We start from the raw sequence: 72,089 nt of genomic DNA, 5'->3' as shown, positions 1-72,089 counted from the left end.
AAATTACAACTGCATAGTGGTTTTTATTACTCTGTGTTATTATCATTTCAAATCCTCTTATTTCTTGGCTGAGTTGCTAAATGATACCTTGTTCTGTGAACCAGCTGCCATTTTTGTTCTAAAGCGATTTGATGGATCTTTTCAGCTTTCCTAGTTCCATTTACTGAGAAAGGTAGCTTCTCTCTGAGGTTATGGTCTCAGAAGTTGTTGGATGTTTCAAACCCTTCCCTGGAATGTCTGGGACTCTGCAAAAAAGGAATTAAGAATTTTGAAACAAAAGTGAGGAACTACTTGGTGTCTTCTTCTTGTCCTGTGAAAATTCTGAGATCCATTCTTACAACTGGAAATATTCAAACACATTAAAATTATTCTACAATGAGAAAATCAACTGCATTATAATCCTGATACTTACTGACACATGAGTTATAAGGATGTTCTTTATTAAAAAATCTTACACTCTTTATTTCGTTCTAGAACACATTTTCCCCCTTTTAACAGCTGAAAAATCTATTTTACTTCAATTTCATTTTTAAAAATCCGTATTATTTTAAAAATTTTAGTGGTAATTGTAATAAGTATCTATAAAGTGTTGCAGATGGATCATGCCCCCTCTTTATGTGGCTAATGGAAGGTTATTTTAAAAAATTCTTCCTAATGAACATCTATTCTTGTTGTTTTTTTGTTGTTGTTGTTATTGATGTTGTTAGATGTTATTACTTGACTTCAGGAATGTTTAATGCTAATGAGGGTCTTATTGTTCTCCAGATGTCTCCTTTCACCCTCCCAATATATATTATATATATATATATATATATGTTTGTAAAAATGTGGTGAGTCCCTGTATGCACATTATCAAATGTTTCTGATTCAACTTGTGCACAAAGCAATCTACATTTTGTCTTTTTACATTGGTGTTCTTTTGCAGGGAAATGAAATACCAAAGCCTATCTGAAAGTAAGGATTTTTCAAAAGTCTCATTTCCTTGGGAATTCTAAATAAAAGTTTATATTCATTATGGAGAATGTATTATGAGCTTGTCAAGAGCATTTGAATATGAATTTCTTTCCTGTTATGTTTATTTTTCTTTGGTGATTTGAAGTGGAAGCTACTCACAGGAAAAAAAAAAGAGGTATCTAAAACTACTTCTCATTATCTCACTTTCTTTAAATTGAGATTTCTGATGTTGAAGAGGAATGAAGTGAGTGTGCAGATTTTGTCCACATAACTCCTAAAAGAAAGAGCAATAGTCATGTTCCACAAACACATGTATTCAACACCCCAATTAAATTGCATGGGTACTGGCTGAATCTAAAGTCCCTGTAAATGAATGTGTGTGTGTCTCTGTGTGTGTGTGTGTGTGTGTGTGTGTGTGAATGTTTCCATGTGTGTGTGTGTGTCTGTGACTCAGTATATCTAGGTGTATATGTACATGTGTGTGTTAGGATTATATTGCTGTAAACAGACACACTTATCAATGCATGTTTTATTAGAAAACCATTTAATTGGGGCTGGCTTACAGGTTCAGAAGTTCAGTCCATTATCATCAAGGTAAGAATATGTCAGGATCCAGGCAGGCATGGTTCATTTGGAGCTGAGAGTTCTATAACTTCATCTGATAGCTGCTTGGAAATGAATAGCTTCCAGGCAGTAGGCAGAGGGCCTGAAAAGTCTGTTCCCACAAAACACCAAATGTGTTTTTGAGTGTTTATGTGAGTATTAGTATGGGTTTTATTGCCATGAAGTGTCACCAGGATCATAGTAAATCTTGAACACTTTGTAACTTCTTTTCAGAGGTTTACTCCATTATTGTCATGGCTGGAAACATGGTAGCCTTCAGACAGACAAAGTGCTGGAGAAGGAGATGAGTTTTAGGTCTTGATATACAGGAAGCATATGGAGACTGTGTCAAACTGGGGATTGCTTAAGGACAGCAGACCTCCAAGCCTACCACCACATTGTTACATTTCTTCCAACAAGATCACACCAACTCAACAAAGACACATCTCCATCAGTGTCCCAACAACTCCACAAATGTCACACCTCATGAAACTATTTCACACTTCCTGAGAGTGCCACACCTATTGGCACTATTTATTTGGGCCCATTAACATTATTCTTAAAACTGTTCAATGGACAAAAGGTAACTTTAATGAAAGAAATAAAGAATGTTTCAAAAAATAAACAGGAGTATGTATGTCTTGGTTACTGTTCTATGCTGTGAGAGACATCATGACCAAACAAACTTATAAGAGGAAACATTTAATTGTGGTCTTAAAGTTCCAGAGGGCAAGTCCAGGATATCATGGTAGACACCATGGCAACACAGAGGCAAAACATGTAGAGCAGTAGTTGAGAGCGAACAACTTATGATGGAGATGGCAGAGAGTAATGAAAGAGGGAGAGAGAGAGAGAGAGAGAGAGAGAGAGAGAGAGAGAGAGAGAGAGAGAGAGAGAGAAAGAGAGAAAGAGAGAGAGATAGAGAGAGTCTGATGGGTTTTTGATATTTCAAGGCTCTGTGACAAATCTCCTTTAATAATAAAACAACTCCTAATTCATTCTAAACAGCCCATCACCCGGAAAACTAACACATTTGAACGTGTGATCATCTGTGGCACACAATTATTCAAACGAATAAAGGAATGAAAAAGAAAATGATATCAACTAATAAGTGGCCATGACACTTGGTAGTATAGTTTATATCATTACTTTTCATTTCTCTCAGGTTAGGGTTATTTGCATAACATATTTCTGATCAGCAATCATTCTCAAATAATACAAAGGCATCCTAACCCCACCACACACACACACACACACACACACACACACACATTTCTACTTGATTAACGATATTGGCATTACTTATTTTTATGGAAACATATCCCTTATTCCTGATTTAGTTCAAATCGTGGGAAATGTTGATGTATAATTAATTCCTATTCATAATGGGATAATACAGAAGTCAACAATATTGAAACCATTGTTCCTTGGAGCTGAAGATTTTCCATCGATTTAGTAAAATATAAATATGATTTTAAAAGAAGGCAACACCCTGAAAAAGTCTTATTTTCATCTTTTCATTATTTACAGACCATTCTGTGGTATAAATAGGAATCTAGAGGAAGAAAGGTGTTTAAAGTCACTGACACACACACTTAACTTAGGTTTCCTTTGCACAGGAAGAAGATATATCAATCCTCTATATATGGAGAGTTTCTCCAGGACCATTAATATATAAAAGTCTTCAGGTCTCTAGGTTAAAACAACATTGCTTTTGCCTATAATTTATGCAAAGTAACCTCTTTTATACAGTTATCATATTGATGTGTGTATGCATACAGAATTATACAGGTAAGTCCAGAGGATAGGGAAGGGTATACTGTTTTTTGCTACTTCACTCCCTAATTTTCCCCTTGTGACAGGGTTTCTTGCTGAGCTAGGAGTGAGGCTGACATTCAGGAAGCCACAGTCATTCTTCTGTCTCTGCCACTCCAATTCCTAAGCACTGGTGTTTAGGTGAATGTTTGACCAAACACTTGGCTTTACCACTGGGCCATCTCCCTAGATTCTTCTTTATTTTAAATAACCTCTGGATGACTTTTGCCCTCAATGTAATGAAACTGCTCTATAAGAATTTGTTATTTAGAAGATGGCAATATAAGTGGTCTGTGTGTGTTCAGTACATGGTATATTAAGAACTACTTTCCTTAATACCTTGAGAATTGCATACAAATATTTTGATGGAATTTACTTTCCAATTATTTTAGTAACTCCTCCCAGAACAAAACCTGGCCCACTCCCACCTAACTCCTCCTGCCAACTTCATATCTCGTCTTCTCCCCTTTGTTACAACCCATTCAAATCATTTGTGTTTCCCATAAACTCTTAGACATCTGGCTACCAGTAGAGCATGAACAATCTATAACCTTCAAAGTCAATACCTTTGATGAAAACTTACTATTCATCCTTCATCAACTGTCTATACCTTATCAGATAGCGATAAGGGATAGTGAGCCTTCCCATTCAGTGATGGAAGACAGAATGTCCTGATTTTGTGCAGAAAGACACAGTTTTTCTCTTACCTCTGTGCCTTACAAGATTTTCATTCTCTTCCTTGAGGATTTCTAAGTTTCAGCTCCTCTACTTCTTGCCTCTTTCTGTGAGTATTTGTGAATATGCATGTGTGTCTATATTACAGATGTCTCAGTATATATACAACTCAACTCATAGTGGGATTTTGCAATTAACTGCTGGCACTATCTCACACTAGACCATATTCCTTAATGCAGACTTGGTGTGGGTAAGTACCAGAAAGGAACTGGAGATTGCTAGATATCTTCAGAGTTAGTTGTAGTATAGGTGAAGTTTAGACTTCTGACCTTACATTCTGGCTAGCCCCTATGGGTTTAAGATGCATGGATAAGGGATCAAGATCCTGAACTTGGATTGCATTTTTCTCCTTTTTGAACAAAACAGAGATATACTTGAAGAGATAGATGGATCTTATCACTTTGTTTCAAATAAAGAATTCTGTGGTTAAATTGTTTTGAAATGTCAGTCATGGGTCTTAGATGAAGGCTTTGGTCCACAGTACAATGTTCATAGGTAGTACAATATGCACTCTGAAAAGTGATTGGAACCTGAGGGCTTTAATCAATGAGTTAATCAATCAATGGATATACAAGGAATGGGTAAGAAACTTGTAAATGAACGAGGTCATTTGGACATGTCTTCAAAGCTGTTTATTGTCTTTGGTCCCTTCTTGTGTTAATGCTGACTAGCTGCCAATAATTTGAACAATTGTGCTGCTTCATGCCCCTTTCATATTCATGTGATCATGGATCCTTCTTTCATTTGTGATAGTAACATGTCAGGTTCAGAGGAAACATTGCTTAATTCTTTAATTTTTTTTTTCTAGAAACGGCATGCTAAGTGTAGAACCAATGTTACCTAGTTGTTGTAGTTGGAATATTCAGCCATGGTATCTGTTGTCTTTGAGACTCAAGAACTTTGCTGCTACCCACACCACTGGTCTTTCTTCTGAATTCACTATTGTATTTTAGTAGATTTCAATATCATATGAAGAACCAGAAAATGAGTGAAAAATGACAGTGGTGAAATATGTTTAGAATCATTAAACTACACACTTAAAAATAAATAAATCAATGGATTTATTTAGTATATAAATCAAACTCCAATAAAACTTCTGAAAAGGCTTAACCAAATGTGATGCTTCTCATGTGAGTTGTTATTTGTCATAGCACCTGTGATTTAGCTGTTAATAGTACTGGGTTTTATTACTTATGAATCAGACACCAATACATCCATGAAGGGGTTACACTCCATTCCCTCAGGAGAAAGAAATCAATTAAAAGTCATTGGATTAATTGATGAGAATTTTTCTGGTCAAAGCTGAGTTGGCAGGAAGTTGGACAGACTGGGGTGTCTCCCAGAAAGTGTAACACAAATTAGAATGTAGGTGTTGTGAGGCTATAAGGCATATTCACTACTTGTCACCTATTATTGAGTATTCTTGCTGTTGGAGGTACTTACCCTTCACTTCTGCCATGGAGGGAAGTGGGTCTACACCTAGGCAGAATGAGGAGATTGTGATGAGTAATGTTTGTGTGGGTTATGGAGCAGGATAAACCTTAATGTGCTGGGATTTTATTTATCTCCAACTTGACAATCTAGCGTCACCTTAGGAGAGAGAACAATTGAAGAATTGTCTCTATTCACTTGGTTTTTGGGTAAGTCTATGGGACATTTTCTTCATTGATGGTCGATGTGTGAGGGTAGGCAACTGTGGGTAAGCTCATCAGTAGTCATTTATAAAAGGAAAGCTTTTACTCTGTATTTAAAATAAAATATTCGATCAAGCCACATGATTTTTGGTGGTTTGAATAAGAATATACCCTATAGATTCATATATATGGATATTTAGTCACTAGGGATTGGCAGTGTGTTTAAGGATTAGAAGGAATGAGAGAAGATGTGGCTTCATTGGAGGAAGTGGTTGTGTCAATAAGGGTGGTCTTTGAGTTTTCAAGAAACCAATGTAATGGCAGAATATCTTTTTCTGTCTAAGGATCAATAGTTCTCTATTGCTCCAGTGCTGCGGTCACTGACTTGATGTTTGACTAAACTTCTGTAAGTGTAATCAAGCCCCCAGTTAATGCTTTGTTTCATAATAGTTGTTTTATCCATGATGTCTCTTCACAGCAATAGAACAATGACTAAGATAGGGTCAAGCAATAAGCACTCTTTCCTGGTAATGCTTCAAGTTCCTGTTTTGCCTTCCTTGGTAATAGTCTGTAACATGTAAGCTAATAACCCTTATATTCCCAAGTTATGTTTGATGTTAGTATTATTCAGTGTGAGAAAGAAGCAAACTAGAACAATTGCATGTCATTATATACATGAGAATATCTTACCTTTAAATTAAAATAAAATATCTACACATTATTTGTCCTTATAGGATAAGTGACAGTGGTAGTATTAGATATTTTGTTCCTCTAAGAAATTGTCTTACTTAAGGTTTCTATTGTTGTAAGAACATACCATGTCCAAAGCGCTAATTCCATAGCAAAAGTTTTATTCAGCTTATATTCCACATTGCTGTTCATCATCAAAGTAGTTTGGAAAGAAACTGAAACAACACAGGTTCCTGGAGCCAGAAGCTCATGCATAGGCCATGGAGTGGTGATGCTTATTGACATGCTCCTTAAGTCTTGCTTCCATAAGGAGCACAAGACTACCACCACAAGGGTGTCCCCACCCACAATGAACTGGGTCCTCTCCCACCAATTAAGAAAATTCCTAAAAGCTTGATCTTAATGAGGCATTTTCTCAACTGAGGCTCCTCCTCTTGCAAGACTCTAGATCTTTTCAAGTTGCTATGAAACCAGTATGGCACTCTGAATGTAGTTGGCCTATAAGGAGGTGTGGCCTTGTAGGAGTGGGTGTGGCCTTTTTGGAGGAAGCATATCACTGTGAGGCTTTAAAGCTCTGCTCAGTGTGGAAGACAACATCCCTGCATGCAGAAGACTCTAAGCTTCCTCTCCACCACTACATATGCCCAGACACTTGCATGTTCACTTCCTTGATGATAGTGGACTGAACCTCTGAAACTGCAATGAAATGTTGAAAAGCCCTAATGAAATGTTTCTAATGAGTTGTCTTAGTCATAGTGATTTTTCACAGCATTGAAACCCTAATTAAGACATCCAGCTAGCATAGAAACTCTCCCAGATATCAAAATTAATCAACAATAAAGAGTATTTTCAAGTCATTTGGCATTCAAACTTATTCTAGAGAAAAAACACAAATGATTGAGTCCATGACAAGCCTGACTAAAAACAAAAACAAAAAACAATACAAAAACAAACAAACAAAAAACAAACAAACAAACAAAACAAAAACAAACAAAAAAACCTACAACAACAATAAAACCAACCAACCAAACAAACAAAAGAAACACTCAGAGTGCATATGGGACCCATTAAGACCCCCATGAAGCACAGGGGCTACTCAGGAGTAGTGACCAACATATTGGGCAACCTCATAGAGTTTGAAACCCATGAGAACTGGCATAGAAAAGAGATCAGCACATATGCATTGAGTACACCTTCACTGTTTTATGAGAAAGAGGTCACACATAAATTTGAGACAGGAATTTCCAGGGAATAGACAGGCTGAAATGGTACATAGGTATGTTGGGAGTCAGATGTTTGGAGGAGAGCCAGGGGAACAGGCCAGTGGTGAGCTTTTTGATGGTCATCTGGGGCACTCAACAGAGACCTCCAAAAGATCACAGGATTCATCCCAGGCAAAGATTGCACAGGGAAAGAACTCAGGATCCATGCCCTACCATATATTATCTCACAGTTTATTCATTTTCTCTTTTAAATTACTCTTTGATCTGATCAGCTGGCTATTTGTTAAGAAACCAAAGAACCTAATGTGGATATGCCCAATTTTAACTATTTGCACAAAATTTCTATTCTTCCTGGGTCTCCTGCTTCACATTTTGAGAACTTCATCTTAGAATTCATTTGTCCCTCAGTGTCCTCTAGTCCTTTGTGTGTCCTTTATTGTTTTTAAAGGTCACCATCAATTTAATCTTTCTTAACTTCTACCTGGTCTCTTTTCTGCATGTTAATATTGGATTTCTTAAAAAGATATCTTAATGGGAATAGATGACCATGTTGTCAAGAGCACTACTGTACCGCAAAAAAACTGGATTTGTTTTCTTGAATTCATATCCAATGGTTAACAATCAGCTTTAATGCCAGCTCCATGGGATCTGACAACTCATGTCTCTGTGGTCACCTATCCTCTCAAGCTCATGCCCTACTCCCACCCATATAAATAAAGATAATAAATCTTAAAATGAGAGACAAGTTTCATTTGGTTTCATTATTCAAATGAAACCTTATTTTGTCTGATTTCTGAATCTCTTTGGATCAGTTTTCTGGGTTGCACTTTGTGTAACAAGGCCACATTCCTTTTATCTATCACTCTTTCCCCAACTTGTTGTTTCTCCCTCAGACTTCATACCAGAGATTCTATCTATGTCCTGTCTTTCTCTGCTTCTTCCTAAAAATCCATTTTTTGCTGCCATCCCTGCTCCTCTAAGTCATATCTCCAATTCCTTGCTCACTATGCAGACCACAGAATCTAAGTCCTGTCCATTTTAGCCTGTGTGATATTAGATGTATGCACTGTTCACAGCCTGCGTTGCAACTTTCATCTTCCTTTGATGTTCTTTCTACCATAGTCCATCTCTTCCAACAAAGTGTTCACTAAAAGCATGTCATGTCACACGTATTAATTTTTAGAACAAAACAAATTTTATTGACAAAGATACTGAGGTTGTCAAAGACCCATAGGTACCCAACACAGGAAAACAAACATTTTTTTTCAATCCTATAAGTTTACATTTCTGTACTTTGTGATTTTTTTCAATTTAAGTGATATTAAACACCAGAGTATAGACATAGATATGGAGGTCACCGAGAAATTTGATAAAGTACACAGTAGGATTGGCTAGAACTTTGTAAACAACCTTTCCGAACTTTTTGGATCCATCATCTCTGGTGTACTGCACCCAGGAACCTATTAAGAAGTCATTGTCATCACCTGATCTCGCCTCAGCCAGAGGGGTCTCTGGAATGATGTGGAGGTTACCTTCCTTGTAGTCATCCAGGAGCTGATAGACGTAGAGGACCGGATCCTTCTTGTAGGAAATGTAAAAATAGTCCTGTAAGAATGGCACCTGGGCTAGCACCATCCCACTCCAGTTGTCCTCAGAGCCATCTTTCCCCTCAAATTTGTGTTGTACCTCTCTGCCAACCAGTGCGCCTGCGAGGTGGACATCCCTCACCTGAGGAAAAACTACTTTGTGAGGCAAGACCTTAAGATTTAAAATCCTCTCATCGCTGTGGAGCTCCTGTCCGTAGACACTGTCAATTCCGTCATACTTCACCAAATAAAGAGAAGGGTTTGTTGGCAGTTGACCTAGAATGATGGCCTTCCAATGGGTGACAGGCTCATTACCTTCCTTCCACCCGTGAGAAATTCTGCAGCCAACAATATTCCCCAGGGCCTGGGAAGAAGGCTTCCTCCTACTCTTCTTCTTGAGTGATGTCATGCTCAGACTCTTCAGAGGTATTGTCTTCTACCTGGCTGTAGACCTGTTGTGCTAGATCACACTGTCTAAGTGGCTTCCATTCTCTTCAAATATCATACTTGCCCATTGCCTGGGACTGAAGATCTTGCCCGTTTACGCCAGACACAATGCTGTTGCCTCTGTCATATATATGAATTCCTGATGGGCAATGGTTATGGGTTGGGAGTGAATGCTGGACCAAGACTCTTCTCTACGAGAACTTCTGAGCATGTGAAGAAGACTATGCTAAACAGATTTGAGCTCCTAAAATTAATTTTATAAAAATAAGAAGTTAATAAGTCAGCCATGGTGGTACACGCATTTAATCCCAGAACTCAGAAGGCAAGGACAGGCAGATTTCTAAATTAGAGACCAGCCTGGTCTACAAAGTGAGTTCCAGGGCAGTCAGTGCTATAGAGAGGAACCCTGTCTCAACAACAAACAACAACAACAACATCAAGTAAAAGAAAACAAACGAAAATCAAACGAAAAACAAACAAAACAGAAATACAAACAAAAAATAACAAAACAAACAATCAAATGGAGAAGTTAATAGGAAGTGGTAGTGACCCATAACTTTAATCATAGTACTCAAGAGGCAGAGTGAGGCAGACCTTAGTGAGAGAAAGACAAGTCTGGTCTACACAGTGAGTTTCCTGACAGCCAAATCTAAACATACAGAAACTCAAATAAAATTAACCAAGCAAGCAAACAAACAAACAAAGAAACAAGGGAAACAAGGAAATAAAAATAGTGTAATTAACAAGTAATTCTCTAGAGCTCAGAATAACATACTCAGATCAACATTTATTTCTTCAGACCTGAGTAAATTTGTCTCTGATGAGGATCCTCTCCTTGAATTTCTATGTCAATTTAGGTGGTGCTATGACAATTACCCCCAATGATCAAGAAGAAGAGAAAAAAAAAAAAGGCCAGAGGGGTCACCATGATTCTCTTGTACGCGTAAGCTCTGAGCTAAGTTCTTGCATTCACAAATATCTTCCCAGGGACACAGCACACCACTGTCCTTCTTTATTGTTTCTCCTGACCCAGCTTCAGAATTATTCGATGAAGCCATTGCATCACTGAACTCAAGAACAACTCAAAAAGTCGAGGCAATATCAGCCTTTTAGAACTAATAACTTCTAACATGCACATGGACAAACAGGAGCTTTGGCATTTTAGTGGAATTGTGATCTAGATATGGTTAGCAAGGATAATAAATTCAGGAGATAAACTAACCTAGACCATTCATCTCCCTTGCTAATAAACATGGGGAAAGTAGAATGTACAGTAACTCACTGTAGGAGAGAAAATTTTTAGCTTTCTGTAGCTATGAGGGTCCCAATTATTTCATAAATGTACTTACCCATAGAAAAATATCCTAGTCGTCAAGATCTCCTGATAGAGACCAGGCACCAAAAGCCTGTGGGAAAAAATGACCTGGCTTTGACACACCACTGTGAAGATAGTGAACTCACCTTGAATGGATTCTAGCGCCTCCAAGTGGAATAGATGCGCAACCTCCAGCCAGTGCTCTGTGACATCACCCTAGTTCAGCTTACATCATAGAACCCCTCTCAGGCTGGTTCCTTCCCTAGTTACACTCAGAAACATTCAGCATCTCGAATTTACCTTTTCATATGGCCTCCTAGAAATAATAAATGAAATCCCAACTGAAAGGCCTGATGATCTGAGTAATATTCTGCCAAAGAATTACACCCTTGCATGGTTTTTATTGTTTGGTTGTTGAATTTTTATTTATTTGTTTGGTTTGTGTTTTGTTTTGTTTCATTTTTGTTTTTATTTTCGTTCTGAGAAAGTCTTCGGTTTCTGCCTTGACAACATCCATGGTGGTTATTTTTCATGTTCCAACCTTTCCCTTGGTTATCTTTAAGCTGTGCTTCTTATCATAAATATTGCCAGATTCTTTGAGGCAGCACACTGGATAGCACACCAATTTTCACTTTATGAAAACCCACAGTTAGAGGAGGACTATTTTTATGCAAACAAACCTGGAATTTGACAGGGATAAATGACATGTATTGAAACCAATGGCAATCATGAATTATGGATTCTTTGGAAAGTAAGAGGACAACATAGATCTTGGGCATGCTTACAAAGTTGTGATAAAATTAAAAAAAAAACCTGATATCTCCCAGTCATATTTTAAAGGTTTTTAAAATTTACCAGCACTTCTGATTATAAGTAATTTCATAGATTAAATGCAGTAAAACAGGATGAAATAGATGAGGTAATTTTAGTTTTGAAATATGTGTAGACAGAATACTGGACACAGGTATGTATAAAATTTACTTACAAATTAGAGGACACTTTAATTTTTCATGGCACATAGATCTTCAGTTCTTCAAAAAAAATCCTTTTCAGTACCTTCCACGGTCCCCACCGTACCCTGTACATCATCTTCATAGGATATGACACTATCCATAGAGAGCTAGATCCTTCAACAACAGTCATCAAAAAAAAATCATTCCTTAAGGTGTGGCCACAGGCCAATGTGATGGAGGATCTTTATCTGAGATTCTATCTTCCCAGGTTGATTTAAGTTCACAAAAAAAAAAAAAATCTAAGAAGGACCACTACATATCCATATCATCAATATTGATTGCCTCACTGTATGAAACATACGTGCTATGGAGTGATTTAAGATGTCAACTACTGGATGAATGCCTTAAAAATGAGAGACAGAAGGAGAGAGAGAGAGAGAGAGAGAGAGAGAGAGAGAGAAATATATTTCTCATCTATGTGTATTAGTGCAGCGCTTTGTTTTCAAAAAATGGATGGAATGGTTAAATACTATATATTAGGTTAGACAAGTAAAACTCAAAATGACTATTGTAAAAATATAAATTTAATAAGGGACATTAAAAAATAGGAGGTATTTTGGAAGAGTAAGCGCAGCAGGAGGGGGGAGATCTGATAGCAATGGAGGATAGTGGGGAGGATGAAGATGGTAAAAGGACACTGTAAACCTGTGCAAAGGGTCACAGAAAAGGCCTGCGACTTGTACACTTAAAAAAAAACACTGGTATAAAGTAACAGAGTCCAAATAATATTTTGATTAATTTGGGGATTATAGCTTCAAGACACTAAAAAATATATTTGTATTTTTCAACTCACTTGTGGTTCTTGCTATGTTGAACATGATATGGGTGACAGGATATGGTAAGGTGCTTCAAAGTTTGTGTATCATTTATCATCAAATGCACATGTCACTCAGTGAGCTGCAAGGCTATCACAGGGAAGGAGGTATCTAAAGATCTTAAGTGTACATGACGTAGGGAGAATAATGCCCCCACACTACTATAGATGTTGAAATAATCACATGTTTTTCCCAAAAATAATTTTCTGAAGATTAATCCCCAGGTGTGAATTTTAAATAACTGCCCTAAAGTCTGGATTTAAGATTCCTTGAGAATCTTCCAAAACAAAAGGAAATGAAGAATCTTGGTGCTGTAATTGGAGAAACAAGAGAAAAGCAAACAAGAATTCATCACATAAAAACAGACAGAAGAAGTAGGAATAAAGACATATTTAGGCAAGATGAATAGTGAAGTAGAGATTAGAGCAAGCAGAAAGGACTGAGGAGATAGCTCACTGCTTAGGCCCACTGATTGCTTTTGCACAGGACCAGGGTTCAATTTCTAACACCCACATGGTTGTTCACAACCACCTGCAATTCTAGTTCTAGACGATCTGATGACCTCTTTGGACAACACACACACACGCACACACACATATACTCACCCACAGAGAAAAAAAAATATTTTAGAAAACAATTATACAAACAAAAAGGAGTCAAGTATAGTTTTATTCCCCTTTAATACCAGCACTCAGAATCAGGCTAAACTCTGTAAGTTGAATGACTGCCTAGCTAATAGGTGTGTTTTCAGAATTTTATTTTTCTCTTCTTTTTCTTTTTTTTCTTTTTCTTTTTTTTTTTTTTTTTTGTATTTTAGGACTATTTCAGTATTTGTTTAAAGATTCTAGATTTTTTTTTCTTTTGATTTACTTTTTCTAATGTTTTAGGCTTTTTTCGGGCTTTTTAGTATTTTACAGTTTTCAGGTTTTTTTTTTTTTAGAGGGGGGGGTGTGCGGGAGGGTAAAGCCCTTTGTGTTATTTAGAGTTTTAGGGTTTTAATGGTTTTAAATTTGGTAGGTTTTTTGTCCTTATAAGTTTTTTGTTTGCTTGTTTGTTTGTTTGTTTTGGGTAGGGTTGAGGTTTATTTTTATTTTATTTATTTATTTATTTATTCATTTATTTATTTATTTATTTAAGGTATTTCAGGGTTTTAGGGCTTTTTAGTGTTTATAAATAATTTTAGGAGAATTGTAGTTTTTTGTGTGATTTTGTTCTTCTTGTTGTTGTGTTTTGTTTTGTTTTTGTTTCTTTTTATACTTTTAGTGTTTTATAGGGTTTTAGGATTTTGTAAGGGTTTTTTGTTTTCTTGTGTGTGTGTTTGCTTTTTTTTATAGGCTTAGGATTATTTTTTTATCTTAGGATTTTAGTTAATGTTTCAGGGTTTTGTAGGTATTTTGGGGGAGGGTAGGATTGATTTTATAGTCTCAGGATTTTACTTAGGGTTTCAGGGTATTGTAGGTTTTTTGTTGTTGTTGTTTGTTTGTTTGTATGTTTGTTTTTTTGTTTTGCTTTTTAAAGCGGGTTTTCAAGGATTTTATTTTGAGTTTCAGAGTTTTGATGTGTTTTTAGAACTTTTTAAAGGAACTTTTTTTTAGGGTTTTACAGTTCTTGTGGGTCTTTTTACTGTTGTTGAGTGAGTTGCCAGGTCACTGCATTGCAATGTAAGCCTGGTCCCAGCAACTTTTCTCATAACACTTGTACAGTACTGCTTTTCAACTTGGCTTTGTTACAAGGTTTAATGAGTGTCTTGGTCTGAATAAGACAACCTCACGTAGGCTTATATGCTTGACTGCTTGATTCCCTGGTTAATGGAAGTGTTTGGGAAGGATTAGGAGGTGTGGCCTTGTTGGAACAGGTGTGATCACTCCTAGTAAGGAGTGATCTTTAAGGTTTCAAAGTCCATACCAGGACTTTGAAACTATGTCTCTGTCTCTGTCTCTGTCTCTGTTTCTCTCTGTCTCTCTCTCTCTCTGTCTCTCTCTCTCTCTCTCTGTCTGTCTCTCTCTCTCTCTGTCTCTCTCTGTCTCTCCCCCTCACTCTCTCTCCTGGCTGCTTTCAGATCAGGATTCGAAGCTCTCAGCTACCTCTCCTCCACCATGCCTGTCTGCTTCCCACCATGATGATAATGGACTAACCCTTTCAAACTGTGAGCAAGCCCCCAAATAAATGTTTTCTTTTATAAAAAAAAAAGAATTTTAGGGTATTTCTTTATTTTTTAGTTTTGTTTTGTTTTTTAATTTATTTAAGGAATTTTTAAAAATTGTTTTAAGCATTTTTTTTAATAAGGTTTGGAAAATGATTTTCTTTTCCAGTGTTTTTGGCGATTTTTTAAGGCAGAAGAATTTGTAGTTGTTGGGGTGGTGGTTTTGTATCTTTTCATTTTCTTTTTTTTTTTAATTGCTTTTTTATTGTCTCATTAGGGATCTAGACTTGTAGAGTTTTTGGATTTTTTTTTTTAGGGTTTTATAATTTTTTAGGGTCTTTTTAGAGTTCTTGTGTTTTCTTATTTATAGAATTTTAGGGTTTTAAAAATGTTAATTAAGAATTTAAAAAATAGCTTTTTTGGGTCATTTAGTGTTTGTTTAATAATTTTAGGGTTTTTTAGGGTTTTAGGTTTTGCTTTATTGTTTTAGGGTTTTTTTTTACGGTTTTTAAATGATTTTAGGGTTGTTCTCAGTGTATTTGGCAAGATTTTTTTTAAGGCTTAGTGTGGCTATTGTTCTTTCCTTGTTTGTTTGTTTGTGGTAATTATTTTATGGTTTTTTGGGTCTTTGTAGAGATCTAGAATTTTTTTGTTGATTTTTTTTGTTTGTTTGTTTTTCTTTAGGGTTTTAGGTTCTTTTAGTTTTATTTTTTCAAAAATTTTATGTTTTTTTTTGTTTGTTTGTTTGTTTTAGGGTTTTTATTGTTTATTTAAAGCTTCAAGTTTATTTTCTTTTCTCTTCTTTTTTCTTTTTTCTTTTTTAGAGTTTTTAGGGTCTTTAAGGTTCTGTCTCTAAGAACATAGAAACTGAACCTATTGCTTTTAGATTATTTATAAAATGTATTCCATTCTGAAAACAAGAAACACTATAAAGTCATGTTTGTTCATTTGCGTGTATGTCCCCAGGAGCTATAGATTATGTGTGCCTAATACAGAGCTCTAAATATGTCCTGATCATGCAGATTTAATTGTCACATCATGAAAGTTCAAGAACTATACTATAAAGCTATATCTATGTATCCTAGTTTATTCATCTTTCAAACAAATATAGTAGATATGTCACAGAGAGCAGAATTTATTGATCATGATTTCGAAAAAGGACCTCAAAAGTCATTAAATCAAGTATCTTATACTAGCCAAACTCTACCCATCTATCCAGTTCACTCCTGTAAGAATAATTGCACCTGGGTTTTGGTTAATTCTTATTAAATTCTCCAGTTAAAAAGGGTCTTTATTAGCCCCCTTCCAGCTTAGTGAAAAACTCCATTCACTCTCCTTCTGAAAGCAAAAGCATTTTTCTTTCACAGACTATGTTAATTTTACAACATTTGCCCCTGGATGGTTTCCATTTCCACAGTTGTGTTTGCCATGACTCAATATTTCATCTCTCTTCAGACAACTCCTCTCATATACCACAGGATAATACACAAAGGCTCATTTGTGAGTCATGCCAAGAAAGCGGAATGAACTTGGGGGATACAGAAGAGGGAAAGACACAAGAGCAACAGAAGTATCATTAAGCTGGATACTACTCTAGAATACTGCATGCTATTCATGTATCCTGGGGATCCAGAAATTCATCTAGACTGGACCCTATTTATCCATTGGTAGGATGTAGTCTGAAGCTTAGCCTATTAACTGGCAGCTCCCAAAGCTTTGAACTGATCCAATGATTGTTATCTTCCACACAATACCCAGTAGTATCCAAGCTACATTCCCTGTCACAGGCAAAAGCCCGGAAAAAGAAAAGAAAGCACTGTACTGTGTGCTAGGGTAGTGCTCATAGTGTCAATCTGCACTGAATCTATTACCACAACTGCAAAGGTATATGGCACAGGCAATCCAAGGATCACCATGCTTCCCATTTTATCTCTCCAGTCTATATATCCTCTCCCAACTCTACACACTATGCTCCTATTCCTAGGGATCATTTAGAGGTCTCATAAATACCACCATGTATAACCCCGGAAGATGAGAGATGTTTGAAGCACATCAATAGATTTTAAGTCTGACAATTGTTGATGTCATCAAAACAATTTTCTGAGGTGTGCTGTGCTTTTGTCAAACGATGGGGCTAGAATGGCCCTGCCAAGATCTAAAGCAGAAATACTAGTTTTTTGTTTGTTTGTTTGTTTTTCTATTATTATATTGGAACATGTCATCATCAATTGCACTTCCTCAGTCTAAAATAACAGGTGATACTTATAGTTATTTGCTGCCATCTCTAAAGTCTGGGCAAGGCAACTCCTGTGATTCTCCAAGCCTTGCTTCTTACCAGTTCTGGGCTATATGCTGTCAGGATAATGTTCTAAACAGGGAACTCTATGGATATCCAGATTTCAATAGTTTTCCCTTCAAAATTATAGTAAAAAAATTCCAATTGTACATTTATTTTAGTATTTCTGGTCAACAATTTCCTACTGAAGTGACAGCAATATTTACTATTTTTATATCTTTATACTAACATTATATTTCTGTTTGATTTGTAGGGGACAGGTTTATTTGAGACAGTCCTACATTACTCATGCTGACCTCAAACTTGCTATATAGCTATGGACAGTCAAAGGCCTTGATCCTCTTGCATTCAACTGCCAAGTGCTGGGATTACAGATTACAGTATCATAGCTATTAAAAGATTTTCTATGACTGATAAAAGAGGTGAGGATTTGACTTTAGGATTTCAGTTTTTTTCTAATTGTAGTCATAGTTTACATTGAATAGAGTCATTATGTGAAAGGCAACAGAGATTCTGGTCTTTCAGATTTCTACTCATTAGTAGATCAGTTAATACATTTAAATATCTGCTAAAAATGTCATGGCCTACAGGAGAACAGTAGTTTAAGATCTTGCCTAGCGAGGTTTCTGATTTTAAGAGATTCAGAAAATAGGAGTAGATTTATGAGTTTAACATGAATGAGCATGTCTTATCTAATTTGCCAATGTTATACATAATAATACAAAACATGCATTTTAAGTTTTTAGAATTATTTTCCTAAAAACATATATATTTATGACCAAATGAGCTAGAATTACTCATAACAAATATTTAATATTATAAAAAGCCTAAATTTTTTTGAAATAAAATGAAACTGATTCTCTTGAATTTATTGTAGTCTGTTATTTTGATAAGTTTTTCTGAGGTTTTTAGAGATCTAAAGACAAAATATTCAGTGTATGTTTTTATGATAATTTTCAAGTAAGTTAGTATACTGAGACTAGGATGGTAAGCCCAATGCCAACACTACAAAGAGGTTCTAGCTTTTGGTATGTAAATGACTACAGTGTTTTTTGCCATGCTATGAAAGGTTTAAAAATTGCCTTCATTTGGAGTATTTATTTATTTTTTATCTTTAGTCCCTATCTGTTTCCTGAACTGACTCAAAATGGCAGCTCCCTCCACGTTGTTCTCATGCAGGAAATGATCTCCTGTTTATTTCAAATTGAATACCCCCCAAACAATTAACCAACCAAAAAAAAATGGTTAATATGGTAATTGCCTCAGATCTTACTTGGAAACCATTTGATGACTACAATGATTGTTACATTAACGGGGAGACGATCTAAAATAGTTTGGTGATATTATTACACAGGATTATTTTGCCATGGTTGTTAGGAAAGTTGTTTCCATACACTTTTTTTTTTTTTTTTTTTTTTTTTTTTTTTTTTTACTAAATAGGGACTAAGTTTAGGATTTTAAAACTACTTTGCTAGTTTGATTTGGTTTTCTAAAATTAACGACAGAGTCCAGATGACAACAGTAAGTAATCTTTCTCTATCTTTCAACTATACCTGAGGCTGACATATTGTAAAAACTGGTAATCCTCTCTTCATCTCTCAGAAAATGTCTGTCTCTTGGAAATTTATGATCTCGTCTCCATTAAAATTCTTAGTGGTTTTCATTGGTATAGTATGTGACCATACCTCTCTGATTTACAATTCAGTAGGTCTTGAACAGAACCAAGGATAGTTAGATAATGAGACTTAATTTAGTTTCAAGTGTCGAACACAAGGTTAGTTTCTCCATTCCTAATTGATACATAGGTATACGAGGTTAATTATAAAGTTACTTACTATACCAACCACTTGTTTTTCTTGTTCTTTATCGAATTTCTCTACACCCACATACAACTTCTGAAACATATTTTTATACTGCTCATATAATTTGTTGTTGATCATGACCCTGTAAAGCAAAGTAATGAAAGCAGTCAAATTTATACAAATAGGAAAAGAACGCTCAAAAAAATTAAATTGTTCTTTTCATACTATAAAAAGAAAAATAGCAGTAAAAAATCATCTAATGGGAAGTAATTGCAGATTTTTTTTCTAAGAGATTATCAGAGAAGTTTTATTTTATGTTTTAGATTTTCAAAATTAAAGTTTACAGACAGACAGATAGATAGATAGATAGATGATAGATAGATAGAAAATAGAGAGGTAGATAGATGATAGATAGATAGATAGATAGATAGATAGATAGATAGATAGATAGATAGATAGATAGATAGGTAATCTTTTTTAGTAAATTAATTGTATTTCAAAGTAGGGTTTTATTCTGTTCTACCAAATAGAAAGTCTAATTTTTTTTCCTATATTGACTCAGTTAAGACTTAGTGTAAAACATAATTCAATTAAAATATACAAATTGCCTGATTATGTAACTGATTTTTTCTATGCTGTTAAACATAATAAACCATAAAGTACATTTCTAAAACTTTGTGCAATACTTCCGTATTTCCACAACAAATGTAAATCAAAATTTAAAGTCTCATTAACATTTACTTAAAGTAGAAAATACTTTTCTGTTACTCGCACCAAGCAAGTGAAAGATCTGTGTGACAAGAACTTCAAGTCTCTGAAGAAAGAAATTGAAAATCTCAGAAAATGGAAAGACCTACCATGCTCATAGATTGGCACGATTAATTCAGTAAAAATGGTGATCTTACCAAAAGCAATCTATAAATTCAGTGAAATCACAATCAAAATTCAAGCTCAATTATTCATAAAGATAGAAAGAACAATTTACAAAATCATCTGAAATAAAAAAAAATCCAGGATATTGAAAAACTATTCTCAACAATAAAAGAAGTACAGGGGGAAACATCCTCGACCTCAAGCTGTAGAATAGAGCAATAGAGATAAAAATATATGCAAATGATACAAAGACAATGACTTTATTAAATACACAGGCAAATGGAAGGATATAAAATATATCATCCTGTGTGAGGTAACCCAATCCCAAAATTACAAACATGGTACACACTCACTGATAAAGGGATACTATTCTAAAAATTCAGAATATCCAAAATGTAATTCACAGACCACATGAAGCTCAAGCAGAAGGAAGATGAGAGTGTGGGTGTTTCAATCCCTCTTAGAATGGGGAACAAAATACTCCTTGGAAAAAAATATGGAGACAAAGTGCAGAGCAGAGACTGAAGGAATAACTATCCATTGTTTGCCCAACCTGTGGATCCATCCCATATACAGACACCAAACCCAGTCACTATTGTGGATACCAACACTTGCTTGCTGACAGGAGCCAAATATGGCTATCTCCTGAGAAGCTCAGCCATTTCTTGGCAAGAAAAGAGGCTGATGCTCACAGACAATTATCAGACTGATCATGGGGTTCCCAGTAGACAAGATACAGGAAGAACTGAAGGAGCTGAATGGGTTTGCAACCTTATAGGAATAACAACAATATGAACCAACCAGACTGTCCAGAGCACCCAGGGACTAAGCACCAACCCATGGTTCCAGCTGCATATATAGCAGAGTATGACCTTGTCAGACATCTGTGGGAGGAGAGGTTCTTGGTCCTGTGAAGGCTTGATTCCCCAGTGTAGGCATGTACCAGGGTGGGGAGGGTAAAATTGAAAGATGGAGGAGACCCTCATAAAAACACAGAGAGGGTAAATGGAATAGGGATTATCTGGGGTGAAACAAAGAAATGACTAATATTTGAAATGTAAAGAAACATAATATCTAGTAAAAATAAATAAATAGATAGATAGATAAATAAATAAAAATAAAAATATTTACAAAATACTACATATAAAAAGAATAATTCACTATGATGTCATACAGTATATTAACTAATATTTCCTAATATAGAAATTATGCTAATACTATATAGTTTAAAAAATTATATATCCAAAAATGTACCTTCAAATTTTCCCTGAAGATTTTGTACTGGAAATCTATAAAGAAATTAATGTTTTAAAAAGTACAGATGCAGATCTTAGAGTTTGATGGCTCAGCTTTTGACATACAGGCATGACAATGAGAGTTTGACCCACAACACTATACCCTCCAAGAAAACCATTAAAATTAAAGATTAATCATACAGAATTATTGTTTGGAATATACATCATATACAAAATGTTAACATAGATTACTTGCTATACAATCAATTATACTTTCATTGAAATACTTACACTAAGAAGGAAATAATAAGTTTGAACATAATACACTGTATCTCCAATTACTTCTTCAGAATTTGCATTTTAATTATCATTAGTTACTGAAGATTCTGTTCTTGTTTGGTAATACAACAAGATATATAAACAATTATTATTATTATTATTTTTTTGCAAATATTAATGAAATACTTTTCGCCTGACTGGACTTATATTTTAATGCTACACAAAGAAGCTCTGGATTCAATCTTCAACAATGAAAAAATAAATAAATAAAAAATAAAATTTAAGTATAAAAAATATAGAAGACATGTTTCCTTAGGCCCCAGTAAATTTGTAAGGCTGAGTACTTCATTTTCAAGGCCAGTCCAAACTGCACATGTGCTAAGATAATACTGAGATACAGAGTTAGAGCTTACCTTCCTATACCAAAACAACACATACATAAACACAGCCTTCCCTGAATCATGTCTGAAGTACCAGCTCTTCTGAGGTTGAGAGGAGCCTCTGGATTTGGAAGCACTTTGGCGCCTATATACGCAAATTTTGGAAATCTGGCCTTTCAAAACCAGGTAAAGGAAAATGAAGACTGGTCTTCAGTTTGTTTTTTGAATTCCTGGTGGGCAGCAGCAGTACAGAAAAGGATCTAGTCTGTTTCCACCAGTAACTGACCGCCAGTTTACTCACAACTCACATCCCCAGGCCCCAAGAATACTTTTAGGGTCTCCAATTCCCTAGCCTTCCTGGTTTCAGCTAGGTGATAATTTGTTCAATCTCCTGCCCATAGCGAAAAAGTTCTCTGTTTTTCTTGGGTAAAGTGGATTGTGAACCCAGAAGCATTAACCACAGGAGTCCAGTGAGGGTCACCTGCTCTCCTTTCTCCTTTAGTAACACCTCCATCCCTCCACCATCATCCCACTGGGACCCCCAGCTGAACCAGGATTAACCATCTTTCAACAGTTCACTGACTCCCTCCACAGAGACTTCTGCCTACCATGCTTCCTCCAGAACTTTACTTCCTCAGGAACTCAGCTTCCTGGCCACCACAAAGCATACTGAGTAACAGGGTTTGGACAGCAGGAAAACAATCTTAGCCAAACCCATTGCTGATTGTTCCTTTTTACACATTCCTACAAAGAGTGAGAGAGGATTTATCAGTCATCTGTCATCACAGTAGCAAAAAGGTGGTTGTATTTTAGCTTCCACTTCTACTCTGAGTTTTTCCATTTTTCAAGTTTGCAATAAAGTTACTATTATTCTGAGATGAATGCTTTTGAAAAAAACATCACATCCAATGAAACTGAATTCTATCATCAACTAACGTCTGTGACTCTCTCGAAGCAGAACAATTCTTCATTGAAACTGTTGATCAATGACATCATGGATAGACCATCTTAATAAACACCCATTCCTTAAGTGAATGTACCCTGTTACCTGTGGCCTGAGAATGACAACAATCACTCAAATCAAATAGCTTTGTACATAGCAGGAAATTAGTATCCAAAAATAATGCCTACAGTTCATTCCTTGCTGCAGCAGATATGTCAACTCTTCCCTTAGCTACTATGGAGGTAAAATACTTTGGTGATGTGAGGGACATTCAAGTACAGCCTTATTACAATGAAATCCAGTGTCCATAAACTGTTCTTCTTTTTTTCTTTTTTTTTTGTATCACAGTAAGCCAAGATTTTATATTAATTTTATATTTATTAGATACTTTCTTCATTTACATTCCAAAAGTCCCCTCCCGCCTCCCCTCTCCCCCCTCCTTGATCCCCAAAATACCTATTCCCACCTCCAGGCCCTAGTAGTACCTTGAGCTGAGGCATATAACCTTCACAAAACCATAGGCCTCTCCCCCCACACATGGCCTACCAGGCCATCCCCTGCTACACATTCAACTAGAGACATGAGCTCTGGAGGTACTGGTTAGTTAATATTGTTGTTCTTATTTAGGGTTTCAAACAACCTCAGTTCCTAGGGTACTTTCTCTAGCTCCTCCATTGGGGGTCCTGTGTTCCATCCAATAGATGATTGTGAGCATCCACTTCTGTATTTGCCAGTCACTGGACTATCCTCACACAAGACAACTTCAGGGTCCTGTTAGCATAATCTGTAAGTCAAGAATTTTAAGATCTCCTAAAAACAAAACAAACAAACAACAAACAAACCAAAAGACTATTTATGTTCACCAAAAAAACTAATAGTGATATATTATTTTAATATATCATACAGTTAATATATTTGGAGTTATTTAAAATTTATGAGAGAAATGTATTTTCAGTATTGCTGCAGACAAACATATCAATAAGACTATTCAATTGATTGTTTTATATCAAACAACTTTTTTAATATTCATTTTTATTGTTAAATATTTTATAAATATTAAGGAACATGATAAAAATGAAAGGTTTGATAGGTTTTGAGTGGGCATCAGCTGGAGGAGTTGGGGTACAAAATAAAAAGAAGAATGTGATGTAAGTCTGTTTACTCAAAATATGTTTTTAGTTGTTAACAAATTCAGATAAATTGAAATTATGTATATTTTCTTATCATAATGCAATAAAAATTAAATCAAAACATATTTCTAGAACTGGTGGGATTGCTTAGCAGTTATGAGAAGGGGCTGTTATTTTACAGTTGCTGATTTCAATTCCCAGCAATAACATGGTGGCTTACTACCATATATAAAGTGATCTGATGTCCCCTTCTTTCATGAAGGTGAACCCATAAACAGAGCACTCATACATTTTAAAAATGATAGACTTAAACACATTAAAATGTTTCTATTATTATTATTATTATTATTATTATTATTATTATTATTATTATTATTATTATTATTATTATTAAAGTGCCTAACTACTTCCTTTCATTTCTTTTCACCAAACCAGCCTTGAAAATCTAATGCACAAGTAGGAAAACACTGCAAGTAAATGGGTGGAATGCTCTAGGATACATGAAATACACACTAGACTAGTTGAAAAAATGGAAAAACTAGCTGTTAAGAGCAACTGTTGGTTGGGCAGTGGTGGTTCATGCCTTCAATCACAGCACTTGGGAAGCAGAGGACAAGGATTTTTGAGTTCAAAGCCAGCCTGGTGTAAGTTCCAGGAAAGACAGTGCTACACTGAGAATCCCTGTCTTGAAATTTAATAATAATAATAACAACAACAACAATAATAATAATAATAATAATAATAATAATAATAATAATAAAAACAAAAAAGAAAAGAAAAGCACCTGTTCTATGTAGAGGACCAGGCACAAAGCACTCACATTGTGGCTCATAACATATGCACAGTCACAGTTTCAGAGAATCAGTGCTCTCTTGCGGCATAAGTGAGAGAGAGGGGCTTCTCAGCCTAGCACATAAGTGAGAGAGGTGACCTGGGCAGCTAGCACATAAGTGAGAGAGAGGCCCTGCCCAGCCTAGCACATAAGTGAGAAAGAGGGCCTGCAAGGACTAACATCTAAGTGAGAGAGAGGTCCTGGGAAGCCTAGCATATAAGAGAGAGAGGGGCCCTGGGCAGTCTAGCACATAAGAGAGAGAGAGAGGACATGTGCAGCCTAGCACTTAAGTGAGAGAGAGTGAGAGAGAGAGAGAGAGAGAGAGAGAGAGAGAGAGAGAGAGAGACAGAGACAGAGACAGAGACAGAGACAGAGACAGAGAGACAAAGAGACAAAGAGACAAAGAGAGAGACAGAGAGAGAGACAGAGAGAGACAGAGAGAGAAAGAGAGAGACAGAGAGTGCCTGCCCAGCCTAATGCCTAAGTGAGAGAGTGGGCCTGAGTGGCCAAGCACATAAGTGAGAGAGAGAGGGCCTGCACTGCATAGCACACTCTTCTAATCAAGCTGAGGACTAGGAAAGTAGAGACAGGAGAGTACCAGGGGTTGAAGGAAATGTGTATGCTCCCTTCTGAACTCTTAGGGCAGCATAGACTCTTCTGGTGTGCGTGTGTACATGCAGAAGTCCACATTATTAAATGTTTATGCACATAAATAAATAAAAAACCAAAAATGCGTACAAGAGCCTCTACAGCTGAAATTAAGTAGAGCCATTTGCTGTATTTCATATGTTTCATATTTGTTCTGGATTTTCAAGTTTGTAAGCAATTATCAACCAACAAACTGGAAATCATTTGCCTTAAAGCCAGTGGCTTATTCCCACCTTCTAAAATCTCCCTTTAAAGTGTTGGTACTTGGTATTCCATGAACGCATGTGCAGGGGGTATTTAGCCAATCAGCACAGTCCTTTGGTGAGACCTGTTTGCTCCAGCTGGCATCACAAAGGATCCTCTTAGGCTTCTGTCCGGGTCTGGCTCCTGACAACTTTTTTTTTTTTTTTTTGCCATTGAGGAGCTAAGCACAGAAGGGTGCAGTTGTGAAGGTGTTCTCCTCATACATGACCTGTAAGTGATAATCTGCCCTGATCAGGGTTGTTGTACAGTTAATCGAGGTGAGACAGGGTGGGGAATCTCAGGCCCAGGAGGCCACTAAGTGAGGAAAAGCCTCCTGATCGCCATTTCCTGTGGAATCTGAGGGTGAATGGAAGGTGGAGGACCGTATTCATGGAAGAGGATTGAACAGGTCAGGGCCATAGAGAATTCGGAACCCTTGGAAGAGAAAAGCTTTGGGCCTGGAGATAGGATCAGAGAACCAGCTGCAGGACTGTGGGTCAGGGAACAGGGAGCCATGGATGAGATGCCTTGGCGCTTGTCCTGTGTGCTGTACAGGATCCCTTAGAAACACACTGAGGATTCGTCCCTCCTCATTGTCTTCTCTATGGTGTGTTCCTTTGGTATAGCCTGTATGAACATTGCAGACAGTAGAATGGCATAGGAAGATGAATGAAAAGAAGAAGAGGAGATATTGTAAGAGATTGATAAGTCATTGGGGATGGATTCTGACCACAGATCCTTCTGTCCCAATCTCCCATGTATTGGGATTAAAGACTTGCACCACCAAGTTCAGCTTTTTCTCTCAGTTTAGGTTCTGTAGGATGGGATCTATCTTTGTAGTTTCAGCTGGCCCAGCTTGGTCTGGCCTTTAACTTACAATCTTCAGATGTTTGAAATCCTCGGCTTCCCCAAATCCCTAATTTCTCCAATATAAGGTCTTTCTGTGTGGGTGGTGGTGGTAGTTCATGTTTTTTTGTAGACTTAGTGGTGGATCTTTTTGATATGAATATACAGTTACCATGTTCTTTATCTTTCTGGATAGAACTGTGAGTATACCTTAGACTGAGATAAACTGTTAAACAGAATTGCTGATGTTTTGTTTAAAAAGAATCTGTGGGAGATAGGACCAAAATTCAGATGCCTCAAAGGTTAAAGGATGTTGCTCATTGTTTATTGGGAGGAGGGGAGGACTCACATGTTGAAGGTTGGCCAGTTTTTGTTTTGTTTTTTTTTTTTAAACTGAGAAATGGCAGATTGATAACTTTGGTTCTAAAGGAGGTTTTTAAAGAAGTGAGTTAAAGAAGTTTTTAAAACAAGTTGTGAGGGAGAGGGACATGATAAATGGGATACATGGAGAAAATGGTACGGGTAAGTATATACATATGCATCACCATATTGAATATGTATACAGAACTCTCTGATAAAGGCAATTGATTAAAAATATACATGTTAAGTAACAAAAGAAATTATCTTTCATTGAGCTAAAATAATTATTTGATGTTTTGTTATTTTTAATTATTTAAATGATAATTTTTAGTCAGGTAACTAAGTTCTTTTTTTTCCTTTTTATTTTAATTGTTTGTTTTTTAACTAAGACTACTGAGTTCTTAAGAGAAGAATGGCACTTAAGAAATTGATGGTGATACCAAAGGAAGGTTACTTATTACACTTGGACTTTGATGATGAGCACGATGACATAAAAGTTTCAGAGGAGGCTCTTTTGGAAGGTATAGCATTTCCAGTGTCAGGTATTAATTGTGTCCTGCAGTTCATTAGATTTTACCTAGTCACCTGAAATGGAGGAAGTCTTGTTAAGTTTACATATACTTCATTTCTAATTTTACCTATATTTATCTATTCTTATATACAAGGTTTAGCAGCACATATACCTACTCTTGGAACTATATCACCATATTTTGAGAAAGAAGAACTTTTTTGATTTTGCCTCAACAAAAGACCTGAACATTGTTCGTATAATATGTTTGCCAAACATGAATTTATCTCATAAAACCTTCAAATAAATTATTTCCTTTCTTTTTCTATTGTATATTTTCCTTATTTACATTTCAAATATTATCCCCGTTTCTAGTTTACACTCCAAAAATCTCCTGTCCTCTCCCTTCTCCCCCATCTCCCCAACACACCATCTAACAATTCCAGCCCAGGTATTCCCCCATACTGGGGCATAGGATCTTTACAGGAAAAAGTGTCTCTCCTCTCATTGATGCCTGACTAGTCCATCCTCTGCTACATAGAAAGCTGGAATCATATGTCCCATTGTTTGTTTTCATTGATTGGTGGTTTAGTCCCAGGGAATTGTGGGGTACTTATACACACTTTGGTCTATCTTCTTCAGTTTCATGGGTTTTGCATATTTTACCTTGGTTATTCTGAGCTTCAGGGATAATATCCACTCACCAATGAGTGAATATCATGTGTGATTTTTGTGATTGGGTTATCTCACTTAGAAAGATATCATACAGATCCATCCATTTGTATAAAAATTTCATGAATTCATTGTTTTTAATAGCTGTGTAGTAATTCATTAAATAAATGTACCATATTTTCTATATACATTCCTCTAAAGAGAGTCATCAGGGTTCATTTCAGCTTCTTGTTATTATACATAAGGACATAGTGAAGCATGTATCCTTATTACAAGTTTGAACTTCTGGGTATAATCTTATCAATTTTATGAGGTCCCATTTGTCCATTTTTAATCTTATAGCACAAGATATTGCTGGTATTTTTTTTCAAGAATATTCCCCCTTTGCCCATGTATTCCAGGCTATTCCCCACTTTCTCTTCTATAAGTTTCAGTGTCTCTGGTTTTATGTGCAGTTCCTTGATCGACTTAGACTTGAGCATTGTACAGGGGATGAGAATAGATCAATTTACATTCTACTACATGCTAACTGCCAATTAAGCCAGCACCATTTGTTGAAAATGCTGTCTTCTTTCCACTAGATGGTTTTAGCTCCTTTGTCAAAGATCAAGTGACTATAGGTGTGTGGGTTTATTTTTCTGACTTCAGTTCTATTTCATTTATATACCTGCCTACCACTAAACCTGTACCATGTAGTTTTTATCACAATTGCTTTGTAGTGCAGCTTGAGTTCAGGCATGGTGATTCCACAAGAGGTTCTTTTATTGTTGGGAATAGTTTTCTTATACTAGGTTTTTTTTGTTGTTGTTGTTGTTGGGTTTTTTTTTAAATTCCAGTTGAATTTGTAAATTGCCTTTTCTAACTCAGTAAAGAATTGAGTTGGAATTTTGATGGGGATTGCATTGAATCTTTAAACTACTTTTGGCAGAACACACATTTTTACTATATTAATCCTTGCAATCCATGATCATGGGAGATCTTTCCATGTTCTGAGATCTTGTTTCATTTCTTTCTTCAGAGACTTGAAGTTTTTATCATATGTATCTTTCACTTTCTAAGTTAGAATCACACAAAGCTTTTTTATATTATTTGTGAGTATTGTGAAGGGTGTTTTTTCCCTAATTTCTTTCTCATCCTCCTTTTCCTTTGTGTAGGGAAAGCCCACTGATATGTTTGAGTTAATTTTATATTCACCTACTGCACTGAAGTCGTATATAAGGTTTATGATTTCTCTTTTTTGCATTTTTGGGTCACTGATACATACTATCATATATTCTGGAAATAGTGATATTTTGACTTCTTCCTTTCCAATTTGTATTCATTTGTTTTCCTTTTGTTGTCTAATTGCTCTGGTTAGGACTTCAACTACTATATTCAATAGGTATGAAGAAAGTGGGCAGTCTTGTCTCGTCCCTGATTTTAATGCGATTGTTTCTTTTAGTTTAATGTTTCCTACTGGTTTGCTGACTTTTTTTTTTTATATATTAGGTATGGGCCTTGAATTCCTGACCTTTCCTGGACTTTTATTATGAATGGGTGTTGTATTTTGTCAAATACTTTCTCAGCATCTAATGAGGTGATCATGTTGTTTTCGTCTTTGAGTTTGTTTCTATAGTGGATTAAGTTGACAAATTTCCATATATTAAACCATCCCTGCATCACAGGGATGAAGCCTACTTGACCATGATGGATGATCGTTTTGATGTATTCTTTTATTTGGTTTGCAGTGATTTTATTGAGTATTATTGCTTCGATATTCATAAGGGAAAATGATCTGAAGTTTCCTTTCTTCATTGAGTTTTTGTATGGTTTGAATATAATTGTAATCTGGCTTCATAGAACAAATTCAATAGTGTTCCTTCTCTTTTGATTTTGCATAATAGTTTGAAGAATTTTGGTCTTAGGTCTCCATGTGTAAGACCCTGAAGATGGACCTCCTCTCAAGTCCATTAAAGTCCTCAGATGAGATGGCCAGCACCCAAATGACTTGAGAGAAATCCACACCTGATGCAAACTGTAAGAGGTTTTATTATCAGCTAGCTAAGGACAAACTCCTTCCACTGTGCAGGGCAGGGGCGTATGACTCTGAGATGTGACAGAAGAGGGTTTTTATTAGCTACCTGAGGAATTGAGATGAGTTGGGAGGAGAGTTTGGAGAGTTGGGAAGAGTCGGGAGGAGTGTTCTTCTCTGCCCACATGTCCTTGGCAAAACTCCAATTTTCGAATCTCTAGCTGTAAGGCTCAGAAACCAAAATGCTTTTTGGTGGCTGTAGAGAACATAGAGCTTCTTTCTGGCTGTATTTTTAGAGCTCAGGGAATAAAAGCTTGGAGAATGTCCAGGGGCTTCACCTTCCAGGGAGAAATGCTCTAAGTTGGGTTCTCACATTTCCCACTCCTTCTAGTACATAGTTCTAATTTTATAAGTTAGAAAATTAAACCTCTGGCCCAGCTGCCAAATAAAGCCAACCTGAGGTCACAGCTTTAGGATTTGTAAGATTGAGAACCTCAGAAGCCCCTTGAATGAGACGAAAGAGACTCTTGCCAGTGGGAGGAGGGAAGAAGGGGGGATCCTGTGCAGTGCCAGGCCAGTGGGCCATGGCAGGCCAGAAGCGGTTACATGCTGGAGGTGCGGCAGCAGGGCTTGTCAGAAGCACCAGGGAGCATCCTTTTGATCTGAGTTCAAGTTTCCCAGAATGGTGGCACCGGACCCGGACAGGATCTTCTGTTTGAAATTTATGTGGCACGAAGATGGTTCCTGGTTAGTATGTTTTTTTGTTTTTTTTGTTTTTGTTTTTGTTTTTTATTGTGTTTCAGCATTTCCAAGGCATCTTTTCTGACCAATTGTAGGGCCTTCAAGTGAGCTAGAGGGGGTTCTGAAAAAGAAATATCAAGTTCAAACATTGCACCTGCTTCTGTTAAAGGGAGGGGCGTCCCAAGTTGAGGAGTTTGAATGGTGTAAGTTTAAATTTCCCTGTGGTGTTCCATACTCAGAACAAGGCAAAGGGAAAAAGAGCTGCATAATCTTTTCTGTAGGTCTCTAAAACCCATTTAGTCAAGGTTTCTTTTAATGCTCTATTCATCCACTCTACCTGTCCTGAAGTCTGGAATCTGTAAGAACAATGTATCTTCCAATGAATCCCCCATTGTCTGGCTAACCCTTGGCTTACCTGGACAATGAAGGAGGGGCCATTGTCTGATGAAAGTACCTTAGAGATGCCAAATCTTGGGAAATTTTCCTCTAATATCTTCTTTCCCATGGCATGGGTGTTCTTGTTATTAGTGGGGAAGGCTTCGACCAAGCCTGAAAAGGTGTTTACAAAAAAACAAATAGATATTTATTACTGTACTTGGCTGGTTTAACTTCAGTAAATTCTACTTTTCAGTATGCTCATAGCCAGTCAACTCTTATCCACCTTCTGGGGGGGGGTGTTCTTGTGGTGCCCAGCAATGGTGAGGGCACATGCTTGGCATTCATTAACAATCCCCTGGGCAACATCTGGCAATCTTATAACATTGCAGTTTTAGCTCTCAACATTTTCTTTGACCTTCTCAATTTCCAAGTGCATGAGGTGGTTTAGATTGGAGACATATTGTTACCTTTCTATTGTGGGCAGGACAGAGCAACCATCTTGGTCCTAGAGACTCCCTAAGTAGTACACCCACATATATCAGGTATTTTGCCTGTTAATTTCTGATCTTCTGGAGTATAGTCAAAGCCTGCATCTTTGAGTTTATAATGGTCTTCACGTTCTTTATTTTATTCATTTATTTTTTTTAGGCCAGTCAGTTCAGGCATCAGATTTCCCTTCACTATGGCCTCATGGACTTTGTGGTGACAATGGCAATGTATGATGTCCAGTTTTTTGCAAAGTGTATGGCTTCTAATAGTCTCAAGGTTTCCTTTTTATTTTTAATATCTTCCCCAGTAGAAGTGAGTAGCATCCTTTTTCTACAGATACTACCATGCGTGTGGCAAAGGCATACATGCTGTCTGTTTAGATATTGATGTTCTTTTCTATGGCCAGCTGCAAGGCTTGGGTATGTGTGATTAGCTCTTCTCTCTGGACTGTCATTTCTTCAGTAAAGCTGCTTACACGGATGGTTTCTTTTCCGTTGACCACTGCTGGCACCACTTTTCTTTTACCTTCAATCAAAAAGCTGATACCATCTGTGTACCAATTGGGGCAACCTGACCATGGCTGGTCAATGACTTCTTTCTTAGTTTTGGTTTCTTCTGCCAGGATGTCTATACACCTTCACTGGTAGGGAGTTGTCAGCTTCAGGCAGCAAGGTGGAAGGATTCAGGATAGCAGGGGTGCAAATTACACTCTCTCTACACTCTCTCAGTCAGAAAGAGGCTCTGATAATGGGTCCTGTGAGCATTAGTCATCCAGCAATCTGGCAGCTGCCTAACAATGCTTTCTAAGGCATGGGGGCAGAGGGGGGCTACTACTATAGTTCCTTGACCTAGAGTCAGTTTGTCAGCATCTTTGAGAAGTATTGATATCTTTTAAGAAAGACGGCCATCCACTGGGCATTGGGTCTATTTTTTTTTTTACAAGTAGGCCACAAGTCTTTTCTATGTCCCCAGAGCTTAGTTCAGGACCTATCTCACTATTTCTGCTCTTTTATCTAAATAGAGAGTGAATGGCTCGGTCACATCTGTCAGGACTAGGGCTGAGGCACTAAGCACGATTTTTTAATCTTTTTAAAGGCCTCCCCATATATTGGGTCCATGAGAAAGTCCCATTCTCTTTAGTAAGGGGGGATTATTAGGGAGTGCCAGGTGGCAAAGCCTTGCTTTTTAACTGGTAGCAACAGAGTATTCCAGGAAGACTGACAAAGGACCAAACACGCCTAGTTCTAAGAGCCCTTGAAGGTGAGGTCTGATGCCCTCACTGGCCTCTTTGCTCATGGTGTATTGTTGTACCCCGAAAGGAATCTCACCAGATTTCAATGTCACAATGATGGGGGGGACACCATTTTTGTCTCAATTATACCACCAGTCTCTGCCCAGGCTGTTGGATATCTCTCTAAATAGGTCCATTCTAGTACTTTTCTTGACGGGGCTTGAGACTCATGTAATCTATATTCTTCTTCTAATTTTAAAGTTAAATTTATAGGGACAGGCTTGCCAAGGGATTGAAGTTCCTTCCAAAGAGCAGCTTATTTGGGATTTTAAATATGCTAGTATGTCTCTCCACAACAATGTGGTGGGGCTTGAGGAATGATGAGGGAGGAATGAGTTACTTGGCTTATTCATAGATTAACTTTCTTATCAGTGGTCTAAGAGTATGGTTTCTGACCAGTAGCCCCGAATACTAAGGATTTCTGGGTCCTCAATTTCTCCAGTGGCTCTGTCAGGACTAAAAACTCTGCTCTGATATCATGAAGGGAAGCCATAAGGGTCTCTTCCACAGCTGGGGTTACCCTAGTGTCACGTAGGGTGTCTGTTCCCCATATCATGTAGTCATCATCCTCTGAGAAAAGGACTTAGGTGGTCTGGTATCTGTCTCTTTCTTGGGGCAGTCTCTTGCTCAGTGTCTCTTTTCTTTACAGTACCCACATTGCAAATAAGTCCTACCCTCCCCAACTTGTGCTTGGGTTATAGTTTTTGATGACAGCAATAGAAACATTAAGACATTCAACATTACATATGTGATGGCCTGTCTACAATCTGTAGATCCAGTGAAGTTAGGTATAGAGGAAGGACTTGGGTGCATACATGGATGCCCATGGTATGGAGAAATAGAATGGATTTATTAGTGTACAAAGGTGGACAAGAAGGAGAAGATCAGGTGGCATGGTGGAGGGAGATGGGGTTGAATAAGGAAATGCAGGAAGAGATATTTGAAAGAGAAGTATTTGATGAATGATGACCGAAAGGGGGAGGAACTGGAGAGGATGGGAGGTAGTAAAAGAACCGTGGGGAGTAAAATTTGGGGGGACTGTAAGCAGGGTCTATTAAATGAGAAATTAATATTATTTTTAATTTTATTAGAATATTAAGCATGGCAGAGGGGCTCCCCAGAATGTACATTTTACCTCCAAAATACAGGGCTTTGATGGATTCTTGGTGAGGTGAACCACTTAAAACTCTTACCACTCTTAAACACTTAAAAGCTGGTACCACTCTGTTACCACTCATGCTGTTGTAGAGTTTCTCCCTACTTGCTGCCCTCACATCACATTCCTCATAATCTATGGATTGTATGAAAATTTAAGGGGGGTTCCAGCCCCTCACTGGGCAATATCATTGCCACCCACAGTGTTATTTAGATCGAACTTTCTCAAGGATTGCAGCTGATGCGATTAATACTTCAACCACAATCTTGGAAAGAATTACTACAAAAAACATGCCTTTTTTTTTTTCAAAGTCAGGCTGGTGTTCAGATGATTATTATTTCCTTGTACCTATTTCCTCATTCTGATTCCTGATATGATTTAAGAAAAACATGGTTAATGAACAGATGTGCACCCTGAGGATTCAAAGTAGAAAGGGATGATAGGTTTTTATATAAAAGTTTAGTTTTGTGATTCTTTTAAGATTTTTGAAGGATTATTTTTTGAGATAGATAAAAACTAATCCTTTCTGTATAATGGCAAATTTCAGTCTACCAGTAAGAGAAACTGGCTGAAATAAAAATTACCCTACTTGCTTACAACTTGTTAATCTATAACAAGTTTTTTAGTTAGAAATGCGTGTTGGTTCTTGGGAATAATATTGGATATTTATAAACATAATTTATAAATAGCTCATCATAAAAGTATAGTGAGAAGATGCTTCTCCTTATACATACTCATAATTATTCACTAGAAGAAAATAGAAAGTAACCAGTATAAATTTTATACTAATTGAAAGATTGTGCAGTGATATATAAGCAGTGTGAGAAAAATAAAGTTGGTGCTTTGTTCCATCCACCAAATGTGAGTATATATTTAAAGTGGTTGAAGCTTTGCACTGTCCAACAAATGTGTGTGTGTGTGTGTGTGTGTGTGTGTGTGTGTGTGTGTGTGTGATTGTTTGTGCTTCTTAAAGCTTGCTTCTTCTACCATGTATGTAAATGTGTCTTGCCTGCTTTATATGCCATCTAACCAACATCCCCTCCTTGAATCACTGAACACTCTATCACAGCTACTCTTGGAAAGACAGAGAGACAGCAAACACACAGAGCCCTACTGTGCATAACTAACTTGAACATGTGTGAGACCACCCACCTCCTCCAGTGACACCCTTCCTCCAACAAGGAAACACCTAGTCCAACAAGGTTAATCATCCTAATACAGCCTATGGGCCGATGGGAACCAATTACATTAAAAATACCACACCTACCTAGCTACATGCATGCATATATTCATGCATAAGAGATAAACAGAGAAAGAGGGTGAGAGAAATAGAAAGAGAGAGAGATAGGTAGATGATAGAGAAATAGTTGCATACATATCTATATAAATACATTCAATCATTACTTCATACATACATACATACATACATACATACATACATACATAGATGACAGATAGACAGATAATTATATGTGAAATTAATCTAAACACTAAAGACATGGTGCCCTTTAATTCACATGCACACACTCTGAGCACTGTTTACAATCATCAATTAAGACATAAAGGTTGGACATTCGAACTACAAAGACATATACAAACAAACCCACAAAACCCACAATGTTCATTTGGTGTGCATAGATTTGATTAATATCTAGGATTTCCTTTTTTTCTGTATATTATGAGAGATTTCACCCTAAAATCTTTCTCAAATTGTCCATTATTTTAGTTACTACTGTGTACAACCTGATACTTATAATCCACTAGATAGTAATGTTATAGAAGGTGTTTATTGTGCTGAAGATATTCAGCCATACCCCTCAGCTCCAAAATATATCTTTTAAAGACACATAGTAAGGAACGATCTTTCAAATGACCTCAAATGAAACTGTCATCTGGTGAAAAATAACACAGCACAGGAAGAATTTTACACATAAAATTTATATTCATGTGAATATTGGTCAAAATGTTTACAATTGTAAAGTTGAATTACATAGTGGTATGTCTTTGAAACAATAGGAAAAAATGATGCGCATACGTTGTGTTTTCCAAAAAGAGTAGGAAATGTAAAACATTTAAACAGTGGGATGTTGGTTTCTAATGCCAGGAGATGACTAACATAGCAACAGACTAATAAAGTATCCTCTTCAAAAGTTAAAAGAAAACAGCAACAACAAGAAGAGAACAACAATCACAAGGAACCATGTCATCTGTGGCATCTTCAGGAGGATGTGCAGCAATCTGAACATGGTTCCAAGGACGTTAGTAGATGTCTAGTTCTTTATCAGCCTGACAGGTTTGTGTTCAACCATCCATGTCTGTATACTAAGGTTGCAAACAACCCATCGATGCTGAGTGACCTAAAGATGATGAGTTCTACTCCCCACTCTCTTTGCTGCTCTGGAGACTTCAAAAATGAGGGGAGGAATGTTATATTAATGAGTATGAGAATGCTCAATGCATCTTTGTCTACATTGTGTAAATTTGGCATCACTTTAAGTGAAGTATAAGACCTGCTTAGGCCAGAAGGTACAACTAGAGGCCTGATGAACAAAGATGCTACTGTAGAGACCCCATGTAATGAGAAAAGTCTTTCAGAAGTACACTTGGACAATGGTGGAATTTAAGATCCAATTATTCAGAAATGGCATGTAGGCACTATTGTTGGCCTTAGTGTCATACCGAGAACACCCCCAACACTAATCAGAGATGTATGGCTAGTGGTCAGAAGTGAGCCAGTAATGGACATTGGGAAGAAATGAGACCCTATGAGCCATGAAAAATAGATAGGAACTCAATGGTAAGAGGGGTATCTTTGTGAGAAATTGGAAATGTAAATCCCCTTTGTACAGGTAAACTAGTATGTTTGGTTGGGTAGAGTTCAAATTTGCATGTTCTTTCCTTGACGTGAGATCAAAGACACAGCCTACCTCATGCAGTGGAGCCCATTCCAGGTTTTTCCTAACAGCTAGCAACTCCTCATCAGAGACTAGAGCATCTGTCCACTATAGTAAATGTGGTGCCGGATCAGGAAGCAGTCTGAGCACTCATCAAAAACCTGGCTGACAGTTCCACACTAGTTCTTCTTCTCAGGCATATGTTCATCTCCTGGGTCTAGGTATGAATGGTGAGGAGAACATCATTTTAGTTTCTGCCTTGAGGAAATGAGCTTTTGTTCTGGGCTGTACTTCTTAATGTTCGGCTCAGGTACTTTAAGCTTGGGTGGTCTGGAGGTCCATTTGGGAGTTAAAATTGGAGGGGGGGTGTCTAAGTGTCTGCATCAGAGGAGAACATTGCAAGGTCATTATTGGTCAGAAAGGGATATCTGATGACCACTTGGGGAAAATGAGATCTGAGGCCCCTGGTAACTCAGAGTCAGTAGATTGAAATCCTTTTGGTCAAAGCAGAAGGATCTGAGGCCCAATTAAATAGACTTAGTAAGTTTACTCCCACAGGGGCATATTTAGAATGTCTGAGAACCCTTTGGATATTGGTGGACTGTAGCTCTCTATTAGAACAGGGAGGGCTGGTAGATCCTTTGGTGAAAAGTGGAATATTTCAGGTATAGTCTAAAAGCCAATTCAGTAAAAGACAGTAAGTTGAATACTTTGGGTAAGGGGAGACATATGCAGTACCCCTATGTGCAGGAGAAGAATTGTTTCTGCCTGTCTCAGGATTAGTGATAGATCTAAGATTCTCTAAAATAGGAGGATGGTGATAGGAGCTTCATAGGATTGTATAGAATAGTTTTATCCTGTTATTCCTATGTCTGCAGCACTATTGATCAGAAATTGAACACTGATTGATACCTTGAGAATTCTAGGACATTCCAGGTACTTTCTCCTTCATCAGCTAGAAAAATGAAATCACAATCAAGAATACACATCATCTGAATGTCTGTGGTAGGCATGACAACAATCTTAGAAGTCTTTTAAGAGGGTGTAATGTGGTATTTTCTGGTTCAGTGTCTTCCTTAAATATATGTCCATCCACACATTCCTCTGCATGGAGGCCATGATGTCTCTGTCTAAGGTAACAAAACAAAGATAGTAATCTGATTTACCCTTACCTTGATACTCTTCTGTTTGGGATTTCAGTCCAGAGTGTTCAGAAATATCTTAGGTCAGAACAGTGCTTCCCAGACCACGGAAATTAGAAGTTATAGGTAGGACATACACTGGGAAGATGGTGAATCTGGGGGATTTCCTCAAACACACTGTGCTCAACACAGGTTGGAGTACTCTCTGTTGTGAATGTCTAAATCTTCCTAAAGTAAGATAGGGGAGGAGCTTGGGCAATTTTGCACAGAAGTAGGATGGTTGTGCCCTTCATCAAGGAGGTAATGTGACAAACTTCATGAGAATAAGGAAGTTTAAGCACTCTGGTCATAAGCAGCATTTCTGTGACACTTTGCAAATGTGAAATTGAATGTGAAGGATTGGCTAGAATTTGGTAAACAACCTTTCTGAACTATTTGGAACCACCTTTTCTGGTGTACTGCACCCAGTTACCTATCAACACATCACTGTCATCTCCTGATCTCTCCTCAGCCAGAGGAGTGTCTGGAATGATGTGGAGGTTCCCTTTCTTGTAGTCATCCAGGAGCTGATAGAAGTAGAGAGCTGGATCCTTCTTGTAGGTACTGTAAAACAAATCCTTCATGATTGGCACCTGGGCTAGCACAACCTTCCTCCAGTTGTCCTCAGAGCCAACTTCACCCTTAAATTTGTGTTTTACCGCTCTGCCAACCAGGGCTCTGGCGAGGTGGGCATCCCTTACCTGAGGAAATCTTACTTTGGGAGGCAAAACCTTAAGGTTTAAAATCCTGTCATCATTGTAGAGCTCCTGTCCATAGACGCTGTCATTTCCATCATACTTCACCAAATAAAGAGAAGGGTTTGTTGGCAGTTGACCTAGAACTATGGTCTTCCATTGAGTGACAGGCTCATTACCTTCCTTCCAACCTTGAGAAATTCTGCAGCCAACAATATTCCTCAAGACGTTGGAAGAAGACATCCTCCTCTTTTTCTTCATGAGGGATGTCATGCTAAGACTCTTCAGAGGTATTGTCTTCTACATGGCTGTAGCCCTGGTGTGGTAGACCACACCAACCCTGGGCAGATGTCTTGTGGTTATCATTCTGTGTTCAAATATCATACTTGCCCATTGCCTTGGATTGAAGGTATTGCCTGTTTACACCAGACACAATGCTGTTGCTACTGTCATATATATGAGTTACTGAAAGGCAATGAGTGTAGGATGGGAGAGAATGCTGGAGAAATGCTCTTCTCTAATGGAATTTTTGAGTAGGTCAAGAAGGCTATGCTAAACATGTTTGGGCTTCTAAACTTAATTTGATCCAAATAAGAAGTTCATAATCCAGCTATGGTGGCACAAGCATTTAAACTCAGCATTCAGAAGGCAGGATATTGCAGATTTCTGACTTAGAGACCAGCCTGGTCTACAAAGTGAGTTCCAGGGCAGCCAGTGGTAGACAAAGGAACCATGTCTCCAAATCAGCAACAACATTAACAACTTAAACAAAACAACAACAACAACAACAAACAAACAAACAAACAAACAAAACAAAAAAAATGAAAAACAAACAAAAAACAAAACAAACAATCAAATCAGAAGTTAATAGGAGGTGTTAGTGACCCAAGTCTTAAATCCTAGTACTCAAGAGGCAGAGGGAGGCAAACCTTAGTGAGATAAAGGCTAGTCTATTCTACAGAGTGATTTTCCTAACAGCCAAAGCTACACAAAAACACACTCAAATTAAAATTAATCACCCATCCAAAGAAAAAATGAACAAACAAAACAAAAATAAATAAATAAATAAATAAATAAATAAATAAATAAATAAATAAATAAATAAATAAGGGAAACAAGGAAATTATCGAAGGGAAATTAACAAGTAATTCTCGAGAGCTCAGAATAACATACTCAGATGAATATGTCTTCAGCCCTGAGCTAATTTGCCTCTGCTGAGGAACATCTCCTTGCATGTCTATGTCAATGTGGAAGTTGGTATGCCTTTTACAAAATGATCAAGGATTAAAGAATAAAGAAAATGAGTCAGAGTTGTCACCTACACTCTCTTGTACCTGCAAGCTCTGAATTAGGTGGCAATATTCACAAATATCCCAGGGACACAGCACACCACTGCCCTTCTGTATTATGTCACCTGACCCAGCCTCAGGATTATTTGGTGATTATTTGCCACTGCAACTCTGGCCTAAACAAGTCCAGGCAATATCAGCCATTTAGAACTAACATTTTCTAAAATACATACGGACAAAGAAGAGCTTTGACATTTTAATGGAATTGTGAAGGAGATATTGTTAGCAAGGATAATAAATTCAGGAGATCAACTAAACTGTATCAACCATGCCCCTGGCCCCAAACATGGGAGAATTTAGAATGTACAGTTACTCAGTGTGGGAGGGAAAACTTTCAGCTTTCTATAGCTATGAGGGTCCCATTCACTTCATAAATGTACTTACCCAAAGAAAATGTCTTAGTCATCAAGATTCTGTCTTTTGATACAGACCAGGCAAAAAAAACTTGAGGAACAACGTTGGGGTTCAGGAGCTGGCCTGCCTTTCATACACCACTGGGAAAATAGTGGACACACCTTCTAGGGATTCTAGTGCCTCCAAGTGGAATAGATGTGCAATCTATGGCCAGTGCTCTGTGACATCACCTAGTTCAGCTTGCATGATAGAACACCACTCATGCTGGTTCCTTCCCTAATTACACCAGAGACATTAACCATCTAGGCTTTACCTTTTCATATGGCCTTCTCGAAATACAAAATATAATCCCTACTGAAATGTCCTGATGACTTGAGTCACATTCTGCCCAAGTAATTCACTCCTGTATTGTTTTTATCATTTTGGTGGTTGGGTTTCTGTTTATTCATTTGTTGATTGTTTGTTTTGTTTTTGTTTTTATTTTCCTCCTGTGAAAGCCTTCAGTTTCTGACTCACCAACATCCTTGGTGGTTATTTTCCCTGTTCCAACCTTTCCCTGGTTATCTTTAAACTGTTCTTAGTGTCAGAAATTGTGCCAGACTCTTTGAGGCAGCACATTGGATAGCACATCAAAATTCTGTTTATGAAAACCCAAAGTTAGAGCAATAAATATTTTATTCAAACAAAGCAGGAATTTTACAGGGTTAAGTACCTTGTATTGAAGCTATTTGCAACCGTGAATCATGGATTCTTTGGAAAATGAGAAGGCAATCTAGCTCTTGTTCCTGCTTACAAAGTTGTGATGAAGTTAAACACAATATCAACCAGTCATGTTTTAAAGGCCTTTAAAAATTATTAGTATTTCTGGTTACAAGTAATTTAATAGATTAAATGCAGTAAAACAGGGTGAAATAGATTTGATAATTTTACTTTTGAAATATGGGTAGACAAAATATTGAATGCTGGTAAGTATGGAATTTACTTACAAATTATCAGGCACTTTAATTTTTCATGCCATATAGATCTTTAGTTCTTCCAGAAAAATTAATTTCAGGCCCTTACACGATAACCACCACACCTTGTATATTTTTTTCATAGATGTTGACACTACCCATAGTGGGCTAGACCCTTCAACATCAGCCATCCAAAAAAGATCATTCCTTACAGGTGTGGCAACTGACCAATGTGATGGAGGCAGTTCTTTATCTGCGGTTCTATATTCCCAGGTTGAGTTAACTAAAAAAAAAAAAAAATGCAAGAAGGACCATTTCACATCCATATCATAAATGTTGATTGCCTTACTGTGTGCAATAAACATGCGATGGATTAGTACTAGATGTCAACCACTGGATGGATGGCTTAAAACATGAGAGAGAGAGAGAGAGTGACAGAGAGAGAGAGAGAGAGAAAGAAAGAATGAGAGAGAGTTTTTGATATGCCAAAGGGTGTTTGATATTTCAAGCCCAATGCCAAATCACTTTTAATGAAAACACAAATCCTAATTCTTTCTAAACATCCCACCACCTAGAAAACTAACTCCTTTGAATATTTGATCTTCTGTGAGCCACAATTATTCAAACTAATAAAGTATGTAAAAGAAATTGAAATCAAGTAATAATTGTCCATGCCACTTCTTGGAATATTCTATATCATTACTTTTCTTTTCTTAGAGGTTAGGGTTATTTGCATAACAAGAGACTAATCAGTCATCATTGTCACATCAGCCAAAGGCATCCTAACCCTGCCACATTTCTACTTGATTAATCACATTGGCATTACTTATTTGTATGGAAACATATCCCTTCATCCTGATTTAGTTAAAACCGTGGGAATTGTCAATGTGCAATTAATTTTGTTCATAATGGGACAAAACAGAAGCCTACAGGATTGTTCCTGGGAGCTGAAGATTTCCCTTCCATTTAGTAAAATGTTATAAATATTATTTTAACACAAGCCTAAATTCGTGAAAAAGCTTTGTTTTCATATTTTAATTATTTACAGGTCGTTCTGTGCCATATAAAGAAAGGTAGAGAAGAAAAGCTGTTTTGGAGTCACTGACATACATTTAACTGAGGTCTCTTTGCATAGTACAAGATATACCCATCGCTATATCTGGGGAGTTTGCTTCAGGAACTCTAATGATATAAAGTCCTCAGGATTCTAGGCTAAGATAACAGAACACTGCTTATAAGCTATGAAAGATAAGCTCTTGTATATTTTATTTATATTCATGTGTGTCTGCACACAGATCTGTACAGGTAAGTTCAAAGGTAGCGAAGGGTATAGTGTGATTTGCTCCTTCACTCCCTAATTTATCCCCTTTCTACAGGGTTTCTTGCTGAGCTAATATTGAGGCTGGCTTTCAGGAAGCTACAGTCATCTTCCTGTCTCTGCCGCTCCCAAAATCCTAAGCACTGGTGTTGTAAGTAAATAAACACAGGCATGAATTTGCCCCTGGGCCATAACCTCTGATCCTTCTTTATTTTAAATAATCTCTGGATTACTTTTGCCCTTAATGTAATGAAACTGCTACACAAGGGTTTGTTATTTAGGAAATGGAAATATAAGTCGTCTGTATATGTTCAGTACAGACATTATATATTAAGAACTACATTCATTAATTCCTTGAGAAATTCATACAATGTATTTTGATGGAATTTATTTTCCAGTTCTCTTAATAACTCCTCCCGGACCAAAACCAGATCCATTCCCACCTTAATCCTCCTTCCAACTTCATGTCTCCTTTTCTCCCTTTTGATAAAACCCATTCAAATCAATTGTGTTGCCCATAAACTCTTGGACATGGAGCTACCAGTAGTGCCTGGCCAACCTATAACCTTCAAAGGGCATACCTTTGATGAAAACTGACTCTCCATCTTTCATTAACTGTCCATACATTCTCAGATGGGGATGATTGATAGTGAGAACCTACCACTTATTGATGGAAGGCAGACTGGCCTGATTTTGTGCAGATAGAGACATACAGTTTCTCAATGACCTCTCTACCTTACAAGATTTCCACTATCTCTTCATTGAGGGATCCTAAGACTCAGCTCCTCTACTTCTTGCCTCTTTCTGTGAGTATGTGTGTGTGTACAAGTGTGTCTATATTATAGATGTCTCATTTTACATCCAAGTCAACGCATAGTGGGGTTTGCAATCAACTGCTGGCACTATTTCACACTAGGCAATATGCTGTGATGCAGATGGTGGGACTAAATACCACACTGAAACTGGAGATGGCTAGAAATCATCACAGTTGGTTGTAGTATAGGTGAAATTTACACTTTTGACCTAAACTTCTGGGTCCACCCTATGGCTTTAAAATAGAGGGATGTGGGATCAAGAACCTTAACTTTCATTGCACTTTCCTTCTTCTTGAACTCATATTTTAAAATACCTCATGGAGGTGATGATTCTGTTGGCCTGGACGTTTTGCTTTTGTAACTGCTATACAGAGATATCCTCAAAGAGACAGATAGATCCTATCACTTTTTGTAACATAAAGAATTGTGTGGTGAAATGGGTTTGCAATGTCAGTCGTGGTTCTTTGATGAAGGTTTTGGCCCCAAGTACAATGTTCAAAGATAGAACACTATACACAATCTGAAAAGTGATTGGACCCTGAGGGCTTTAATCAATGAGTTAATTGATTGATGGGTGTGCATTGAAGGGGTGAGACACTTGTAAAGGAACTTGGATATTGGGAACATGTCTTGGAAGTTATTTATTGTCTTTGGTCACTTCCTGTGTTGATGCTTACTGGGTAATAATAAGTTGGACAACTGTTCTGCTTCATGCCCCTTTCATACTCTTGTGACTATGGACCTGTTTTCCTTGTTGCTAGGCATATCGGAACAGTGATGAAAATTATTTACATGAGTGTGTCTCACTAGTGATACTGACTTTTCTGGTCCATTGTAACCATGCCTTAATTCTTTAAGCTTTTTTCTAGAAGAATCATGCTAACATTAGACCGAAAGTTACCAAATAGTTGTACCTGGAAGATTCTGCCAGTGTATCTGTTGTCTTTGTAATAAAGAACTTTGATTCTTCCCACACTGTTTTTTCCACTGTATTCATTACTGTATTTTAATAGATTGCAATATCATATGAAGTAGCAGAAAATGAGGGGAAATGGAAGGAGATGAAAATGTGTTAGAATCATTAAATTACACACTTAAAAATAAAGAAATCAATGTATTTTTTATTATAGAAAGGATACTACAAAAAAAGCTGCTGAAAAGGTTTGGCCAACTCATGGGAGATGGTATTTGTCATACCTCCTGTGATGTAGCTGTAAATAGTAGTGGGTTTATTACAGATGAATCAAACACCAATATAAGCATGAAGGGATAATACTCAGTTGCCTCAGGAGAAAGAAATCAGGTAAAATTCATTAGATTTCTTGATGAGGAGTCTTTTTGTCATAGCTTTGGTGGCATAAAATTGGACAGATTGGCAAGTCCCCCAGTAAGTGTAATACACAGTAGAATTTCGGGGTTGTGAGGCTATAGGAATTATTCAGCTCATGTCACCTATTATTGAGTATCCTTGCTGATGGAGGTAGTCACCCTTCACTTATGCCATACATGGAAGTGTGTCTATGCAGGGGCAGAATGCAATAGATGGTGTTGAGTAATGTTTTTGTAGGTTATGGTGTAAGTTAAACATTACTGTGATGGGATATTATTTTTTTTTCCAATTTTGACAATCCACAGTTACCTAAGAAGAGAGAACAATTGAAGATCAGTCTCTATTCACTTACTTGTTCATTAGGTAAGTCTATGGGATATTCTCTTCGCTAATGATTGATGTGGGAGGGCCCATCACTGTGGCTAAGCTCATCAGTAGTCCTTAGTAAATGGGAGCCTTTTAGGCTGTATTTTAAAAAAAAAATAGCTGAACGAGCCATGGGAAAAGTGGTGGTTTGAATAATAAAGTCACGTATAGACACATATATATGAATATTTAGTCACCAGGAAGTGGCAGTGAGTTTAAATTTAGAAGGAATAAGAGAAGGTGTGGCTTCATTGGAGAAAGTGGGCGTATCAACAAGGATGGGTTTGAGTTTTCAAGAAGCCAATGCAATGGCAGAATCTATCTCTTTGCCTAAGGATCAATAGTTCTCTATTGCTCCAGTGATGGGGTCCCTCTCGTGATGATTGTACAATCTTCTGAAAATGTAAGCAAGCCTCCAGTTAAATGCCGTGTTTTCTTCTTTTTCTTTTTTTTTCCCATTTTTTTATTAGGTATTTAGCTCATTTACATTTCAAATGCTATACCAAAAGTCCCCCATACCCACCCACCCCTACTCCCCTAACCACCCACTCCCCCTTTTTGGCTCTGGCATTCCCCTGTACTGGGGCATATAAAGTTTGCTTGTCCAATGGGCCTCTCTTTCCAGTGATGGCTGACTAGGCCATCTTTTGATACATATGCAGCTAGAGTCAAGAGCTCCGGGGTACTGGTTAGTTCATAATGTTGTTCCACCTATAGGGTTGCAGATCCCTTTAGCTCCCTGGGTACTTTATCTAACTCCTCCATTGGGAGCTCTGTGATCCATCCATTAGCTGACTGTGAGCATCCACATCTGTGTTTGCTAGGCCCCGCATAGTCTCACAAGAGACAGCTACATCTGGGTCCTTTCGATAAAATCTTGCTAGTGTATGCAATGGTGTCAGCTTTTGGATGCTGATTATGGGGTGAATCCCTGGATATGGCAGTCTCTACATGGTCCATCCTTTCATCTCAGCTCCAAACTTTGTAACTCCTTCCATGGGAGTTTTGTTCCCACTTCTAAGGAGAAGAATAGTGTCCACACTTCAGTCTTCATTTTTCTTGAGTTTCATGTGTTTAGGAAATTCTATCTTATATCTTGGGTATCCTAGGTTTTGGGCTAATATCCACTTATCAGTGAGTACATATTGTGTGAGTTCCTTTGTGAATGTGTTACCTCACTCAGGATGATGCCCTCCAGGTCCATCCATTTGGCTAGGAATTTCATAAATTCATTCTTTTTAATAGCTGAGTAGTACTCCATTGTGTAGATGTACCACATTTTCTGTATCCATTCCTCTGTTGAGGGGTATCTGAGTTCTTTCCAGCTTCTGACTATTATAAATAAGGTGGCGATGAACATAGTGGAGCATGTGTCCTTCTTACCAGTTGGGGCATCTTCTGGATATATGCCCTGGAGAGGTATTGCTGGATCCTCTGGTAGTACTATGACCAATTTTCTGAGGAACCGCCAGACTGATTTCCAGAGTGGTTGTACAAGCCTGCAATCCCACCAACAATGGAGGAGTGTTCCTCTTTCTCCACATCCACGCCAGCATCTGCTGTCACCTGAATTTTTGATCTTAGCCATTCTGACTGGTGTAAGTTGGAATCTCAGGGTTGTTTTGATTTGCATTTCCCTGATGATTAAGGATGTTGAACATTTTTTCAGGTGCTTCTCTGCCATTCGGTATTCCTCAGGTGAGAAATCTTTGTTCAGTTCTGAGCCCCATTTTTTAATGGGGTTATTTGATTTTCTGAAGTCCACCTTCTTGAGTTCTTTATATATGTTGGATATTAGTCCCCTATCTGATTTAGGATAGGTAAAGATCCTTTCCCAATCTGTTGGTGGTCTTTTTGTCTTATTGACGGTGCCTTTTGCCTTGCAGAAAATTTAGAGTTTCATTAGGTCCCGTTTGTCAATTTTCGATCTTACAGCACAAGCCATTGCTGTTCCGTTTCCCATTGCTGTTCCATTTTTCCCCTGTGCCCATATCTTCAAGGCTTTTCCCCACTTTCTCCTCTATAAGTTTCAGTGTCTCTGGTTTTATGTGAAGTTCCTTGATCCACTTAGATTTGACCTTACTACAAGGAGATATGTATGGATCGATTCGCATTCTTCTACATGATAACAACCAGTTGTGCCAGCACCAATTGTTGAAAATGCTGTCTTTCTTCCACTGGATGGTTTTAGCTCTCTTGTCGAAGATCAAGTGACCATAGGTGTGTGGGTTCATTTCTGGATCTTCAATTCTGTTCCATTGGTGTACTTGTCTGTCTCTATACCAGTATCATGCAGTTTTTATCACAATTGCTCTGTAGTAAAGCTTTAGATCAGGCATGGTGATTCCACCAGAGGTTCTTTTATCCTTGAGATGAGTTTTTGCTATCCTAGGTTTTTTGTTATTCCAGATGAATTTGCAAATTGCTCCTTCTAATTCGTTGAAGAATTGAGTTGGAATTTTGATGGGGATTGCATTGAAACTGTAGATTGCTTTTGGCATGATAGCCATTTTTACAATGTTGATCCTGCCAATCCATGAGCATGGGAGATCTTTCCATTTTCTGAGATCTTCTTTAATTTCTTTCTTCAGAGACTTGAAGATTATATCACACAGATCTTTCACTTCTTTAGTTAGAGTCACGCCGAGATATTTTTTATTATTTGTGAGTATTGAGAAGGGTGTTGTTTCCCTAATTTCTTTCTCATCCTGTTTATTATATAGTACTTGAAGAATGAGCCAGAGCAATTTGACAACAAAAGGAGATCAAGTGGATATAAATTGGAAAAGAGGAAGTAAAAATATCACTTTTTGCAGATGATATGATAGTATATATAAGTGACCCTAAAAATTCCACCAGAGAACACCAAAACCTGATAAACAGTTTCGGTGAAGTAGCTGGATATAAAATTAACTCAAACAAGTCAATGGCCTTTCTCTACACAAAGAATGCCTTGTTTTCTAATAGTTGCCGTCACCAAATGTGTCTCTTCATAGCAATAGAACAGTGGCTAAGACAGTGGCAAGCCAATAAGCAGTGTTTGCTTTTACTGACTCAACTTTCTGTTTTGTCTTCCTCAGTGACAATCTGTATCATTTTTATTTCCAAGTTATTTTTTATTGTAGTATTCTACATGGTGAGAAAGAAGAAAACTAGAACAATTACATCTCAGGTAGGTACATGAGTATAGCTTATCTCTAAGTAAAAATAAAATGTCTACACATTATTATTTGTGGTTATAAGACAAGTGACATTGGCACTGTTAGACATTTTTTCCCTAAGAATACCTTACTGTTTTTTATTGTTGTAAGGATTCACCATGTCCAAAGAGCAAATTCCATAGCAAAGGTTTTATTCAGCTTATACTTCCACATTGCTGTTTATCACCAAATAAGTTGGGACAGAAACTGAAACAACACAGGATCCTGGAATCAGAGGCTCATTCATAGGCTATGGATTGGTGATGCTTATTGTCTTGCTCCTCTAATCTTGCTTAGCTTGCTTTCTTAAAGAACCCAGGACTACCACCACAAGGATGTCAACACCCACAATGGAGTGGGTGCTCTCCCATCAATTAAGAAAATTCCTAACAGCTGGATCTTATGGAGGCATCTTCTCAACTGAGTCTCCTTCTCTTTGAAGACTCTAGATCTTGTCAAGTTGCTATGAAACCAGTGTGGCATTCTAAATATAGTTGGCCTATGAGGATGTGTGGCTTTGTAGGAGTAGGTCTGGCCTTGCTGGAGGAAGCATATCACTCTGGGGCTTTAAAGCTCTACCAGTGTGGAAGAGACCCTCCCTGTTTGCAAAATACATAGTTTTTCCTCGAAGCATTTGGATGAAGGTGCATAATCGAAACTTCCTCTCCACCACCATGTCTGCCTAGACAGTGCCATATTTTTTGCCTTGATGATCATGGAGTGAACCTCTGAACGTGTAATGAAATGTAGAAAAGCCCTAATGAAATGAGTCTCTTATGAGTGGCCTTGGTCATGGTGTCTTTTCACAGCAACTAATCACTAACTAATAGAATCAGTTACTGCAGAAACTCACAGATATTAAAATAAATCAACAATCGAGATTATTATCAAGTGCTAAAGCATGCAAACTTATTCTAGAGAGAAAAACTGTTATGAATGAGGCCATGGCATGCCTGTCTCAAAAAAGCAAAAGAAAAAAAAAGTAAGAAGGACCATTTCACAGTCATATCATCAATATTGATTGCCTCACTGTGTGAAATAGACAAGAAATGGATTAACATTAGATGCCAACCACTGGATGAATGGCTTAAAACGAGAGAGAGAGAGAGAGAGAGAGAGAGAGAGAGAGAGAGAGAGAGAGAGAGAGAGAGAGAGAGAGAGAGAGAGAAAGAGAGAGAAAGAGAGAGAAAGAGAGAGAAAGAGAGAGAAAGAGAGAGAAAGAGAGAGAGAAAGAGAGAGAGAATGAGGAGAGAGAAAAAATGAGAGAGAGTGAAAGAATGAGAAAGAGAGAGAAAGAATGAGAGAGAGATAGCCTGATGGGTTTTTGATACTTCAAGCCTCAGTGGCCAATATCCTCAGAAAATTACAAGCTGATAAGGAATTAGTTGAAGAACAATACCTTTTGGGTCATTTTCAACCTTCTGTATCTCCATGGAATACCCCATTTTTTTTTATCAGAAAGATGCATTTTCAATTAAAAGTACCTTCCTTGAAATTTTGATCTCATTTTTGGTACAAAGGACTCATAATCTAATTTTTTAAAAGAATCATATTTCCAAGTGGTGGTGGCAAACAACTTTAACCCCAGCACTCGAAAAGCAGAGACAGGTGAATTTCTAAGTTCGAGGCCAACCTGGTCTACAGGGTGATTTCCAGAACAACATGGCTACACAGAGAAACACTGTCTTGAAAACTCAAAGAGAGAGAGAGAGAGAGAGAGAGAGAGAGAGAGAGAGAGAGAGAGAGAGAGAGAGAGAGAGAGAGAGAGAGAGTTTCTATACAGAGAACAAATATGAAAGGTTTTCAAACTGACTTTCATTTTCCAAGTATGGGAAGAACCCTAGAGTTAGTAACAAAGAACACAGAACACAACACATAGCAGACAAAAGTACAAAGCACACTCAAATAGAAAGAAAGGCATCAAAATAGTGAATGTGAGTACCTTTTTAATGGAGCACAAACACTCTCCCATTCTCCATGAGAACCCAATAAAATCCCTGTTGTCTCCAAAGACTTTGAGTAGGAATTCATCCAGTATCCTTTCTCTTCTATTTCGTTAGAACTGACTCAAACCTGCAAGGTCCAGGACAGAAAAAATAGACTCCCTCATCCAATTTGGTATGTGTGTTTCCAGGTAGTGTTACAGATCCTAACATGCTTAGACCACTAAAATAGAGCACATCTATTCTACCACAGTTACGGAAGGCAACATTGTAAAAATCAAGGGGCTGGCTAGTTTTCCTAGTTGCTGGCACTGTGGTTGGCAACCTGTAGGTTGCTAGTCCTTGTGACAAATTTCACAGGAGTTGTCTAAGACTATCTGTATGTCAGAAATGTATGTTACAATTCATATCAGTAGGACATTTCAGTTATGAAGCAGCAAAAAATATTTTTACGGTTGGGGCACCACACAGCATAAGGAAGTATATATATGAAGGAACCGCAGTATTAAAAAGGTGGAGCACCACTCTATTGAACTTTGAAAACCGAAGCATGGTGTGCCTCCCAGACTGTCTTTGACATGAGTGTGAGATATACTTCTGACTCTGATCTTCTTGTTACCTTTTGTTTCTTGTGATCATATGGGGTTAACCTAGAAAGTATATTCAAATGCACTATGTGAGAGCATGTTCAGAATTCATTTTGTGAAGCAATGTGCTCTAGTATATTTAGGACAGAGCTGTCTTTGGGACCAGTCCTCTTCTGTATGCCTGTGTGTCATTCATTTTCTCTTTATTTGTTTATTGTTTTTTGTTTTTTCGAGGCAGGGATTCTCTGTTTAGCCCTGGTTGTCATGGAATTCAATCTGGAGTTCAGGCTGGCCTTGAACTCATAAATTTGCCTGCCCCTGCCTCTGCCTACCAAGAGCAGGGATAAAAGGTATGCACCACTACACTGTCTTATTTATTATTCTGCTATTAACTTATTGTGTCTAGGTGGTTGTTTTCAATCTATTTTGTTTTATTTTATTTTATTTTATTTTATGAGGCATTTTCTTTATTTTCATTTCAAATCTTATCCCCTTCCCTGGTTTCCCCTCTGAAAACCCACTATGCCATCCCTCCTCTCAGTAATCAACAAAATACCCACTCCTACTTCCTAGTCCTGATATTCCCTTACACTGGGGTATAGAGCCTTCTCTTGAACAGGAGCTTCACCTCTCACTGGTGTCCAAATAGGCCATTCTCTGCTACATATGAAGCTGCAGCCATGGGCCCCGCCCTATGTACTCTTTGGTTGGTCTTTTTTTAATTGTATATTTTCTTTATATACATTTCAAATGATGTCCGTTTTCAGTTTCCCACCCTTCCAGAAACCCTCTATCCCATCCCCTCCCCACTGTTTCATGAGGGTCTTCCTCCATCTGGATACCCATTCCCACATCGCATTGTGGTGGCTAGCAAGGTTACCTCTCTGTCTCCTCATCATTCTACAGCATATTGGTGATCCTGTGGATGATGGGGAAAAGAACACTGGATTCTGACCATTGCAGAGTACCATCCAGTACATCAATCTCAAGCCACACGTGGGTACATCTTCCTCAAAAGTATCTTGTCCTGTTCATAGCAGCTAGTTGGCTATTTGTGTACCTGGGCCAAGATTGAGGTGTCTGCTACCTGCACAAGCACTTCCCAATACACTTTGGGGATCATCTGTGCCAGGAAGTCAGGGTTGAACTCCACAGGGTTTTTGAGGATTTAAGTGGCCTGCAGGCTCAGACAGAACACTTGCATGCCCACACCCCGCACATGTGAGTTTAGCAGGTTGTAGATAAGCAGTTTCACACTGTCACATTGGAGTTCTTGACAGGACTTATTTTTTTCATCATTAATTTAGTTATCTATTTACAATTTAAATGATAACTTCCTTCACAGTTTCCCATCAACAAATCCCCATTCCAATCCCCCTCTCCTCCCTTCTCTTTTGAAAAAGATTAGTTTGTGTTATTCTTCCACATCACACTCCATCACTGAGTGAAATCAGGGCAGGAACCCATGTAGGATTATAGGCAGGGTACATGGAGCAAGGCTGCTTATTGGCTTGTTTCTCAACACAGTTTTCTCAGCTTTTCTACTTACAAAATTTAAAAATGCCTTTTAACTTTTATTTTAATATCATATATGTATATATAAAAATGTTTTGTTTGCGTGAATGTCTGTGGGCCTTTTTTGTCCAGGGTTCACAGAGTCCATAAGAGGGAGCTTGGTCCCTTGATATTGGAGCTTCATGAGGCTGTGAGCTGCCACCTGAGTTCTGTGATTCTAATCCTGTCCTTCTAAGAGAGCAGCCAGTTCTCTTAAACACTGACTCATTTTTCAAACACTACCCTCAGGTTGCTTTCTTATATATTTTATCACCATCTTTGCAGAGATAGCACCACTCACTGAGTACTGGATCCTCTCCCATCAACTGTTAATCAGCTGTCTCATGTGAGACTATGCCAGGGCCTAGCAAACACAGACGTGGATACTCACAGTCAGCTATTATATGGATCACAGGGCTCCCAATGGAGGACTAGAGAAAGTACACAAGAAGCTAAAGGAATCTGCAACCCTACAGATGGAACCACATTATTAACTTATCAGTACCACGGAGCTCTGGACTCTAGCTACATTTGTATCAAAAGGTGACCTAGTCAGCCATCACTGAAAGAGAGGCCCATTGGACAACCAAACTTTATATGCCCCAGTACAGGGCAACGCCAGAGCCAAAAAATAAATGGGAATTGGTGGGTAGGGAACTGGGGAGGAGGGTATTGGGAACTTTTGGTGTAGCATTGGAAATGTAATTGAGGAAAATACGTAATAAAAATATTTTTTTAAAAAAGAAGGATTGAAGTATCAAAAAAAAAACAAAAACAAAAAAAAAACCAAAAAAACAAAAAAAGGGAAAATATCCAACAGTCAAATCAGACCCAGAACGACACAAATGGAATGTTTTCACCTATGTATGGAGTTAGCTTGTAAGGTTTATATATGTTTGTTTTTCATTTAGGGTAACAGAGATGAGCTATCTAGTAAGGAACCATAAAGAAGGAGGAGCTCTTCCAAGGAAGGGGAAGTAGAATATAGTGGTATAAAGGAATGAAGAAGACACTAAAATAGGAGGGTTAAATGTGGAGGGAAATATCAGGCCAAGATCTGAGACTAGAAAGGTCATAAAACACTAAGTGAAAATCTGCCATCATAAATTTTGTTAAATAACCACAGCAGTAAAATGACTTCTCATGAATCCTAATGGCTCCACCCATATGTTAGTATATATGCCTCAGCCTTCATCAGAGGTGAGTTTCCTACAAAACTGGTAATAATCACAGAAAGACACAACTGGACAATGCACAGAGAGTGAGAGACTCAGAGAATTAAAGATTAAAGAGGATGCCTTTATCGAGCTCTCTCCTTCAAGAATCAGGAATCTATACAAAGAAAAATCAGAAAAATAATCCTGACCATAGGTAGAGATAATGGATAGTATCAATGAATTGTATCATGGGTATTCCATGTTTTTTTTTTTTTTGCCTAATATACACTTAAGAATGAGTGCATATTATGTGTGTTCTTGTTTTTGGGTGATGTTCTATAGGTATCTGTTAAATTCATTTGGCCCATAACTTCTGTTAGTTTCACTGTGTCTCTGAGTTCGATGGTAGGAGGATAAACAGGGAGATGGATACTTTCAGGTCACATAAGATGGAAAATTTAAAGAAAAATTTCTAAGAAAACAAATAAACATGGCTATAGCCTCATCTAATGTAGACAGATCCAATTTGAGGTTCCCTCTTCCCAGGTGACTTTAGCTTCATGTTAAGAAGGCAAACACTTACTAGCACACACAGGTTAACATAAAAGCATTTACAGCCATGTATAAAAACATCACACAAATGAACTAAGATATTATGTGGACGTTCCATGGCATAAATTTCAGAAAGACATAATTTTTTTACAGTTTATCTCAGCTTTAAAGTGTAAATCCTCAAAGGAGGGCCATGGTCCAGTGCTGTTCTCAATAGACAGCTCCTGATTTTCTAGACTCACCTCTTATATTAATCTGTGAAGTCACCTCACAATCTCACATTTCTTCTGCACAGCATTAGAGATGCCAATTAAAACTAGACTTTGGAAGTATATTAATAAGTTGGCCTTATCTTCATATTCCCTGCCCTTAATCATGGGAAACTCGCCCAGACTAGATGTCTCAGCCATTCTCACTGACAGTTTTCCTGATAAATAGGTGTTTGAGAGAAAGAAATTATTTTAAGACCCAACCAGTTTAGTTTATCAGGATATTTGAAATGAAGCTGGCATCATTTGGCACAAAAAATAAAGAGAGTCTCCTGTTTTGTGGAGAACTGAGAGAGAATTAGGGACTGGGGCCAGGAGGGTAAGTGACTATCCTTAAGGAGAGTCAGTCCAGACCTGGAGGCTGGGTCTGACAGCATGCAGAGGAGTGCAGTTCAATTCCCAGCAGCTTCCTGGAAGGAGCACTGTTTCTCTTCAAAATGTGACAGGGATGGCACCCACAAGGGGGCAGAATGCAGTGGTGTTCTAGACTTCTTTTGGGCCATCATGGTACTGATTACCACTCTTTCACTTGCTATTACAGATGAGCAAACTCAATAGGGTGACAAGTAAGATCTGCTGACACCAGAATCTCTAATTGCAAAACCCTTACAGGGAATGCCAGCTTCCCTCCATGCTTGGAATAAAAAGAAAGGATTGGGCTCACAGGACTAAGCATCCTCTGACTAGCTTTTAGAGAAGAGGCTGCACTGAAGTCCAAAATTGAGACTTTGGTGTTTACTGAGAGTTTAAAAGCTAAGAACCTGTAACATTTGCTCTGTGGTACTGAAAAATATTGTTATGAAAAGTGTAGGAGAAAATAAAGATGAACATGTAGCTTAAGGAGCACCATTACCCTGATAGAACATCAGGCACCTGACATTCATTTAATACACTGAAGTACCCTCCAAATCCCAAAAAAACCCTCCTCAAGTGTACATTACAAGTTTCTGCTCCGGCTCATAAGATACAAGTCTTCAAGAAAACACAATATGGCACTAGTCAGAAAAAAAATGTCATTTATTGATCAACTTGCCTTATTGACAAAAAATATCAGCAATGGGTTGACGTTGCTTAGCACCTACATAAATTTGGAGTAAATAGAAATAAAATTTCAGTAACAGATCAGGAGTACAATAAAAACATTATAATGTTACAGTAATATGGAGAGAAATAACTAGTGTTAAAGAATTCAAAACCCTGTCTAAGCTAGAGATGTGACTCGATGGTAGTGTTTGATTTACATACATGCTAAACCCACCACCAGAAAAGAAAAACAAAACAGACACCAAAAAAAAAAGATACTCACAATTCACTTTATCTGTTTGTTGTGAGTAAATCCACAGCAAATATGAATGGTTAACAACACAGGAAGGTATTAATCACAGGAAGTCACACGCACTCACCCTCATGCACACACACACACACACACACACACACACACACACACACACACACACACACACACACACACACACACAAGGAAAAAGAACACAGAAGAAAAAAGAACAGTCCAGTCAGGAAGCTATTGAAGAGAGTCCTTTAAAACTTATGATAAAGAAGATAAAGTGTATTTCTTCACAATTGGTGGTTTCTGGTGGACAGTAATTAAGGATTCATTTTTATAGTTGGTGTTTGATATTTTCTAGGATCTTCTTTTTATAACCCCTAAAGCTAGATAGAACAGAAATAAGGGTATATTAGAGAGAGGAATTAGAAAATCTCTGAATTTAATTTTTTTCCTTGTTCTTCTCCTTTAATTATGGCTACTAACAAACCACAACCAACTTGTGTAACCAACCACCAACCACCAGACTAAAAGTACAAGTTTTGACAATAAATCTTGTGCAAAGTTAATGCAGCAGGAGTTCTTCACTAATGGATGTTGTGAGTATGTAAATATAGTATTCCACCAAAGTCTTACTAACTCTGATTTCTATACTTCTTGCAGTCAGCTGTTTACTATTTTAATATTAGTCATACCTGTTCTATGCAGTGCCATGTGTGTTGATGAAAATAATTTTCATCTCGGGAACACAAATGAAATGCAAATATTGTGTGTAAATCTCTGTTAGTGTTACTTCATGAACATGATTTATCCATGGAGTTACAGTACTAATGCTTTGTGCATTCAGTATACTGTGTTTGTGATGATAAAGAGTCTCACCGTCGATAACACACACACACAGGACACACTCAGATCTTTCTGCAGCATAGCTTTAATCCATCTCAAGAGAAAGATGATTAGCTTTTGGGCGAGGAGGCTTAGAACACAGGAAACTCGGTCCTTAAATAGACCACAAGAAGTGTTAGAGACATATTTCACCCTAAGGGCTGCTCACTATCAGCCCATATGACGCCACAGAACAGGAAGGGCACAAAGAATGGAAAAATACCCCAGCACATACACAGACTATTTCTTTACCAGTTAGAACAACGGATGTCAGCGCCATCTTGTAATGGAGATTGAAAGGGCAGCTCCTCACAGTATACATTCAGTGTACATAGCTAGATATTCCTATTTAGTATTTTATGATATACTATACATAACATACAGTGTATACTTAGAAGATGAATCCAGTAGAGGATTTTTAAAAAGTTGTGTGAGAGCTTTGTGATAATATATATATCTTAATAGACTTGGCTGAGTTTCTGGAGCCATTTATGTGTTCTTTTCCAATGAATCATAATTTCCTTTTATTCTGTGACTGGGAGAAGCAGACTTATTATAAGAAAGAAAACCATTAGCCTGGGATCTCTCCTATTATAAGTATTCCTTGGGTCTGGGTGGCCAATTAGACAGAAACCATGTCTTGGTATACTGGTTGTAATCTGAGAAATTTGTTGCAACCAATCACTCCATCTCTCAGGACACTTGAGTTAATGTAACTTCCTAAAAGGTCTAAAAATTAGAAAGACACACACTAGGTACATGCACACCACACATTCTGACTCTGTCTCTGATTCTGAATCTCCCTTTGACTGTCCCTGTGACTCTGCCTGCCCTTCCTTTTCTCCTTCTTCATTCTCTATCTCAGCCTGTTTCTCAACCTCTGCATCTGTGTCTGCCTGTGTTTCTTCCTTTTCCTCTTCTTTTGCTTGTGCAGCTGCCTATTCATTAGTGCTGAGATATCATGCAGAATAATGTAGTTTTAGAACTGATCTACTGTGGAATTTGTTTTACCTCAACACTAGGTGCCTGTCTACCTACTACTAAAACCATTTAATTGAATTTGAACTTCAATATAATCAGAGATGTATCCAAATTCATAGGGCAACAATTGCTATGTAACTGTCTGATGCTCATCAGTCACTGCACTGTTTTGAACAAAGAGTTTTTTAGTCAGACGTTTAAGCACAGGCAGATAACATTATTGCAAGCATACAGTCCTGTCTTGATTTCAATGAGGTAAAAATTGGGACCCAAATCTACCAAATGATGTAATGGATTCTTTCTGTTTTCAACTTTCAGGTTTTAAACTGTGTTATCTAGGGAAGTCTGGACAACACCTTAATCAGAGCTGGTAAGTGGAGACAGGAACTGAAGCAAAGACTATGGAAGAACTCTGGCTTACTCTCCTCCAGGTCATTGGGATGTGGGGTCCTAGGTGGTGTAAAACAGAAAAGAAAGAAAAAATAAGTATCAAATATATCAAAATTTTGACCTACATCCACATTTTGAGGTCCTCTCCTAATAGTATGTGTGATCATTTGGAAATCAAGTTTTATATGGCAATTGTTAAACTGTAGAATTTTCATTATTTCTATTTTATGAATGTTTTACCTGAAGGGGTGTGTCTGCTGCCTGTGCACTAAACTGGACCGTGTAGAGATCAGAAGTTAGATAGTATTAGATCCCCTGCAACAGCACTTACCTGTGGCTGTGACAAACAAGATGGGCCCTGGTAATTGAATCCTGTAACCTGTGCACAGGGGCCAATGATCTTATACTCTAAGCCATGTACCACCTCCCCATTTTCTCATGAGCGAAAAATGGTGTAGGAATACAATCTTTCTCAAAATGTCCAAATTCATCTAAGAGTAAATTAATTCTTATAAGGCTCTCTTAAAAAATCACCACCACTACAGCAAGAAAAAATTGATAAAGAGAGAGAAATCTGAATAGGATGTTTGTGATCTATGGTGAATTCTGACCAAGAGTAAGCTAATACACTATATAAAGCTGTACTGAGAAGCATTAAGAAGGCAGGTATCTCACTCTGAACAGGGCTAAGGTTGTTTCGACTGTATTGGCTTTATTCTTCTGGAGATTCTTGTCAGGAATTGCGAGCATTTACCAGACCACAACAGGAAACCTTCCATATGTCTCCTTTGGTGTCTGGGCATAGGATATGTGAGATGCATCAAGACTGATTAAAGGTCATGTTCCCTAGATGTGAAACTGTTTCCAGGAATACGATGATATACAAAAGGTCAGCTCCAGAATACATAGCATCAGGTCTTTCTTGGCCAATTAAAATTGGAGCCAAAATCTCAAGAGACAATGTATGTATTGGACAGACTTGCTGCTATCACACAGGTCGTGGCTTCAATTTCCAGCAATTACATTGTGACTGTTTCTCTGTCTCTCTATCTGTCTCTCTGTCTCTCTGTCTCTCTGCCTCTCTCTCTTTCCTTCTAACTTTCCCACTCTCTGTATTGCTATCTCCATGTATCTCAGTCTCAGTCTGTGTTTCTCTCTTTCCCTCTCACTCCCTGCCCCCCCTTTCTTTCTCATCCTCCCTGTAATTCCAGCAGCATATGCTGCTGTATCCTCTTCTGTCCTCTGATGTATTACATATATGAAGTGTCCATGCAAACTGTAATGTTAGCAAACAACCATATCTGCCTTCGCAGATTGAAAAAAATAAATAAATAAATAATGTCTAGATTAGGAGTCTCAATCATCTGTGAAAGATAGGAGAGAGTGATCACTGTGTGTCACCTCATTTAGAAACAGAGTACCCAAGGAATAGAGCCTACTCCCCACACCCATGGAATGAACACCACATGCAAGAGGAGGGATTTTGGAAGAGGAACTCATTCCTGGTCTTTCCAAGAGGAGTGTTTTGGTGGGTGAGCACATCAACAGAACAGAGTTCTCACAGCATGTAATTGCCCCCTCCCACCAGAAACCAAAGTCACCTTGGTGGGACCAGGAGCATTTCACCTGCCTCTTCAGGTTGCTTTTGTTTAACTGCCTTTGGAGACAACAGTTGGAGCTGCTGCTACCTGCTGGAAAGTTGGCTTCTAATGGGACAATTCATTGGTCTGTAGAATTCAAACAATTTTGGACCCTATGAAAGTAATGGATTGTCCAAATGCTTCCGGACTGAGAATCTTAGGGAAGCTCCATGTTTTTTCTTAATCTGCAATGTCATTTAGACATTAGAGCAAGCAGAGATGATTTGCTCCTTCTCTTAGGCAATCAGATTTTATTCTGGAAGACAACCGTTGTGAGCCTTGAGAGGGTTTGCTGGAGGAGAAGGGATATTGACAGTGCTCTACCCAACCTGCAAGGCACACAGCTAGACCTTGTTCCCTCTGATGCATAGAAGTATCTGATGGTATTAGATGGGATTCTTGATGAGGACAGAATCTGAGGAAAGGTTCCTGTAGAGAAATGAAGTGCAGTTATACAACCTAGAAAGTATATACCATTGATCATTGTGAGCCTGAAACAGAAAGCACCCAAGCATTGGACCTAATGTATGATTGGTGAGACAGATTGAAGAGATTTTGTTTATTTTGAATTCTCTGTATAGGAATGGATACATTGTCTCATGGGAAGGGGGAGTGTGGATTCCCTGTGGTTACTAAAATAGAAGAAGTTGTAAACAGCCAATGGAAATGTGGCAAGTCCAAGTGTATGCTGTGCATGAGCTGCCAGTGTTCAGAAATGCTGAGCCATCACTTCAGATTCAATAAGATATTTGAAGAAGAAAACCAGAAGAAAAAACTTAAGGGGACTGTTGTGAATTTTAATGAGACATTTTTAATTATTTTTACTGATTTATATAACATATGCCAAATGGTGTGTCCAGTCTTTTAAACATGGCTTGATTGTTCCTTTCAAAGTATCTTGATTATTACTCCCAGAGACAGGATTTACAATCTGTACATTCAAATTCTTATTTGTACTTTCCAATTCCTCCCTGTTTCTTCCCTGAATTCATCTCTACCTGGTTTTGATTCCCATATCCTGAGATTAAAGTCCTTTCTAAGCAGATCTCAACACCTTTTTTTTAAAATTTTCTGTCTCACAGTTCTTGAAGAATAGATGGGGGAGCAGAGAAAATTTCACCCCAAAAAATTGGCAATTAGTGGCTGCAGGTGTGAGGGCCAGTTTTCTTCATAGATTTGGCTCCTCAGAGGCTGCCCATGTTCCAGTGGATGTGTTTCCCTAACCCCACATATGTAGTCAGCACTAAATTCACTCAGTGGTCTTTATTAAAATGTGCATGGAATTAAAGCTAAAAGTGATACAGGAGAAATGGAGAGCAATTCAAGGAGGAGAAGATGGGGATGGATTTACTCAAACTCATTATGTTTATGTACAAAGTTCTTCAGCAAAACATTTAAAACTAAGTAAGTAAGTAAATAAGTAAATAAGTAAGTAATAAGCAAGCAAGCAAGTAAGTAAAAAATAAATATATGAGTAAATAAACAAATATATTTTTATGCAATATCACGTGCAATAGGCATGAAAGTGTGTGTGTGTGTTTGTGTGTGTGTGTCTTTGTGTGTGTGTGCATACATGCATACAGGAGTGTTTGCAGGTATGTAGCAGTTTGATGATTAGAATATCCTTGGCCCATGGGAAGTGGCACTATTAGCAGATGTGGCCTTGATCATTGTGTAGGCTGGCTTTTATCTAGTGCTCAAACTCTGCCCAGTGATGAAGAGAGATTCTTTTCCTTGCTGCTTTGGCCACAAGCTTCCTCCTGTATGCTTTCAGATTAAGATATAGAAAACTTCTTTCCTTCTACATCACCCCTTCTACCTGGATGTTGCCATGCTTCCCACCATGATAATAATGTACTGACCTGACCCTCTAAAACTGTAAGACAACCTCTATTAAATTTTCCTTTATAAGAGTTGCCTGAGTCATGGTGTCTCTTCACAGCAATGAAACCCTATCAAACATAGGCAGAATCTTAGCCTGATTTTTAATGTTTTCAAGATGATTACAGCCAACATGCAAGCACAAAGTAAAGATGATGAAGGAGTCTTATTTTCACATTGTTTCTTTATGTTTGAATGAAAGCTGGTGATTGGAAGAATTGGAGAGTGATGGAAAGGAGAAAGTAAGAATGCAAAGACCTGTTGGGCTCCTGCCACTTGCTTTTGCATTCAATATTTCAAATTTTAAAACAACAACCAACAACAATAACAAACAATGACAGGACGCCCATATAACAGACTCAGAGAGAAGAAACCAAAGGACATGACCTACTTGTACCTCACTTTCCAGCTAATGTCTGGTGTATTGAGCCGATGGATTTTGCTGTCAAACCCTGATGATTAATTCCTAGATTGGGTCCACTAACACAATGATGAATGAAACTGTGGCCAATACGGACAGACTATTGTTTTTTTTATCCTGTACAATCAAACCAGTAGGAAAATAACAAGCACAACTCACATATATGTATATTTGTTTTTTCACACTTACAATTGGAATTGTTACTATATATCCCGGTTCTTTGCATTTTATCTCCATTAGTGTGTTGTTTTCACTCTTTACTTGCTGCATAGAAAACTGCTTCGTTTACACTATGTTTCATTTAGGGTGCACAATGGAAGCTAAAGACTAACTCCATCCATTACAAAGCAGGGCTCTCTGTCCTTTTTCCTGAATTGAAATGAAACTATTTTCAAAAAGTATTTTACACATGCCTGGTTCAGTTTCATTAAGATTGGGTGTGAAATTTTCCCACAGTCTCAGGTGTCTCAAACTAGTGGAACAGTCTAGCAAGTTTGTGGAACATTTGGGACTGTTCCCTAGCAGAAATAGGTTACTTTGGCATAATTGAGGGCGCTGGCTATTTCTGACCTAACTCTTGGCTGCTTATTCCACAAAAGTGTAAGAAGGCCCCATGCTGGCCCTCAATGAAACAGATCAACATTTTGTTTCCTGCCATGCTGTCCCAGTCATGACAGTTTGTCCCCGGTGAGTGTGTGCTCTAAATATCTCTTCTTGGACATTGATTGTATCAGGAGTTTTGACCCCTTGATATAAAAATAATTACTGTAATTGTAATCTCTGCTTGTGTGTTTTGTGACATATAGAAGGCTGTCAATTTTGCCTACATGAATTTTTAATGTGTGTTTTTTTCTTTCATATTTAAAATTGTTCTCAATTTTCATAAGAGTTTCAGCACAACCTTCACATTTAGGGACACAATCTTCCAAATGGCTACTCCTCTGGATCTCAGTAAATGGGAATATTCCATAGCTTCATGGCCTGAGTGAGAATTGTCAATTGTTTCTATTTCCATTTTTAGATTATGGATGGTTTTGTTCTGCTCCTTCACCTGTTTGATTGTGTTTTCCTGAATCTATTTAACAGATTTTTGTGTATCCTCTTTAAGGACTTCTACATGTTTATCTGTGTTCTCCTGCATTTCGTTAAGAGAGTTACTAATGTCCTTCTTAAAGTCCTTCATCATCACTATGAGAAGTGACTTTAGATCCATGTCTTACTTTTAGGGTGTGTTGGGGTATCCACTTGATATGGTGCAAGTGTTGGGTGCTGATTATTCCAAATAACTTTGGTTTCTCTTGCTTATTAACTTATCCTTGCCTCTCACCATCTGGATATCTCAAGTGCTACATGCCCTGGCTACATCAGACTGTCCTTCCTGTGATATTGGTTGTGTCATAACTCTTCAAAGTCTAGCTGTCTCTGAGATCCTGTTATTACGGTATACTGTAATTATGAGATGCTGGGTGGGTCTGACATCCTGGGAGTCAAGCTGCCCTTGGAACCTTGAGATCCTGGTGTGACTAAGCTCCTAGGATCCTGGGATCCTCTGACCCTGGCCATATTAGATCTTCAGGTAGTGGAGCTTCCTCTGGGTGTTATGGGGCTGGCTGCTGAGTTTGCATCCAAGGACTGCTCAGGGCGCTGTCCCAGACAGAATGGATGCAATCCATACCACTGGTCTGGTGGAGTTCCTGCATGCCTGTGTCTTTCTGGTACCCTCTACTCCAGGTGTTGGGGAATGATGTTGTGTCTTCCTCTTGTCTGATCATCGGATCCTATGAATGTTAGATGATTGGCAGTGGAGTTGCCTCCGGGTGTTATAAGGCTAGCTACAGAGTTTGCATGCAAGGTCTACTCAAGGTTTTGGCTCCAGAAATAAAATATTTTTTAAATGATGTTTCTTGTAAACTTACCTGTCTCCAAAAGTACCTGAAATATTTTTACAGGATTGATTTAATCTCATAAATTGATAAAGGAAAAATGACATCTTGATGATTTTGATATATCCGAACAGGAAAAAAATAATGGACATCTCCCACTAAGTAAAAAATATTTCGGAAGCCAGGTGGTGGTGGCACACACCTTTTATCTCAGTTTTTGGAAGGTAGAGGTAGGCAAATCTCAGTTTGAGGACATTCTAGTCTACAAAGTAAGTTTCAGAATTGCCATATATAATAATAATAATAATAAAATAAATGAAAAACAGAGTATTGAAAAGGAATGATAATTTTAAATTATGTACATATGTGCCACATGTCCCTGTGTACATATGTGAATACACTTAAGTTTGTTTTTTCAATTAGATGTTTTCTTCATTTAGATTTCAAATGCTATCCCAAAATTCCCCTGTATGTTCCCCCAACCCTTCCCCTTACCCACTCACTCTCATGTCGTAGGCCTGGCATTCCCCTGTTCGAGAGCATCAATAATAATGGGAACAGAGAGAAGCGGCTGAGCCTGGAAACCAGAGAGGGGGCTAATCATGGCACTCAGTTTGCAGTTTAGTTTGTTTCAAGAAACAAATATACTTTCTATCAATGAGGTTTGTAAATGAAGAGGAAATATTTTCATCTCTCAGACTGGAAGGTGTTTATTTTATAGTGTTTATAGATATTTTGGGACTATTTTATTATAAGCAATTAAAGCCAGGTAAGTTTTTACATACCTGTAATGGTACTAGCATGGAATGCTGAACCTCAACACTCTAGACCTTCCTGGAGAATACAAAACATACTAACTGCCTATCTCAAAAATCAAATGAAATGAAATAAAATTAAACCAATGTACCTTTGGTATTTGTATATCATCCCTTTGGAAACTAATAAGATAATGAATCAAAAAAATAAACTTCAATTATTTTATTAGTCATAAACATAATTAGAAATGATAAGAAGGTTAAAAAATCAATACAGATAGGGGAAGGGAGAGACCTGGGTGGGAAATGGGACAAGAAGGAGAATAGAGGAATTTTATCAGGTACTGTGGTTGTGGGAAACAGGACTGAATTGATGAAGACCAGCGAAAAGAATGGAAACAGGCAACTTTGTGAAGGAGGAAATGAGAAAACGGTCTAGAGTATACCAGAGACCTGGGATGTGAGAGACTCTCAGGAATTAAAAAAAAAAAAAAAAAAAAACATTAGATGAAATGCCCTCCAGTGGGGAGAGTGGAATTGTAGAGTTCTCCTCCCAGCAATCCTCTCCTGTATGTGTGTTGGAGGCCTCATATCAGCAGGTGCATTCTGTCTCTTTGTTGGGCCACAATTTCAGACATCTTGGGGGAACACTTCAATTGAGACAGGTATCCTACCACAGGGATGCCCTCTTCTTTAATATCTTTGACCTCATTAATTCAACAACAGGGGTCAGATGCTTCAATCCATTGATTGGGTGAAAATATCTGCATCTGAATCATAAAGCTGCTATTTGGGTCACTAGGAATATTTCTTAAACTTGTTGCAGTGGGTATAATAGCTAATAAATAAAAAAAATCTCTAAAAATATATATTGTATATTGTAACAGAAATAAAATGTTGGTTCTAAGGCCCCTGTTTGCATTCAGTTCAAGATACAGGCATTAATCTGTGTTTCTCTGTGTTTCTTATAATGATTGTGGGTAACTGAAATAAGCAAAGCTAAACCAAACCAAACCAAAAGAAACAACCGTGTCTATACATTGTCTTTTCTTCTACTGATTCACAAGTTGTTAAAGTCCATGCTCTTGGATGTAACTACAGTTTGGAATTGTCCTCCCCCTACTCTGACTCAGAATAACAGTTTGCATGAGCTCAGATACCTTACTTTGTAATCTGAGTGCATGTGTGATTTAGATATTAGTTGATTGCTAAGAGAAAGCACAAACTGTGTAGGAAAGTGAATGAATGTTGCAGATGACATGCCAATATCATCCCCTTTGTAGGAGAGAATATAAGAGAATCTTTATTCATACTAAGTGTTAGAGGAATATATATATTGAGAGAGAGAGAGAAAGAGAGAGAGAGATATTTCATCACATAGAATAGAATATTGTAGAGCACTGATATCAATTTTAGTACTTATATTATATATTGCTTTTGCAGAAGACCTGCTTGCAGTACACAGCCTCTGTATGTTTCTGAATTCAGATACTTGTAATATTAATGCTAGGATGACTGTACTTATGAAGAAATAATGAGCAGGTGAAACAGTGAGATGCAGATGTATGCAAACAACCAATGGACAGAATCTGCAGAACCATTGGTTTAATTTGAGAAAGACTGAAGGAGGCTGACAGGACCAGTTGTCTCAAATACTATGGACCTAGAATTCTCCCAAATGCTAGACAACCAAACAGGCAGCATATATGAACTATCAGAAGGTCTCTAAAACATACACAGAAAAAAAATCTGCTTGATCTCTATTCAATCAGAAATGATGTACCAAATTCTCAACAAACTAGAGACATCAAGGTGTTTAGAGATCCGGTAGGATGGGGACTTGCCCTTGGAGACAGGGGATGGGCAGTAGATATGGGATGTGGAACAGTAGGAAGGTGGACAATGAATGAACTAATTAATAAAAAATAATAGTGCCACATAATCAGGTCCCCTATACTCTAATTCTGCAATCGGAATCCAAGAAAACTCACATGTTCCCATAATAACATACTCAAAATAATTAAATATATATAACTGAAATGGCATGATTTTCAACGTTATTTTACAAAGAAATTCACTGGAACAAAGATTTTCTTTGGTTGAACTCATTTACATGCATTTGCTCTCCTAGTGTACTGAAAATATAGGTTATTCTCCATATAAATGGCCAAAAATATACTAACATAGCTTTCATCTGGATACACTCCAATTTTATCTTTCATTAGAATGTAATCTGATTCATTTGGACATAAATTAAATTTATATTTAAAATTCATTTAGTTGGTGTAAGGTGGAGGTAAGATAAAATATCAGGGTCATGTTGGTTTTCATTTCTCTACTGATATGATCATTGATTTCAATAAACAATACCCTGCTGGGGGCTGAGAAGATGGCTCAGTGGAGTTCATGTATTCTCAGCACCTCTGTAAAATTCCAGGCATGTCTATTCATATCTGCAACACTGTGGGGTGGAGACAGGTAGATATCCCAATAGTGTATTGGACAGTCAAACTAGTCAAAATGGTGAGAGGGTTTCACTCTAAGAGAGCAAGTGTTGAAGATATTCTACTCATTACTGAACATATGTGTATGTGTGACATCAGACTTGGGAACAGACACTGCACTCATATACAGACACTAATCACTCTACCATACCACCCATAAAACCTTGAGTTCCGCAGATCTATAACCCATGTGTCTCTAAGTATGAAATACGAAGTTTTATATTCTCATTGTCTTGTTAATTCTGTTTTCTGTCAAATGCTAGAAGCTAAACCAATGTATTCTCAGACTCTGGATGGTACGTCATAACTTTTGGTCTTTCTGGAATAGCAACCAACTATCAGCAGAGACACTTTTCAATTTACCCTGGCTTACAGGTTCAGAAATTCAGTCCATTATCATCAAGGTAGGAATATGGCAGGATCCTGGCAGGCACGTGCATTTGGAGCTGAGAGTTCTACATCTTCATCTGAAGGGTGCTAGGAAATGATTAGCTTTCAGGCAGCTAGGCAGAGGGCATTAAAGTCCATGTTCACAAAGATAAATTTCTTTCAACAAGGCCAAACTTACTTCAACAAGGTTATTAGCTCCCAGTAGTGCCACTCCCTAGGCCAAGAATAGTCAAAATATCAAATGTGTTTTTGAATGTTTGTGTTTGTGTTAGTTTGGGTTTTATTGCCATGAAGAGTCTCCAGGATCACAGTAACTCTTGAACACTTTGTAACTTGTTTTCAGAGGTTTACTCCATTATTATCATGACTGGAAATATGGAAGCATTCTGACAGACACAATGCTAGAGAAGGAGCTGAGAGTTTTACATCTTGATACACAGGTAGAAGATGGAGACTGTGTGTCACACTGGGGACAGCTTAAGCATAACGGACCTCAAAGTCCACAAGCACAGTATTACATTTCCTCCAACAAGGCCACATCTACTCCAACAGGGTCACACATACTTCAACAAGGCCACACCTCCTAACAGTGCCACTCCTACTGGCACTATTTGTTCAGGATCTTTAAAAGTATTCTTAAAACTTTTCAATGGACAAAAGGTAACTTTAATGAAATAAATACAGAACGATTGAAAAAATTAACTGGAATATGGATGTCTTGGTTACTGTTCTAATGATGTGAGACATCATGACCACACCAAATTATAAGATGAAATATTTAATTGTGGTCTTACAGTTTCAGAAGGCGACTCCAGGACATCATGGTAAACACCATGGCAACACGCAGGCACTCATGTGTAGAGCAGTAGCTGAGAGCTCACAAGCAATACTACAGACAACAAACAGAGACAGAGAAAGACAGAGAATGAAAGAGAGAGAGAGTGACAGAGATAGAGACAGAGACAGAGACAAAGAGACAGAGACAGAGAGAATGAGGAGAGAGTAAGAATGAGAGAGAGAGAGCCTGATGGATTTTTGATATTTCAAAGAATAGTGACAAATCTCCTTTAATAAAAATACAAATCCTAATTCTTTCTTAACATCTCACCACCTGGAAAACTAACACCTTTGAATATTTGAGCTTCTGTGGGCCACAATTTTTCAAACAACTAAAGTATGTAAAGGAAAATGAAATCTAGTAATAAGTGTCCATGTCACTTTGTAGTATATCTTATATCATTACTTGTCTTTTCTCAGAGGTAAGGGTTATTTGAATAACAAGAGACTAATCAGTCATCACTATCACATAAGCCAAACGCATCCTAACCCTGCCAGATTTCTACTTGAATAATCACATTGACATTACTTATTTGTACGGAAACATAGCCCTTCTCCCTGATTTAGTTAAAAGTGTGGGACCTGTTGATGTGCAATTAATTTTGTTCACAATGGGACAAAACAGAAGCCTACAGCATTGACTGTATTGTTCCTGAGAGCTGAAGATTTCACTTCCATTTAATACAATGTTATAAATATGATTTTAACACAAGCCTAAAATCTCAAAAAAGCTTTGTTTTCATATTTTCATTATTTACAGATCATTCTATGCTATATAAAGTAACATAGAGGAGGAAAGCTGTTTGGAGTCACTGACACACACACTTAACTGAGGTTTCCTTTGCACAGTAAGAAGATATACCCATCATCTATATCTTGGGAGTTTGCTCCAGGAACTATAATGATATAAAGTCCTCAGGTTTCTAGTCTAAAACAACATTGCTTTTGAATATAAGCTATGCAAAATAACCTCTTGCATATTTTAATCATATTTATGTGAGTCTGCATAGAGAACTGTACAGGTAAGTTCAGAGGCTAGGGAAGGGTATAGTGTGATCTACTCTTTTCCTACATAACTTATCCCCTTGTGACTGGGTTTCTTGCTGAGCTGGCTTTCAGGAAGCCACAGTCATCTTCCTATCTCTGCCCCTCCCAAAATCATAAGCACTGGTGTTGTAGGTGAATGTTTGAACACACACATGGCATTGTCTCTGGGCCATATCCCCTGATCCTTCTTTATTTTAAATAATCTCTGGATTACTTTTGCACTTAATGTAATGTAAGTGCTACAAAATGAGTTGCTATTTAGGAGATTGAAATATAAGTGGTCTGTATATGTTCAGTAAAGACATTGTATATTAAGAACTACATTAATTAATTCCTTGAGAACTTCATACAATTTTTTTGATGGAATTCACTTTCCAATTCTCTTGATAACTCCTCCCAGACTAAAACCAGACCCATTCCCACCTTAATCCTCCTCCCAAGTTCAAGTCTACTTTTCTCCCCTTTGATACAACCCAATTCAAATCAATTGTGTTGCCCCTAAACTCTTGGACATGCGGAAACCAGTAGAGCATGGCAAACCTATCACATACAAAAGCCTTACCTTTGATGAAAACTGATTCTCCATCCTTCATCAATAGTCCATATATTCGCAGATGGGGATGATGGATAGTGATACCATACCACTTAGGGATGCAAGGCAGACTGGCCTGATTTTGTGCAGATAGAGACATACAGTGTCTCAGTGACCTCTCTGCCTTACAAGATTTCTACCATCTCTTCCGTGAGAGTTCCTAAGACAAAGCTCCTCTACTGCTTGCCTCTTTCTGTGAGTATGTGTGTATGTACAAATATGTCTATATTATACATGTCTCATTTTACATGCAAGTCAACACATAGTGTTGTTTGCAATCAACTGCTGGCACTATTTAACACTAGGCAATATGCCTTGAGGCAGACATGGTGGACTCCGTAACAGACAGAACGTAGAGATGGCTAGAAATCATCCAAATTAGTTGTAGTATAGGTGCAATTTACACTTTTGACCTACATTTCTGTGTTCACCCTATGGTTTTAAGATGCAGAGATGGGGGACAAAGACCCTTAAATTGCATTGCAATTTCGCTCTTCTTGAACTCACATTTATAAAAGCTCCTGGAGGTGCTGATGCTGTTTACCTGGACATTTTCCTTTTGGAACTGCTTGATAGAGATACCCTTAAAGAGACAGATAGATCCTATCACTTTGTGTAGCATAAAGAATGCTGTGGTGAAATGGGTTTGAAATGAATGTCCTGGGTCTTTGATGAAGGTTTTGTTCCGAAGTACAATGTTCAAAGGTAGAACAATATATACAATCTGAAAAGTGATTGGACCCTGAGGCCTTTAATCTATGCGTTGATTAATGGGTGTGAATGGAAGGGGTGAGAAACTTGTAAAGGAACTTGGTCATTGGGAACATGTCTTGGAAGGTGTTTATTGTATTTGGTTGCTTCCTGTGTTGATGTTTACTGTCTGCCAATAATTTGGACAATTGTGCTCATTCATGCCCCTTTCATACTCTTGTGACCATGGACCTGTTTTCCTTGTTGCTAGGCATCTTGTAACAGTGATGAAAATGATTGACATGAATATGACTCATTAGTGATACTAAACTCTCTGGTCCAGAGGAACCATGGCTTAATTCTTTAAGTTTTTTTTTTCTAGAAATTTCATGCTAACAGTAGACCCAAAGTTACCAAAAAGTTGTATCTGGAATATTCAGACAGTGTATCTGTTGTTTTAGAATTAAAGAACTTTGCAGCTTCCCACACTGATCCTCCCTCTGCCTTCAGTACTGTATTTTAATAGATTGCAATATCATATGAAGAAGCAGAAAATGAGGGGAAATGGAATGGAGGTGAAAATGTGTTAGAATCATTAAATTATACACTTAAAGAAATCAATTGATTTTTTAGTATACAAAGGAAACTTCAAAAAAGCACTGAAAAGGCTTGGCCAACTGTGCAGCTGCTCATGGGAGTTGGTATTTGTCATATCTCCTGTGATGTATCTATTAATAGTAGTGGTTTTAGTACAGATGAATAAGACACCAATATATGCATGAAGGGATAACACTGAGTTGCCCCAGGAGAAAGAAATCAGGTAAAATTCATTGGATCTATTGATGAGGAGATTTTTTTTTCTCATAGCTGAGTTGGCAGAAAATTGGACAGATTGGGTTGTACCCCAGTAAGTGTAACACACAGTAGAATGTGGGGGGTTGTGTGGCTATAGGACATATTCACATCATTTCACCTATTATTGAGTATCAATGCTGATGAAAGAAGTTATCCTTCACTTATGCCATGCATGGAAGTGGGTCTATGAAGGGGCAGAGAGGAGGAAATGCTGTTCAGTAATGTTTGGGTAGGTTGTGGAGTCAGTAAAATATTCCTGTGATGGGACTTTATTTTTTCCCAATCTTGACAATCAACGGATACCTTATCAGAGAGAGCAATTGAAGATCTGTCTCTATTCACTTGGTTATTAGGTAAGTCTATAGGATATTTTCTTGGGTAATGATTGATGTGGGAGGGCCCACCACTGTGGCTAAGCTCAACAGTAGTCATTTTAATTGGGAGCCTTTT

This window comes from Mus musculus, chromosome Y, assembly GCF_000001635.26.
Source record: "Mus musculus strain C57BL/6J chromosome Y, GRCm38.p6 C57BL/6J".
Taxonomy (NCBI): domain Eukaryota; kingdom Metazoa; phylum Chordata; class Mammalia; order Rodentia; family Muridae; genus Mus; species Mus musculus.
Note: the sequence above shows the minus strand (reverse complement) of the source record.